Below are 71,477 nucleotides of genomic sequence, written 5' to 3'. Positions count from 1 at the left end.
GCTATATATATAATGCTGCTATAGAGACAACTAATGGTAACACTTTACAATAACAATCCATGAATAATCAAGTACTAATACCTGAATTAATAGTTACTTCAACATGAACTCATGATTAGTGAAGATATGAACTAATCATGAACCAATGAAGAGCTATCCTTAACGACGATGTACATTAATACATGTTTGATAATAAATGCATTAATTAACATTAAGGGGAAAACTAAATCAAACACTCTCTATCAGAAGAAATAAGAAATATTTGTACTTTGAAATAAATTTAAATAATTTATTGTCATAATTTAAACTACTGACATCAGCAGATTCGTTATAAACATTACTGAAAGGCACAGGATTAGTTTCATGATCCTCCTTATCAAACATATAAAATACTAAATCCACTAATAATTTATCTTAAACGTTCTTTAATGTTTTGTGATATTCTTTCCCATCAAACTAAACCTACTCCCCCGGTTTCACAGACAAGGCTTAAGTTAGTCCTAGACTAAAATGCATGTTTGAGCTGTCTTAACTGAAAGTAACTTGGACTGACATATCTTAAAATATCTCAGTGCCATTGTTTTGTCTCAAGATGCACACCAGCAATGTTTTTTTCTAGGGTACATTTATAAAAACTACTTAAATACCCTAATTGAACTAAGGCCTAATCCTGGTTTAGGCTAAGCCCTGTCTGTGAAACCGGGCCACTGTGACTTATAACAGTTCCTGAGGAATCGGTCAGGGAACATTTGCTGGGATCAGATTCAGTACAGTTCACTCTCCATCCAGTCGCAAGCCGTAATGATACGACACAAGAAGTATTCTTGTCACTTTATAATATTAAGATGGAACCACTGAACTCACATGAACTGTTTCAAAAATGTTTTTAGTACCTTTATGGAGTTTCAATGGCTTTGCTCTGAATAGAGGCCTCACTGGCTATCGGATTTCATCAACAATATCTTAATTTGTGTTCCGAAGATGAATGAAGGTCTTATGGGTGTAGAACGACATGAGGGTGAGTAATTGATGACATTATTTTCATTTTTGGGTGAACTAACCCTTCAACAGTGAATTAATTATGGTGTGCCCCCTCAAGTAAAGTCATAAAGACAGAGGACATTCACAGTAAGTTAAATCATCTCTGGTCAGAGTACATTTGGTTCTTCTCTAAACAGTGTTAAAGTAACACTGAAGCAGAGTTAAAGTTAATGAGATAATTAAGCAATTAATAAGGCTGTGACTGAAGTCAGTTGTAGTTCTTGTGTTTCTCTTTTCTTCAGTGATTCTGCTTGTTAACAGCAGGTGTTCATCACTAATGCACAATCACCACTTACTTAATTGTTTGATTATCTCATTAACTTTAACTCTGCTTCAGTGTTATTTTAACATTATTTAGAGAGGGACCATATGTACTCTGAGCAGAGTTGATTTAACTCTGGAGATTTTGCTGTGTTGTTTAGACTTGCATTGATTATCAGGTTAATTATATTTTCTGTCACCTAACCCAACCATTCCCCCTAATTTATCTTACTTATCATAGAAATGTGCAAAATGCTAGATTTAAATAAAAAAAAAAACATGTTTTTAGTAAGTTCTTATAAGTGAGCATCGAAAGAGCCACTATGTGCAGCCACCTGATGAGGGTGAGTAATTGATGAGATAATTGTAATTTTTGGGTGGACTATGCCCTTAACATAAGCAAAAAATAGAGTCCAAAATACAGTCATGCTCAAAATTATTCATATCCTTGGTAAATATGACCAAAGAAGGCTGTGAAAATAAATCTGCATCGTTAATACTTTTGATCTTTTATTTAAAAAATCTACAAAAACCCAACCTTTCATTGGAGAATAATAATTTTAAATGGGGGAAAATCTCATTATGAGAAAAATGTTTTTCTCTAATACACACTGCTCACAATTAATCATACCCGTTTTATTCAATACTTTTTGCAATCCTCCTTTTGCCAAGATAACAGCTCTGAGTCTTCACCTATAATGCCTGATGAGTTTGGAGAACACCTGAGGAGAGATCAGAGACCATTCCTTCATGCAGAATCTCTCCAGATCCTTCAGATTCCAGCTCCATGTTGGTGCTGCTTCTCTTCAATTCACTCCACTCATTTTCTTTAGGGTTCAGTTCAGGGGACTGGGATGGCCATGGCAGAAGCTTCATTTTGTGCTCAGTGACACATTTTTGTGTTGGATTTGATGTTTGTTTTGGATCATTGTCTGATGGAAGATCCAACCACGACCCATTATAAGACTTCTAACAAGGACAGTCAGGTTTTTATTTTTTATCTGTTGGTATTTGATAGAATCCATGATGCCATGTCTCTGAACAAGATGTGCAGGACCTCCAGCAGAAAAATAGGCCCACAACATTAAAGATCCAGCAGTATATTTCATTGTACACATGGAGTACTTTTTACCCCTGTGTGCACCAAACTTAAGTGTTTGTTGCTAAAAAAGCTATTTTTTTTGCTTCATCTGACTATATAACCCATCCCGTTTGAAGTTCCAGTAGTGTCAGTTACTTTTCAAATGTTCTATGGTCAGATGAAGCAAAAAATTTGCTTTTTTAGCAGCAAACACTTAAGATGGGTTTGGTGCACACAGGGGTAAAAAGTACCCCATGTGTACAATGAAATATACTGCTGGATCTTTAATGTTGTGGGCTTATTTTTCTGCTGGAGGTCCTGGACATCTTGTTAAGATACATGGCATCATGGATTCTATCAGATAAAAATCAAAACCTGACTGTCCCTGTTAGAAGTCTTGTAATGGGTCGTAGTTGGATCTTCCATCAGACAATGATCCAAAACAAACATCAAAACCAACACAAAAATGTGTCACTGAGCACTAAATGAAGCTTCTGCCCATGGACCATCCCAGTTCCCTGACCTGAACCCTAAAGAAAATGAGTGGAGTGAACTGAAGAGAAGAAGCACCAACATGGAGCTGGAATATGAAGGAACTGGAGAGATTCTGCATGAAGGAATGGTCTCTGATCTCTTGTCAGGTGTTCTCCAAACTCATCAGGCATTATAGGTGAAGACTCAGAGCTGTTATCTTGGGAAAATGAGGTTGCAAAAAGTATTGAATAAAAGGGTATGATTAATTGTGAGCAGTGTGTATTAGAGAAAAACATTTCTCTCATAATGAGATTTTCCCCCCATTTAAAATTATTATTCTCCAATGAAAGGTTGGATTTTTGTAGATTTTTTAAATAAAAGATCAAAAGTATTAAGATCTTTCTGAAGACATTTTAATTGTCTCATACATCGATTCCTCTCTTGCCATTGAAGTCATGTAGATATGGTTGTCATCTTTTAGTTTCTTAAGTTTTTCTCTCCTTCTGTCAAAACAGTAATGGTAGAATGTGTGGTATTAGTGACCTGATTCAAACATTTAACACTATTAGAAATGGCCATCTAACATCTATTTCTTGAGTTTATGAAGTTCTTACCGTAGGACGACAGTCAAACAGCAAGTGAAGATGACATTTACAACAGCTGAAAGGGTAAAGAATATCCAAGAGGTGGACAAACTCCAACTTACTAAAAGATGATAAAAATAAATTAGAGAACAATGAAGTTTTTTGGGAACACCTTAGTTACAATGTCTCATTTGTTAACATAGTTAATGCATTAACATGAATTAACAATAAGCAATATATTTTTTTACAGCATTGATTAACCCTTATTAATGTTAGTTGTAATAAAAATGTTAATGTTCATGTTAGTTCACAGTGTATTAATATTAACAGATATAACTTTTGATTTTAATAATATATTAGTAAATGTTGAAATTAACATGGATTAAGAACAATAAATGCCGTAGAAGTATTGTTCATCGTGTCAGTTCATCTTAACTGACTAATGTTAACAAATGAAACCTTATTGTAAAGTGTTATCAGATTTTCATAGAAGTGATTTGACGATTTGTATATTTTTATATAAAAATACACATAATAGTTGTGTCCTGCCCACCTTTGGGTTTTTCAGCATGACTCTGGACCTGAATTTCCATTTTTGCCATACCAATGAGATTCTTACTGACACATTCAACAGTAGCGTTGATGTTACTAAAACCAGAAATGGAGATGTTGCTGATGCTGATGGTGTTCTCTGCTGAAGCAGTACTGTAATATTTATTGATACTGTCAAACATTGGCCAGTATATCTGGGGTAACGGCACACCACTGCTGACACACATGCAGGTCAATTCATCACCCCACACCAAACAACGGGAGCTATTCAAGATTTTAGGAGCATCTAAAGAAAAATTATAAGTTTATTGCAAATATGGTCTTTATCACCTTACTTCAAATTTGAATGTATGTGTCATAAGTGAAATAATACATACATCTTACTTCAAGGATCACAGTACTTTCAGTCCGTATGATTTTTTGAAAAATGACTGTGCAGGTGAGCTTAGTATTGTGATGTTCAGGCTCAGGATGGAAAGTCATTATTGAAGAGCGCTTTTCCCAGCCAGGCACTCCAGAACTTTTATGATTAATTTCATCAGGCTCAATCCCTGTCCAAACAATATCTGCTGAGGGATTCATGCAATCCCCTGGAACTTTGCAGGATATCTCGGCCTTCTTTCCTGCTGTGAGTTTTGGGACGTTTATAGTTGGTTTCTGGGTGAGCTCTAAAACACAATTATTTATTAGAATCAGAAATGCTATAAACTAATTTGGATTTGTATGTTTCTCTTTGAAAAGCATATAAACACACCTTTCACAGTAATTCTCACTGTCTGAGGAAAGATATGCACTTTTCCTTGTTCCCACTCCAGTTTCAATCTGTATTCACCATCAGATTCACCCTGAACCAAGTTGTTTAGCATAAAGCTGCACTCTGTCTCACCAGGTTTGTATATATTCCTGGTCATACAAGGAACTTGAACAGTTGGGTTTTGTAGATCTCCTTTGAACCATGTTGTCCTAATGGGTTCTGAGACACTTTTAGGGACAGTGAAAAAACAGTATACCCTGATGCACAAACCGGCCTCTCCAGTGAAGTTATCTTGTACACTGATGGAGAAGTCAGTCGGTTTAAGCACTGAAAACCACAAAGTAAGAGATCAGGCAGACTTAAGTTTAATTGTTTGTCTTATTATCTAAATATCTACAAAGTTGTATTTTTAGTAGCTTGTGTTTATTTGATTGTAGTCATGGGTGAAATATGTTGAAAACTACAATAAAAATTGTACTGGTTCAAATTGAGTAATGGACTCTTTTCACATTTCTGGGTTTATCAGAAGGGGAAGTTGGGTAGAGATGGGTAAACTTCTATAGTGGTGAATGTGAGACGACAGCAAATATAATTTTTGTATTCCCATTTGCTTTAATAGCAATAGAAAAAATCCATGATAGCATTGTCACGAATTACCAAAATAGGAAAAAAATATTGAGAGATTGATTAGAGTCGGAAGAGAGATTGACTGTCTCTCATTAGCCCCTTGTCATCTAGTGTTTTTATACCCCCAGACACCTTCAGTTCAGTCTTGTGTCTTGTGTCAGGCCACCTTCACACAGCAGCAGAATACGGTTGTCAGTCCTGTATTTGGGTCCTTAATACGGTTACGTTATCACACATTACGGTTATTTACGGGAGTGACAACCGCATTATACAACCGAACTCACACCCGTAAATTTTCAGGACTCGCATCTGCATTCTCAGAAAATCTGTGCTGTGTGAACAGAACAGGACTGGACAAGTTGTCTGTCACATCATACAGGATGAGAGAGCCACTCTGCTAAGGCGTTTTGTGTGTGGATTCGCTTTCCATAACTTGCAGCGACAGCGATATGAGCTGTGCATCATTTTAAGGTGTTAGATCTAGTTACTGTTATCCACCAGAGCGGCTCCCGTCAGATTTGTGTAAAATTGAAATACCGTGTCATGCACAAGACGTCGCAAAGGATGTGACACGTGAGTGCAATGGTTAAAGACTTCGACTAGCAGGTGTTTAGATGCTGCTGTTGTTTGATGAAGTTTTGATGGATGAATTTGTGGTTCAGTTAGTCTCTTGTCATTTCAAAAGTTGACATGTGCCGCTATTCGGTAACGACCATAAATATGCACAATATTCAAAATTTTATATTACATTTTAAGAATACTATCAACAATCCACAACATCGCTGTATGCGGCGTCAAAAAGGCACGCGCACTATGTAAACAAACCCAATGTGCATGAGAAGCACATGGTGGAACGAGAAGGTGCACGTTCACTCTCTGACAGCAGAGGGCACTGATGTAACAGCGGAAAAGCAGCGGTTACCCCGGAAGTCCCTTAAACTAAACAGCTGCAGTACTACAGTATTTAAAGTACGCATGAAATCAAAATTTACCTTATTTATTTTGTTATCTCAAATTGCTAGTTTTGTGGTGAACAGTTAATCCGTGCAAGTCAATCCACACAAAAAAATTGTTTGGCTTCGTAATATTTAATCAAAATCTGAAAATGCTCCTCCCCTCTGCAACAGTGCCCCTTCTTTAATGACATCAGTTTGACGGCTTGGGTTGAAAATGCTTAAACCGCTCCCCTCCAACCGTTAGTCTGCTATGAGCAGGAAGATGGAGAGGAGGAGCGCTAAAATAGAACTCTGCCCTCTATTCAATATTTCGTTTCACTTGGAAATACGTCACAACACTAGAGAAAAGTTGTTTGCAACTTCCGGTTCACGGCAACTTTAAAATGCTTCAAACAGCCATTAAATTTTTTGTATTCGCAATGTTGTTCATCACAGTACCAAATACTTAATACTTAAAAACTTAAAAAGACTATTTATTTTCAAACTTGAACATTTTTATATTTTAATATGGACTACAACATGCCCTAATGATTGGAAATGTTCTGATTATTGTTCAATAACATGACCTAAGGCTCCATTACTTAACATGTTAATTCCTTATTACCAAACTGACAATGAAAAATACTTTTATTATAGCATTTATCAGCATTTATTAATCTCAGTTAATGTTCATTTCTAGTTGTTTATTCACATTACTAAAATCAAAAGTTTTAATTTTTATTTAATGGACCAAAAACTAACAATGATCAGTTGTATTTTTAACTAATATTCTGTAACAAATGTAGCTATTGCTCATTCTTAATCTTAGTTAATGGATTAACTAACGTTAAATAATGAGACCTTATATAGTGTTACCTGTTGTTCTTTATAATTACACTTTAATCTGTTTGAAATATTTTACTTTATTTTTTTGTGTGTACTGCTTTATTGTATTTAAATGTTCAGAGTTCTTTTTGTTATAAGAAAAAGAATTCTTAAACCTATGACAACACTTTTTTTGCAACTTATTTCAATAATGTGATAATACCGTATACCGTAATAAAACCAATTATCGCAACATGAAAATTTGATACCGTCACACGCCTAGTCAAAAGTGATGAGACTTCTCAGTTTTATGGACGTCGCCATCTTTAATATTATGTTGGTCACTGTCATTATGATTACTAGTAAGAGAATACGGGCTTGACACTTGGACACAATTGACAATTGCACGTTCATACAGTGTTCGAGGCGCTACTGTCAGTTGCTGTGTGAACAAGACATTTCGAGACTCACACCTGCAAGTAAATGCAGTTGTCAATCCCCAAAACAGTGTGAACATGGCCATAGTCTCCATTAGTTTTGTGCTGGAATTTGGTTCCTGATGTTTTTTAATGGGTTCATCATTCTTCTGCATCAAGCCTCTCTGTTTGAATTATCACATCAAGCTAATGCGTGACTCCCTCAGCCGTTGTGTTAGAAATGTGGCAGAGCTATTTGTATTTTACAAGGTAATATAACACAATGTATCGCATTATAAATATATATAAATTATATATATTTTTTACATGAAAATATGAAAATCTTTACTACATTTGCAATGTTGATCAAATGCATTATCACAGTCTGTGAAAAGGGTCCATCAGATTTATAACAAGAAATAATATAAATGTTATCACTCACGTATATACATGCAGCTTGTCATTTTAATGACAGTCAAGATGAACAACAGCTTTTGGAGCATCTTAGACTAAAGTGATAAACAAACACAGTCACTGGAAACCATACGGTCTACTTTTATTATTGTCATATTTGTCCTACAAGTTGAAGACCATTCTTATATGACATTCAACTGATGAATCAATTATTTGGGGAAAAAGACTATATGATCTTTATTTCTAGAACTGTTAAAATGATGTTGAAAAATGATTGCTTACCCAAAAATTGAAGAGTTCACAACCAGCAGTTTTCTTCCGATCAGACTGGTGCTGTTTTTCTTGATCTAACAAATTTTCTCCAGTTTCAGCAACTCATCACTACGATCGGAAGTGATGTCTATTGTTGCACAGTACTTGCGTTACACAACTGTGCTTAACAGTAATCACACTAAATAGAAGTTTTAAACAGACATATAACAGACATTTTACGGGAACCCTGATATCTTAGTAAAATGAGACTTATCAAGAATTCTTTGATGTTGATTGTGAATTTTATAATACCATAGGCCATCCTGGTGTATTGTCATTGTAATATACACAGCTTATTAAGTAGTAGTTTACAGCTGTTTCCTCCATTCCACAAAGAAATGGGAGCGTTTAGCGGAAGTTCTACCCGGAAGACTCTAATGCACGTCATTGCTCATTATCTAAACAATCATTACATGTCACCTGAGTATATAAGTTCTGTTCCCACCCACTATTGTGTTCGCAGATACCATTGCCGGCGTTCACCCCCATCCTCCCCACCACCACCAGGTCGGTCCCTGTCCATACATCGGGGGTAGGCTCCGTCTGTTACCCTCCGGATTGTACTATGGACGGGGCCTATGCCAAAGAACTTTATCATTTATCATTGATGTTTACATTCAAACTGTTGAATAAATCGTATTCAAACATTTCTTTGCTTCTCGAGTCTTTCTGGTAGAACTTGCTTTATTAAAACAGAATGAGGAACTATTGCAAACAGATGAGACTCCTGAAATTAAGGGAGAGTTGAAAGAGATGATTAAAATGCAGAGCTATTTGCTGATATACAACTGTGGTCACAATTTATAGAGTCAGTTGGATTCATGCAGTTCTCAGAGTGTTCAATTTATAGATAAGACCATATGGCTTTTTGGACGGCTGTCTTGACATAACCGAGAGCGACTAGACTGTGCAAAAAGTGAGGGAGAGAGATGCAAAAAGAGGCATTGGTTTACTTGCCTTCAGCTCGCCTACAAAGAGGAAGTTCTTCTGAGGGGCTGGTATGGAGAAAGACTTGAGTTAATGCAGAAATGACAAAGCAAGTAAGATTAGAAGCATGCCATGTCATCCAAGATGTTCATGTCTTTCTTTATTCTGTCAAAAAGAAATTAAGGTTTTTGAGGAAAACATTCCAGGATTTTTCTCCATATAGTGGACTTCAGTGGGGTTCACCGGGATGAAGGTCCAAATTGCAGTTTCAGCAGCTTCAAAGAGCTCTATGTGATCCCAGAAGGGTCTTATCTAGCCAAATGACTGGTCATTTTTTAACAATAAAAATGTATATACTTTTTAACCACAAATGCTTGCCTTGCACTGCTCTGTGATTTGGCACACATTACGTTGAAAAGTTACGCATGACCTAGTAGGTGGAAGTATCGCGGCAAAAAAATGTATCGAACTGTATCATACGTATCAACCTGCCAAAGTCACATGATTTCATTAAACAAGGCTTCATGTTATGTCATAAGTGTTTCAAAATATTAATGGTTCACCACTGGGGGGCGTGACTTTGGCAGTTTGACGGGGGAAAAAATCACTTATAATTTTTTTTTTTTTTACACATGCCAAGATCCTGACTGTTTTTTCAGATGGCTTTCTCCGAATACTCCCCTCGCCTTCTATTTGCCAGCAAAACTAATAGTCCCTCTTTAAATGCAAGTGTTTTGTTGATCCAAAGTTTCTGTGTCAGGCTGAAAACTAATGTTTTGCATGTGCAGTCATGGCCTTTTTGTAGTTGGCTCTGCATATTATGAGACTGAAGAAAGTATTTTAACATTAATAGGATCTAAAAATGGAATTGGTTTGTTCTTAACATTTGCATTTATTTCAGATTGAAAAACACCCTTTTGATTAAGATCATGGGCCATCTTTATATTACTGTCCAACATTGCAAAAACTGATCTGACAAACAGATTCAAGGAGGAAATTTGAAAGTAGACCTGAGAGAATCTGCCAAAATACTCTTTTACAGTTTGAGTTTTGTCTCAAGCTTTTTATCTTAAAGATCTTTTTTTTTTTTTTTTTTTTTTTTGCTGTATTGAAACAAAAGAAAATGTAAGACCTTTGACCACAGTCAGTTTTTATTTTTATTAAAATATATTAACATAAGGATTACAAACCTCTTCTAAAACTCTGATAATAATACACAGAGTGTGAAACTGTTTTTTAATAAGCATTTTTCTGACATGAAGTATATAAGACACATTAAAAACAACTGTTGTTCAGTTTGGAGTTGTAGGACATTAGCATGTGCTAATACGCATGATAACTATTTCACTTTATGCTAATGTGTAAGAAAAGCCACTTGACATAATCTCAACAAAAAGCTTCATTTCAGCTGTAATGTGTTGATCAAGCACTAAGATCTCTCTGAGGACATTTTAATAGTCTCATACACAGATTCCTCTCTCTTCAATGAAGTCATGTAGACATGGTTGTCATTATTTGGTTGCTTTTGTGTTTCTCTCCTTTCAAAATGGTAATGGTAGAATTTGTGGCATTGGTGACTAATGCAAACATTTAATTTAAATGACCAGCCAACATCTTGAGTTTATAAAGTTCTTACTGTAGGACGACAGTCAAACAGGGAACAAAGATGAAATTTACAACAGCTGAAAGGGTAAAGAATATCCAAGAGGTGGACAAACTCCAACTTACTAAAAGATGAGAAAAATGAGAGAACAATAAAGGACATTTTCATATAAGAAGCCATCTCCAGAATGATAGTGAATTCATACAGATGTTTTGCATAGGCTATTTGTGTGAGATTCTATGAGATTCTCACTGACACATTTAATGGTAGCGTTGATATTCCTGAAACTAGCAATTGAGACGGTGATGATGCTGATGGTGTTCTCTGCTGAAAAGGCACTGTAATATTCACTGTCAAACATTGGCCAGTATATCTGGGGTAACGACAAACCACTGCTGACACATGCAGGTCAATTCATCACCCCACACCAAACAACAGGATTTTAGGGGCATCTGAAGAAAAATTATAAGTTTATTGCAAAGATGGTCTTTATCACCTTACTTCAAATTTGAATGTATGTGTCATAACGTCGCTGTCCGATGAAAACCACGTATGTCCATTTTGCCGATTTTGAGATTTTTCGACGGATTGAATGTCCAGGTTCATTTCCGTATACTGTATGCTTCGCATATCTAAATGGCCAATGAAAAGTTGTGAAATCATGTCATCTGATTTTCACGTATATCCATTTGGTGTCAAAGCTGTCAATCACGCCGCGTATCTCCCGCCCTGTGGAAGCATCTCGCCGGTCTCGTGAAGTTTCATCGAAGCTCAGCACTGGATAGCCGAATAACACTGTGAGGTTACATTGCCAAATAAACATAGCCTGGTGAGACAATGACTTTCCTTTATCGAGGTAAACGTTTCCCCCCTGACGTACGTCTAGGAGTGACAAAATTACGGTAGGACTGTGCAAACAAAGCATCTGTCTAGCATTACCATGTCAGTGTATTGACTCATTGTCCCTTCATAGTTTGCAAGAGACATTTAATAAATTTATAATTAATATATGTAACACAGTTCGTAGATGTGGGAAGAAGGAGGCGGGAACCGGCGAACGTTCAACAAAACTTTAATTCAAAATAAACAAAGAACAAAACGAAAGTAATGCCGGCAGACCCTCGCGGACGTCTGCAGGCCACACAAACATAATAAAACATAACGTAAAGTCCAGGCCTGGTCCTCTCTCGTCCTCCACGGTCGTCGCTCCTCCTTTTATGCTCCCGGAGCTCCTCCGTGAGAGACTCAAGGCCGGTGCGCTTCCCAGGTGATGCTCGTTATCACTTGCGTCACCGGCCTCGCGCCGTTCCCTCACGGCTCTCGCCCGCCCTGGTCGCCACAATATTAAATAAACTAAAAAAAAAACTGAGCGTATTCATCTGTCAATATGAAACGCGACTTGGCCATTCTAATTAATGATCGGAAGAACGCGTATCGACCACCGTTACTGTAAAATATGCACGTATGTCCATTTAAACTCAATTTTGGTCAAATGTGGATTATATCATTACACTGGCAAGAATATGGTTACATGTAAAGATGCCGTACCAAGTATGACAACGCTACATTCAACTGCTTTTGAAATACGGTGTTTTTTTCACTTCCTGAAAAGTAACCGTTTTGGACATACGTGAGTTTCATCGGGCAGCGACGATAAGTGAAATAATACATACATCGTACTTCAAGGATTACAGTACTTTCAGACAGGGCCGGGTCTAGGGGGGGGCTAGGGGGGGCATTGCCCCCCCAGAATTTCCTTGTGCCCCCCCAGAAATGTGCAGCCAACAATAAATGAATAGGCATACATAAACATTAAAAACGTCTTATCTATTGAATAAGGATCGGCCACTTTATTCACAGAAAAAAAGTGAATATTATGCTTATAATGATATTTAATCTCACAAAAATGGACTTAAAATCCAAAAACATGCGAACTGGGAAGTAACGAACATTAATCAGAAAATACGTCAGTGTACACATAATCTTCAAGCAAGTAGCCTAAAAAAATATCACGATGAGGATCACATCTGCATCAGCCGAACATATTTTCTGCATGCTGAGATAGCTGTCAGCGAACATTTCCTCAGTAATTTCGTTAACAATGAATAATTCGTACATTATGTCCAGGGGCGGCGCTAGGGGTGGGCTAAAGGGGCTGGAGCCCCGAATCTTTCAGGTTTGAGGTTTCTGTGATGTGTGTTTTAAAGAGAAGTGCGCACATTTACTCACACGATCAGCTGGTGATCTGTGTGATCAAAATAAAAGCACAAGGCTTTATCTTAGAAATTAGGACAAAAGTTTTGTAATTTCCCTGTTGTGTAAAGTAACTAATAAAAATTGTAATTTATTTTAGAGTGCATTTGTTACAATACTGTCATATGAATAATTATATAGGCCTAAAACATTATATTATTATTGTAATAATTGTTTGGCATCCTAAAATACAATGTAGACTGAGACTCTATATCACAATTAAAAAGATGTTTGAGCCCTCTTTCATGACCAGGTACAATGCTGTTTCTTTGGTCAATTTGCACTCTGTACATGGGTTGAAGCTCTCAGTTTTGAGCTTCCAGAGTGCACCAGATTGATGCATTTAACCTTAAAATATACAAAAATTTCTTCCGGGGGGGTCATGCCCCCAGACCCCCTAGATGAGTTACACCAAACATAGTTTTACTAATTCCAGTGGGAAATAATGTACATTTTATGAACTTTAACCAAGAATACTACAAAAAAGCTCCTTTCATGTCAGTAAATTAAAATGTCATTGGACAAATATAGATTTTGGCTAAGCCACGAAAGTTTACACTGTCTGGCTCCACCCCTGATTATGTCCATGTCACATAGCCTACTAAGCAATAGCCAGTACAAATTAGGCTATAGCCTATAATTTGTTAGCCACAAGACGATTCTTGATGAATCAAAAAAAAAAAACAGTTACAATAAGTTAGCTATGAATATTAGCCTAGAAAATGCTGCCCTACCAAAATTTGTGATTGCCCCCCCAGTCCAGCAAGCCTAGTACCGGGCCTGCTTTCAGACCGTATGCTTTTTTGAAAAATGACTGTGCAGGTGAGCTTAGTATTGTGATGTTCAGGCTCAGGATGGAAAGTCATTATTGAAGAGCGCTCTTCCCTGCCAGGCACTAGGTCTGATTTCATCATGCTCAATCCCTGTCCAAACAATATCTTCTGAAGGATTTGGTGGGGTATCACAAACAGTTTCTGCCAATCTCATGTTAATCTTGAGTACATCTAGAGTAACAATGCATCCTTCATATTTTGGAAAAGTCTTTAGTTTTGTCATATTTATAAAAGATACATACGCTAAACCGAGTCTTTCCAGAAAAAAGCAGAGCTCCTGGAGGCGTTTTTGCTGTCAGTGCCGTGGGCGGAGCTAAGGAGTCACGAGTGTGTGCAGCTTTTGTGTAGAGATGGCATGCTAGCTGCAACATCATTATAAATAAAAAGGGAACAAAAACGTTTGTGTTGTATACATTATATGCTTGCACACCGATTGCCAACAAAACACAGACATATGATGCAGCTTTACTCACCACCCGCACCCTGCAAATCCAACGCCGAACTGGGACTTGTTTACAAAGTATTCGTCACTAAAATCCCGGGAACAAACAAACATACGTGTGCAATTCTGTTACTGCCCCGGAAAAAAAACTCCATACACTGTTGCCTTGACGCTGGGTTCTTTGGGAAGCTGAAAAAGGTAATCTTTCCCTCACAACCAAAAACACACTCCTTGGGTGACAGCAGCTGCATCTCATTTTGGAGGCTACGTCCTCCGGAGGTCGCATTTGAAGGCAGAATACTTCATCAAGGATGTCATATTTAAGAAAAGTAACTGTAATAAAATTGACTGATATTCATTGTGAGGAGTAAAATACTGTAATTTCTTTCTTATGTTGCAATCTAATGGTTATTTTTCTTGCAGCCCCTGAATCGGGACACAACCATTGTTGAAAATTCTCTTGGCTTCCGTATCCTGAATGAAACACGTTGATGGCTGTGCTCATGCTCTTGTTCCGGGTGATGTGTGTGCACGTGAAGTGCCTATACAAGGAATTCTGCTCTCTTTTGACGTCATACAGGAAACACTCGAAAAAAACCATCTTTCCGAAACCCGGTCCGAAACCAGAAGTATTGTATTTGGCACAAAAATACTCTGTCATACGTCTAACTCATGTTTTGAAACTTTGGCAATGTTTAGCATGAGAATGCAACTCTTTAACAGTGTAAATAAGTCAGAATGCATGAAATTGCATTAACCCCCCTCCCCCTCCCTTTAAGTTTAATTTTTCATCTTCTATATTGTCTAAATATCTTTTAAAATTATCATTTAATTTATATCAGCAAAGTTTTGTGGAAATGCATAGGCCCTATACATTTTTATCTTACATTGTCATCCAGAGCTCAAAACTCGTGTTTATGAGACTCACTTTTATGAGAAACGCCTAAAACAACCCAAAATATCCAGACACTAGTCTTGTTAAAGTACACTACACTAAAGGAAAACAGGCAGCTTCTGTTCACTTGAATTCTCATTTTGGCTACTTCAAAATCAACAATGTTGTATTTTTAGTAATTTGTAACTTTGATCATAGTAGAGAAATAAATAAAAAACTGCAGGTCAAAATATTAAATGTGACAGATGTATATTTACTGAATAATCCACTATTTTGTAGAGGGCGGGTAATCAAAATGAAAAGTATAAAAATAAAAGTTTATTTAAGTTTATTTAATGTATAAGAATGAGAATCTAGAAGGACATTAAGATATTTTGAATACTTCTAGAGTTGCAGGCTCACTACTAAGAATATGTATGGCACATAGACAGGTATGCTCTATGCAACTGAACTGATAGAAAAAAAATGAGATACATGTCTAGTTTCAACATTATTTGTTCTTTAGATATTCCTCTAAAGGTATGAGCTGTATGCAAAGTGACCCAAATTTGGTTTTTGACCACTGAAAATGTGTACAAATTGGAGCCACATTAACGTCCATATCTCTGGGATTGAACCATTGAGGGCCTTTAAAATGAAGAAACTCTGATAGAAATATAGTTTATGTCAACATGAATTGTACAGAAAATGCAAACTAAGGATGCTCAGGTCAAAGACCATGTAGACTTACCCAAAAAGTGCTTAACACAGGAGAACTAAGTCATATAATTAGCTTACAGTAGATCATTACAAACAAAGAACAAATCACAATGAAGAAGACATTGATTTTTACTCAACTGTAAGACTTAAATGTGCATGTATCGTTCTATTCATTCACTCAAAAAAATGATTCTAGCTGCTTGTTTAGTTTATTTAAATAAAATAAGCTGAACCAACACAAATCTTTAGTTTTTTACTTAATTGGCATTTGCACTCAATTGTATTATGTTAAATGAAATTAAATTTGCAAAATGTTAGGTTAACCTAAACCATTTGTGTTGGGACGACATGAATCATTTATGTTGCATTGATTGAAACTGGGCAGTGGATTTCTAGTTCCCAGCATGCTTTGCGTAGGGAAAGATCAGGACAGTAAATGTTGAACTTAAGTGCTGTTTAATGTGTTTTTAGTAAAGGGAAATACCTTTTAAAGTTTGATGTTCAGTTATATTTGACATTTAAAAGAGTTTGTTATGTCGATTTTTTTTGAGGTTACCATTATGCTGAAGTGTAGACCTGGTGGTTAGGCTATGGGTGGCTGCATGAAATAAATCTATGTTGTTCTCAACAAGCTTTAACTGTGTTAAAGCCAGTGATGATAAGTTTTTTACCTGATCATTACTTGCATGCTATAAATGTTACTTAGCATATGAAAAAGTGATATTTTAGTTTTTATAGAAATATATATAAATTAGTTTGAGGGCCAGCACATAATTTACACAGTCTACATATGGTCATCAGCTTTATCCCTCTCAATGGTCATGAAACATGTATGTCTGTGTACAACAGCTATTCACAACCTAAGCACAAGCGCGCATCTTCACCATGATGGTAACAAATTTTTTTTTATATATATACGCTACAAACTCTTTTAAATGTTCAAAATAACTAAACATTAAACACTTAAACACTAACAGGTCTTTCCATTTCCTTAAAAGTGCAGAAAACTTGAGCAACACTGCACAAGGGCACCAGTCTGAATTGCAATAGCACTGGTTGGATCAACAAGAATGAATTATGTTCAGGAAACATTCACAGAATATGTCAAATGAAACTGGTGTGATCTCATTCAATTAGCATGAATTTTACTCATCAGTACAATTAACCTATCTTAAGTTCAAATAAATCAGTTCAACTGTGTGGAAATAGGTGTCATAATTGAATTAAGTTAGACCAACAAGTTATTTTTTTGAGTGTTGAGACTCACTCGGTTGTTGTGACCAGAGGTCTCCCGGCCGTAAATAAAACTAAGGAATAATAGTACTAAAGATCCTGCTACGCTCAAAAGACAACAAAAGTAACAGCTGAAGTGTGATTGAGGTAGTGATAGTAGCTTCTTGATGGGACGCCACATCACCATACTTTAGGGAAGTATTGGATTGTATTAGAAGTATTCAGGAATTCAGGGAAGAAACACAAGAAGTGCTTTTTGCCATTTTTTAACTGTCACCGCATTCCGCATATAATATAACAAAGATTGCTAAAGTCAAAAGAGTTTACTAATAGACTTAGCAATCTATGTGTAAAAATAAAATAACGATCCTGCCAATCTTTCTAAAGTAATTTTTACACCCCTGTAAATCGACTTCAAATCTCAGGTGAAAATGGTCATTTTGACTCCCCTCTACAAAATAGTGGACTAATCAGTAAATATACCTCTGTGACATTTAATATTTTGGCTTTCACCCCTATTTATGTTTGCCTTTCTACATAAAAAAAAATATTTAAAAAAAATCAAACATTTGAGCGAGGGAAGTTTCTGAAATTTGACCCATCTTTGCTTCCTGTTTGACTGTCGTCCTACGGTAAGAACGTCATAAACTCAAGAAATAGATTTTGTCTGGCCATTTCTATAGTGTTAAATATGTGTATTAACCATTGTGTACTGTTGCAGGTCAGTTTGTTTTGAGTTGGTTTTAACACGCTGATGTGTTTTGACATATACACACTAAATTTTACACACAGCTGTGTGCAGCATGCTAAACCCCTCCCCTGATGATGACATCATTTAATGCCATTCTAATAACCTCAAACCGTGCTACACAATATACTTATACTTTTATAGAAATTTATTTGATTGTCCACATGATTTACCTTATCAATGGTTTTATTAATTTGAGGAGTGTTTCAAGATATTGAGAAAAGATTAAAGTATAGAAGAGGTTTTATTTCAGAATAACATTTTTGTAAAGATCAGAAAAAGTAAATGTAGTTCAATCAAAGTAACTGTGGAGCAGGATGACTTCATATGATCTCACAGGTCCTTAACACATAAAGAGCTCAATGTCCTTGAACAGGGCAAATCATTCCAGCAGTGGTTAGCTGTAGGGAGGAATAATGAAATAAGTTATACTGATCATCATAATAGTGTGAGAATAAAAAAAAAAAAATTAGAACGTTCAACTTAAGGCAAAAATCCAAATGAGTAATTTCATGTTAAGGTATGATATGAAATTATAGTATTGTAAATTATAATTGAAAGTATTCAAAAAACAGACTGCATTCTTACAGGATCGGTTGATCTCCAAACAGTTCTCGGTTTGGAAATTGTTAGGTTCTCCAGGGCACCAGTTGGTATATAAAAATGAAGTTCCATCACTCCACAACCACTGTCCTTCCTAATGAATGAAGATAGTGAAGAGTGCACTACTGTAGTCAGACTTCAGAAAGAAGCTAGTTAAAGGTGCCATCGAATTGAAAATTGAATTTACCTCAGCATAGTTGAATAAGAAGTGTTCAGTCTCAAACTCCATTGTTTCCTCCTTATATAAATCTCATTTGTTTAAAAGACCTCCGAAGAATAGGCAAATCTCAACATAACACCGACTGTTACGTAACAGTCGGGATCATTAATATGTACGCCCCCAATATTTGCATATGCCAGCCCATGTTCAAGCATTAGACAAGCCAGTATTAACATCTGGATCTGTGCACAGCTGAATCATCAGACTAGGTAAGCAAACAAGGACAATAGCGAAAAATGGCAGATGGAGCAATAATAACTGACATGATCCATGATAGCATGATATTTTTTAGTGATATTTGTAAATTGTCTTTCTAAATGTTTCGTTAGCATGTTGCTAATGTACTGTTAAAAGTGGTTAAAGTTACCATCATTTATTACTGTATTCACGGAGACAAGAGAGCCGTCGCTATTTTCATTTTTTAAACACCTGCAGTCTGTATAATTCATAAACACAACTTCATTCTTTATAAATCTCTCCAACAGTGTTGCTGCATGATGAACACTTTGTAAAGATCCATTTTGAGGGTTATATTAGCTGTGTAAACTTTGTTTATGCAATGATAGAGTCGAGAGCTCTGGGGGGGGGGGGGCGGAGAGCGCGAGCAATTAAAGGGGCAGCAGCCCTGAATCGTTGCATTTCTAATTATGCCCCAAAAGCAGTTAAAAAAATTATTTTAAAAAAATCTATGGGGTATTTTGAGCTGAAACTTCACAGACACAATCAGGGGACACCTAGGACTTATATTACATCTTTTAAAAAAAAGTTTGATGGCACCTTCAAGTCAAACCATCTTCATTAGAAACTTTGCCTTTACTTTTTTAAACAGAAATTTCAGTTTAGACAAACAAACAGGTCTCTTTAGGACACAGTTTAACTTACTTGTACACCATCATGAGCACCGACCCAAGAATATGTGGAAGGAGTAGGCAACAGACTCAGCAGGAAATTTTTTTCCATTTTATTACGCACAGATGCGAGATTCGCACCAAGACTTTGACAGTTTCTCTAAAGAGACAGATTTGTTTATTATCAATAAAATTTTAGTAAAAAGCACAAGAGCATAAGACTTAAGACTAAGCATAAAGCATAAGACTTTTTAAATAATATTTTAGACATTTGCAAACAAAGTCTACTCCGATTGATTATTTGCTCAGTATCAGTTTTATTTATTATTTGCAGAAAAGAATGTTTTAAAACTCACCATCCCCTTTATATTAAGTGTCTTTAACCAATATATACTAACATTTAAATCTATCTATCTATCAATCTATCATTAAAGAAACCTAATATAAAGTGTGACCAAATCACCTTGTTGTAACAAACACATTACCTCTGCTGTGATCCAGTTAGCCGGCTGAGAGATGTACTTGTAGCATCTGAGTCCAAAATTTGTCCATCCAACAGGGCATGTTTTGGCTAAATCAGCTGCATCCAGTACATAAATGTTAGAGTTCTTGTAATAGTCACAGCAAAGATTTTTTCAAAGATTTTTAATTTTTATTTATGTAGCTTATTTTATGTTTGTGTGATTATGTGCATGTACTGTAAACCCCTCATTAATTATGCAAATATTAGTCAATGGAAAGTTGTACATTTTAAATAGCAAGGGTTTTTACAAATAAATGTCTTGTTTACCTCCCGCATTCCCCATGGAGAAGATGACAAAAAGAAGCAGAAAACTTCTCAGCATTGCCATGATGAACCTGAAATGAATAAGCAGGAAAAGTTAGATGTCTGCATGCACACATATGCTGGACACTGGGGATTCTCCAATGCAAACCACAAAAATACTTCAGGTAGAAAATGTTTTCAGTAGGTCTCAGTTGCAAAAACTCACCTTGGTTTTCAAGCTGTTGCCTTCAGAATCTCAGAGGAAGATTTTGTGAAGTTCCAGAAACAGCCGTGCTTTTATAATATTTCAAATGTGTACAGGCTAAGTGTTAGATTAATTTTCAGGTAGACTATCTGAATCCTCAGTACTATCAGTCATCAGTTGAAAACAAGCAACCAACCTCTGTGATGTGTGGCAGCAGTAGTGCAAGATTTCTAGAGAGAATGATCAAGCCGACACAGAGCCTGTGTACCATAACATTCTTGAAGGAAGAAGGGTCATATTTATATACACAAGATCAGGGAATAAAATCCAGGATGTCCTGGGCAACCAATCATACTCAAAGATCAAACTTTATAATATATGGCATATTAAGAATTATAGTAACAATTAAGAGAGATCAAATGATGTATGTGTTTGTCTTGAGTTCCCGTTTGCATGCGAGTGTATCAGAGTTCAAGGTCTTCTTCACTGAAAAAAACAATAAGTAAAATTTTTCTTTTGCAAGTTTTTGCACTAATATTTTAAGTAAATTTCACATGTATGGAATTAACTAAGTTAAGTAAAATTAACAAAGAGAATAAGTAAATTTATAAAATAAGGTCAAATAACTTACTCATTTGAAGTTTACTTTGCTATACTCTGTTTCAAGTACATTATACTCACTCTTTGTTTGTAAATTTTACTCAAACAATGTAGCAATGAAATAAGCCATGCTTTTAAAGTGTATGGTTTACTTACAACAGTTAAGTAAACAACACAGTAGACTTTGTGTTACACTTTGTAAGATGAAAATAACTACAGAATATATAATGAGGTACCCAAACGAACACAGACACCTCAATATGTGGTACACAACACACAACAGTGACAGTGACACTCAAAAGGACTCATTTACTCAAAAATCCACTGTTTGTTACCACCTATAATAAATGGGTCTTTTTGAGTAGAACATTAATTCCATAGGTCATGAAACAGGCTGATAGAAGACTGTTAAGTATTCTATACTTCTTTTAAAGGGGTCATGAATTGAGAAATCAACTTTTCCTTGAGCTTTTGATATATAAGAGGTCATTGTACTATGATAATTTCCTGTAAGTTTCAGAATGAAAAACATCCTTGTTAGTACAATAAAAGCTTTTATTGACACCAGGCCCAGCTAATGACTGATCCTGGAATGTGCCCATCTATGTCACGTTCTTCTCAAAAATATACTTAAAATTGCACTTAAATATACTTGACTTGATACTGAAAAGGTATCTAGGTCTAAATATTTGGACTATACTATACATGTACTCAATATACTTAAATATTATTAAGTTTTCTAAGTATACCTGGCTTGTAGTTGTGTGTAATATTTTGATTGAGTAGCCACATAGTTTTAACATTGTTTGAAAATTATTGATATATACAGAAAATAGATGTTCTTTATATCTGAATTTTTGTCTTGGCTAGTCCAACAACTGTGAAGCTTAGGGGGTGTTGTGTTTTGATCATCATTCTGAATCCCACAGTCTTTGAGAAAAATGCGATTTTATCAGCTTTTTGTTTAAATTGTTGCTTTTTTAAATTAAAATTACCCACATTCAAGTGTTGGAAAAGGATGCACAAAGCTTGAATAAAATGTTTTTCAAATGCAAGAGTTCATGGAAAGTATAGTTAAAGGTATATTTCAAGTATAAAAAATGAATACATAAATTATAAGTGTTATGTTATGTTTACTTAAAGAAAACTTACAAGTATACTTGCGGTATAATACTACTAAACTAGTAGTTTACTGAGAGATACTTCAAACTGTACTTTCATAAACAAACAAAAAAATACTAAAATTAAAATAGAAACTACTTGTATACTTATAAGTACACTTGTTGTACAGATACAGTACAAATGAGAAATGTAGTTGTGAACTTTTACTAATGTTACACCAGTACACTTAAACATATACTTTTATATACAAAAATTGGGCCAAGTTAGTCCCAAGCAGTATCAAAATAGTACACTTATTAGTACACAATAGTACACAAGCTTACTAGTGCATTGATATTAGTATACTTACTAATATTACAGTAAGTACAGTAAGTAAGTAATATTACACTTACTAATTACACTTAAAAATATACTTAAACTTTACTTAAGTATACTTCTTTTTCGTATGGGTATACTACATTATAATATATAAGCCTATATACTATGACTATACAGCCTATATACTGTTGCTATAGTAATGAACGCAACTTTAAAGCGTAAGGGCCGGTTCACACAAAACGCATTTTTCCATTCCACTATGATAGTTTTCCATTGTTTTTCAATTTAAACATGCGTTAGACAGACAGGGTTGACCTTTGCGCTCACGTCCATACAATTGCAGCGTCTCGGTCATGACACGTGTTATAAAAATGCTGCACTCAATTTAAAATAAGTTCAACTTAAAAAAAAAAAACGCACCTCTAGACCTTGCGTGTTTTTCCTCTTCACTGACCAGGTCTCGCGTTTTTAACTGCAAAAACGTGCTCCTTTTCAGTCAGTCACGTCACGTCCTGACCTACGAATTGGGATCTCGCTAGAGAGGCCAATCTACTTTGAGTGTAACTAAAACAAGCTAATGCACATTGGCATGCGATATTTGCATCAGCTGCACCGCTCTGCACCACGGGCATTTAAAGAGCAGCAGGTGCGTTGCATACTTCAGCTTTTTGCTTTGGAGCCGAGCAGTTGTGTTGTTCTGCTTCAAGTCTACGAACAGAGTGTTCAAATTCGAGTTGTTCTTCAGGGAATAAGCCTCTCTTTTTCTTTTTGTTGGTGTTAGTGTCACGACACTGCAACGCGGTCAAGCCTCTCATTTGTTTTCATTTTAATTTTTCTTTGCCTTTCATTGAGCAAGAACTCAAAGGCTGTTCTCACAGCTGGTGACGGTGCGCTGATATAGAACGCTTCTCTGGCTTTCTCAAACTCTCAGGCTGATAGAAGACTGTTAATAGAGTCTTGAGGTACCAGACAAGACTTTCTGTTGACAGGTTTGCTGTGTTGCACACACAAACGGATATCTTTTGACATGATCCGGCATCCGGGGCTGGATTTGATATTTCTGACGTGGAGATTCCATCCCATCTAACACTATATTTATTTATGCCAAACATTTTATAACACACCTCTCCATGATATGAAAGTTTTTGATCTTATTTTTACTTTAAGTAAAGTGCTACCATTTTTACTTTTCTACTGGTCAGTGACTATATCCCTTATGAAAAAGAAGTTTATTCAAGTGTGCTATACTTCTTTTAAAGGGGTCATGAATTGAGAAACTTTTCCTTGAGCTTTTGATATAAGAGGTCATACTATAATAATTCCCTGTAAGTTTCAGAACTAAAAACTTCCTTGTTAGTACAATAAAAGATTTTATTGACACCAGGCCCAGCGAACGTGCCTATCCATAGATATCATATCTATGTCACGTTCTTCTCAGAAATATTCTTAAAATTGCACTTAAGTATACTTGACTTGATACTGACAGCAAGGTCTAATACTGTTCATGTACTCAATGTACTTAACATTAAAACTGCCGCAGGATAAGTCCCCCACCTCTGGAAGGAACATACCATACTTCTTTAGAGTCATATGCTGCATGTGCTCACTTATTTTAGTGAAGTTCTCAGTTTTCGTTTAGGATTTAAAGGCTTTTTTTTAAAGATTTATTTTTGGCGTTTTGCCTTTATTATGATAGGACAGTGATTAGACAGGAAGCGAAGTGGGAGAGAGAGAGGGGGACGGGATTGGGAAAGGACCACGAGCCGGGACTCGAACTTGGGTCGCCTGAAGCGCGTTGGAAAAATCCGACGGATTTAAAAGCTTTTGAATATATTTTGCCACACCCATTTTCTAAATGACCCTGTTATAGCGACCCAAAGGGTAAAGGTAAACTTTTTTGATATTGATCTAGAGAGTCCAGAGAATTGTCCTGCTCTGGTTTTGTTCTGCTCTGGTTTTGTTCCGATCAGGCGAAAAACCTAGGACTAGTTCGCAAAAGTAGGTTTGTGGCGAGGGGGGCGTGGCTCAGCGAGGTCTGCAACTGGAGAGAGCGTCGGGAGACGCGTGGTAAGCGAGTGGGTTAAATGTAAATTACGAACACCTGTTTCTCATTCCAGTAATTGGCGCGGAGACAGGATAAAACGCCAGGAGAACCAGGAGTGTGCGAGAGAGAGAGGGACTGCTGACTGAGACACTGAGCACGACAACAGCACTGGAGAGAAGCCCTATTGTGGATTGTTTATACCGTTACTGGAGTGAAGCCCTGTTGTGGATTGTTTACTTTCGTTGTTGTGCGTTGCACAGACTTTTGTTGGACATTTTTTATACACTAAATAAAGCTCAGTCAGCAGTCAAAAGCCGACCCTTGTCCTCTTCCTTCCCCACGAACTTTGAACATTACTACACTGGTGCCGAAACCCGGGAAGGAAGAAGGGAGCCGCCGCCATGCAAACGCCCTCCGCCGTGCCGTTTGCGGACATCATCTCATCCCTCGCGGTCTTACATCAAGACCAACATCAAGCCCTGCTGGACCTCCGTTCGGATCAGGAGCGCCGTTTCCAGGCCATTCTTCAGGTCCAGCAGGAAGACAGCGAGAGGTTCCGGAGCTGGATCGACCGGGAGGTTCGTACGGAGACCACCGGACAGCCGGACAAACCTCGGTGCATCAAAGCCTGATTTCGTCCGGGGCATTGGATACAAGCCACATGGTTAGGGTTCGGTGTGTGCACGGGGATGTGGTGAAATATCCTATAGTGCCAGTCGTTATCCAATTTAGGGGATGGGCTGGTCGAACGTTTTAACCGCACGCTTAAATCCATGGTTCGTAAGTTTGTTAGGGAAGACGCCAAAAATTGGGATAAGTGGTTAGAACCCCTGTTATTCGCAGTACGAGAAGTCCCGCAAGCCTCCACGGGGTTTTCCCCCTTCGAGCGTCTCTTCGGACGCCAGCCCCGCGGGGTGCTGGATGTCCTAAGAGAGACTTGGGAGGACGGACCGTCTCAGGCTAAAAACGAAATTCAATATGTGATGGACTTGAGAGCAAAACTCCACACTCTGGGGCGGCTATCCATGGAGAATTTGTTACAAGCCCAGCACAAACAGAGCCAACTGTATGACAGGGGAACTAACTTACGCAAATTTTCACCGGGAGATAAAGTGCTTGTATTGCTCCCCACTTCAAGCTCAAAATTACTGGCAAAGTGGCAAGGACCGTTTGAGGTTACACGGCAAGTTGGGGATCTCAATTATGAGGTAATACGGTCGGATAGGAGAGGAGCACGTCAAATTTACCACCTCAACCTCCTTAAAAAATGGAATGAGGCAGAATCAGTGATGCTGGCGATGGTGATTAGCGGGGAGGATGATCTCGGGCCAGAGGCGATTGTCAAAAAACAATCCCTCACTCTGGCTCCAGGGGGAGATCACCTCTTGCCCTCCCAGCTCACTGATTTAACTAAGTTACAAGCAGCGTTTGTTGACGTGTTTTCTCCCCTACCGGGTCGTACTGACCTCATTCAGCACCACATCGAGCCGGGCGTGGTGATTCGCAGCCGGCCGTATAGGTTGACTGAACACAAGAAAAAGGTAGTTCAGGCAGAATTAGGGGCAATGCTTGAAATGGGAGTAATAGAAGAGTCCAGCAGTAACTGGGCGAGCCCGATAGTTTTGGTCCCCAAAACGGACGGCTCAGTTCGGTTCTGTGTGGACTATCGCAAGGTGAACGCAGTGTCGAAATTCGACGCGTATCCAATGCCACGGGTGGACGAATTGCTTGACCGGCTCGGTATGGCTCGATTTTATTCGACACTGGACTTAACAAAGGGATATTGGCAGATCCCCTTGTCGCCATTATCCAAAGAAAAGACAGTTTTCACGACGCCGTTCGGATTACACCAATTCGTTACACTTCCGTTCGGGCTGTTCGGGGCACCGGCTACCTTTCAGCGGCTCATGGATAAAATTTTGCGGCCCCATGGTGCATATGCATTTGAGGGCCGTCCTGAGATCGCTGAGGGGGGCCGGGCTCACGGCCAACCCGAAGAAGTGTGCGATTGGGCGCGTGGAAGTAAGGTATCTGGGCTTCCACTTGGGGCATGGACAGGTGCGTCCCCAAATTGATAAGACAGCAGCAATTGCGACTTGTCCGAGCCCCAAGACCAAAAAGGAGGTTAGACAGTTCCTCGGGCTGGCGGGATATTATAGAAGGTTTGTACCTAATTATTCGGACCTCACCAGCTCGTTGACTGATCTAACTAAAAAGGATGCACCAGATACGGTCCAGTGGACGGAGCTGTGTCAGCAGGCCTTTACCCAAGTGACGGCTGCTCTATGTGGCGGGCCACTGCTTCATTCTCCTGATTTTTCTCTCCCTTTTTTGTTGCAGACTGACGTGTCGGACAGAGGGCTGGGTGCTGTCCTGTCCCAGGATATAGAGGGGGAGGAACGGCCGGTGCTGTACATTAGCCATAAGCTCTCCAAGAGAGAAGCTAAGTACAGCACCGTAGAAAAAGAATGTCTTGCCATTAGGTGGGCCGTCCTCACCCTCCGCTATTATCTCCTGGGACGGGAATTCACCCTCTGTTCGGACCACGCTCCTCTGCAGTGGCTCCACCGCATGAAGGATACCAACGCACGGATCACCCGTTGGTATCTAGCTTTACAGCCCTTTAAGTTCAAGGTGGTCCACAGGCCAGGTGTTCAGATGGCTGTGGCCGATTTCCTCTCCAGAAATGGGATGGCTCCCCGGCCTGAGTCGGGCGGTGGGGGTATGCGGCGAGGGGGGCGTGGTTCAGCGAGGTCTGCAACTGGAGAGAGCATCGGGAGACGCGTGGTAAGCGAGTGGGTTAAATGTAAATTACGAACACCTGTTTCTCATTCCAGTAATTGGCGCGGAGACAGGATAAAACGCCAGGAGAAGCAGGAGTGTGCGAGAGAGAGAGGGACTGCTGACTGAGACACTGAGCACGACAACAGCACTGGAGAGAAGCCCTATTGTGGATTGTTTATACCGTTACTGGAGTGAAGCCCTGTTGTGGATTGTTTATTTTCGTTGTTGTGCGTTGCACAGACTTTTGTTGGACATTTTTTATACACTAAATAAAGCTCAGTCAGCATTCAAAAGCCGACCCTTGTCCTCTTCCTTCCCCATGAACTTTGAACATTACTACAAGGTTTTTCACATATTCGCGAATAATTAATGAATGATTTGATTGACAGCATTGGTTGGGGATTTCTGTAAAGCGATTTCTACCGAGGGTGAACAACCCCTCCGGAACCACTCTTCCTCCCAAGGTGGCATGTTCAGTTCTCCCGGTGAGGTAGGATGAGAATCAGTTGAATACAGGATCAGAGACAACAATGGTGGAGTGTAGACAATGAGTCTACACACAGCAGAGGAGGGCTTTTGCACATTTTTTATTTGCAGCTTCTAGAGACAGAGCAATTTTCAATGCATTGTCAAATTTGCTTCTGCCACAAGACATATTTGAATTCTGTCGTCATTTATGCCACACACAATCCGATCTCTCAACATTTCCTCTAACGTGGCTCCATAAATGCAATTTTTTGTCAGTCTTCGCAGCTCTGCAACATATTCGGTTACAGACTCTTCCGTCTTAAGCTCGGGATACACTGCACAATTTTTGGCTGTCCCAGACGAAAGATTGCCATCTCTACGTGTGCCTTTGTACAATTTTGTTAGGTTGTGGGTTAAAAGTGATTCTTCAAGATCAACACAACTTGCTGATATGTTATGTCTTTTGGTTTTTCAGGACTTAAGAGATTGTGCAACAAGCTTTACATTGGAAATGCCAATGACACTAATCAGACACCCCTGACACCCCATCATCTATTCCATTTGCCTCAAAAAAATGATAGAGAATCTCACAATATTCCTCCCAGGATTGACTCTTTGCATCAAGAGCTGACAAAGTTCCTATAGTTGCCATTTGCCATATCTTTTCCACTCACCTCAAGTTTAGAAAGACATCTGCTGCAACTTCCACTTCAAATCAATTTTCTGTCATCCACAATTGAAGCACAAAAGACGTGTATCTCCAAAAACAGAACTTTTTAATTTCAAAGGAGTGGTGACAGAAATGTACAGTTTTAGCACTCACTCGGAAGAGTAACCTCATAACTCAATAAATTAGAATGTCATGGAAAAGTTCATTTATTTCAGTAATTCAACTCAAATTGTGGAACTCGTGTATTAAATAAATTCAATGCACACAGACTGAAGTACTTTAAGTCTTCTTTTAAGTTCTTTTAATTGTGATGATTTTGGCTCACATTTAACAAAAACCCACCAATTCACTATCTCAGTAAATTAGAATACTTCATAAGATCAATAAAAAAAGGATATTTTAAACAGAAAGGCTTCTGAAAAGTATGTTCATTTCTATGCACTCAATACTTGGTTGGACCTCCTTTTGCATGAATTACTGCATCAATGTGGCGTGGTATGGAGGCGATCAGCCTGTGGCACTGCTCAGGTGTAATGGAAGCCCAGGTTGTTTTGATAGCGGCCTTCAGGTTATCTGCATTGTTGGGTCTGGGGTCTCTCATCTTCCTCTTGACCAATACACCATAGATTCTCTATGGGGTTCAGGTTAGGCAAATTTGCTGGCCAATCAAGCACAGTAACATCATGGTCATTTGAACCAGCTTTTGGTACCTTTGGCAGTGTGGGCAGGTGCCAAATCCAGCTGGAAAATGAAATCAGCATCTCTATAAAGCTTGTCAGCAGAAGGAAGCATGAAGTGCTCTAAAATTTCCTGGTAGATGGCTGCGTTGACTGTGGACTTCAGAAAACATAGTGGACCAACACCAGCAGATGACATGGCAGCCCAAATCATCACTAACTGTGGAAACTTCACACTGGACTTCACGCAACATGGTTTCTGTGCCTCTCCACTCTTCCTCCAGACTCTGGGACCTTGATTTCCAAATCAAATGCAAAATTTACTTTCATCTGAAAAGAGGACTTTGGACCACTGAGCAACAGTCCAGTTCTTTTTCTCCTTAGCCCAGGTAAGACGCTTCTGACGTTGTCTTTGGTACGTGGAATGTGACAGTTGTAGCCCATTTCCTGAAGACGTCTGTGTGTGGTGGCTCTTGATGCACTGACTCCAGCTTCAGTTCACTCCCTTTTAAGCTCTCCTAAGTTCTTAAATCGGCTTTGCTTGAAAGTCTTCTCAAGCCTGCGGTCATACCTTTCACTTGTACACCTTTTTCCTACCACACCTTTTCCTTCCAGTCAACTTTCCATGAATATGCTTTGACACAGCACTCTGCGAACAGTCAGCTCTTTCAGCAATGACCCTCTGTGGCTTACCCTCATTGGAGAGGGTCTTGATGATTGTCTTCTGAATAACTGTCAAGTCAGCAGACTTCCCCATGACTGCTGTTGGGATTACTGACCTAAACCCAGTATTTATACCCTGAGAATGGTAATTTAAACCTTTCTCTCCTGAGAAAAACTTGCGCCTAGTGCCATCCCTCCACCGAAAATGGCTCTGATCAATGCTTGTTCGGTGGCAAACAAGACCTTTCTACTAAACGACCTCTTCTCCTCTCACAAGTTGGATTTTATGTTTATAACTGAATCATGGACACAGGTGGGAGATTTAAGTCCTTTTTCTGAATTGGTCCCTAACGATTGCTCATTTTTTAACTCTCCACATCAAAATGGTCGAGGGGGTGGTTTAGTGACTGTTTTAAAACGGACTTTCCTCTCTCGCTGTCAAATAGTTTCTATAAGGGCATTCTCTTACCTTTGAAGTTCAATTACTGAAGACTTGAATGGAAGGGTCCCGTTCTGATAGCCATGATCTGTCATCCTCCTGCATCCTGTTAAAGATTTTATCCTTGAAATAACGGAATTGCTTGGGTTTATCACTACTAACTTTGATCAATTTTTATTAGTTGGTGATTTTATTGATCATGTATGCTGCCCGTTAAATACACTATCAAAGGAGTTTCTAACTCTTATTGAGTCTTTTAACTTGGTCCAGTGGATAAAAGATCCTACTCCCATTCATGGTCATACTTTGGACCTTGTGCTCACTTATGGGTTCTCTGAGCTAGTAATATCTGACTCATTGTTATCGGACCATAAGCCAATTTTATTTACTCTGTCTCTCCCTGAATTAACCTTTTCATCTGCTGAAGCTCAAACTCAGTCTCGGTACTATTCATCTCACTTTAACTCTGATTTTAATGTGTTATTTAATAATCTGAGTTCACAATTATTCTTGGATTCGCCACTTCCTGATCTGGATGTCAACCAACATCTCAAGTTGCTAAATGATGCATGGCTGGACATTTTAAATTTGACTGCTCCTTTTAAACTGTTTAAATCAAAACCAAAATCTGACTGCTGGCTTACTTCTGCCAAATTCACTTGCTTAGACAAACCTGTAAGAAAGCAGAGCGAAAATGGCATAAGGACAGACTCCGATCCTCCTACGACTCGTTTAAGGACTGCCTTCGGGACCTTAAAGAATGCGGTGAAGGCTGCAAAAGCTGCTTATTTTTCTAATTTGATCTCTATCAACTGTCATAGACCTATGGTCTTGTTTTCTGTTATAAACTCTGTTTTAAACCCTCCTGTTAACCATATTCCTAATTCCTCCAATGCTCTTTGTGAATCCTTTTTGCATTTCTTCATTGATAAAATTTCAAATTTAAGATCGCAGCCGATATTTTTTCAAAATGAGCCTTGTGCTCTTACTCAGCCGCTTGCCTCTTGGGAGGTTTTCGATTCTATATCGCTACCCTATATCACTGAAATGACTGCCACCCTCAAACCCTCTTTTTGTGTCCTCACGATCTGATACATCCCCGGTATTTTAAATTGGTAATAGAGTCTTTTGGCCCTGGATTGTTATCCTTTCTAAATAAATGTTTATTAACTGGTTCAGTTCCAACTTGCCTGAAAGTGGTCACTGTTACTCCTTTACTTAAAGAAGCCCTCTTTAGATACCTCTGTTTTAAATAACTATCGCCCAATCCCTGTGGTTCCTTTTATCTCCAAGATAATGGAAAAAGTTGTGTTGTGCCAACTTCAATCATTTTTAGAAAATAATCTAATTTTTGAGGTCTTCCAGTCAGGGTTTAAGCCTTTTCATAGCACTGAATCTGCCCTGCTGAGAGTTTTGAATTATAATTTTGTGGCTACTGATGCTGGTGACTCTGTGATTTTAGTACTCTTAGACTTATCTGCTGCCTTCGATACTATTGATCACACACTGCTTCTGTCCAGATTGGAATCCCTTGTGGGGCTAAAAGGTTCTGTTCTTAACTGTTTTAAATCCTACTTATCTGAGAGATCCTTTTCTGTCAGGATTGGTGACTTTACCTCCTCTGCTACTCCCCTTGAATCTGGACTCCCTCAGGGCTCCATTTTGGCATCATCGCTCTTTTCTCTTTATTTGCTTCCTTTAGCTTCAATTCTAAGAAAGTTTGGAGTATCTTTCCACTTTTATGCAGATGATACTCAAATCTACTTGCCAATGAAAAGAAACGACCCTTCAGCTTTATAGTCTATTTTCCTGTCTCGACGAGATTAAACTCTGGCTAGCCAATAACTTTTTAACTCTCAATGACTCCAAAACAGAGATTATTGTTTTTGGTCCTTAATAATTCCACCCTGGGTAACCTGTCTGCTTTTAATTCAAACTGTGTATGGAATCTTGCTGTTCTCTTAGATAGCCGGACTTACATTAGAAAAACATGTCTCCACTGTTGTGGCTTCGAGCTTTTTTCAGCTTCGCTTACTTGCTAAAATAAAGCATTTTTTTTATCTGAAAAATCTCTTGAGATAGCTATCCGCGCTTTTATAACTACGCGGTTGGACTACTGCAACTCTCTGCTCTACGGTATCTCAAAGACTCAGGTTGCTCGTCTTCAACTGGTGCAAAATGCTGCAGCCAAATTTTTAGCGAATAGTCATAAATACGACCATGCCACTCCCATTTTACAAGCGCTCCACTGGCTTCCAGTTCAATTCAGGATCAATTTTAAAATTATTTTATTTGTCTACTAATGCCTAAATAACCTCGCTCCAAATTATCTGCCCGTTTTACTGTGTCCCTACAACCCTCCCAGAAGTTTAAGATCTGGTAATCTTAACTTACTTTCAGTCCCTTGTTCAAGGCTAAAACGCAGAGGAGATAGAGCCTTTTTCGTGGTGGGGCCGAGACTGTGGAATAGCTTCCATCTTAGAGCAGCTCCTTCCTTATCAGTTTTTAAATCTCTTCTTAAAACTCTTTTATTTTATTTAGCCTTTAATACTTGTTAATCTTTGCTTTTGTTTTGTTTCTATTATTTTTATTATTGTTTTTATTTCTTACTCATGTACAGCACTTTGGTGAGTCCTGTGGCTGTTTATTTTTAAAGGTGCTTTAAAAATAAATAAACTTAAACTTAAACTTGAAATTAAATATTCTAATAATTTGAGATACTGATTTTTTTATTTTTATTTTGATGAGCAGCAAGCTGTAATCATCAAAATGAAAACAAAAAAGTCTGGAAATATTTTACTTTATAATAAATCTAGAATATATTTAGGCTTTACTTTTTTAATTAAATTACAGGGGGGGTGAACGCTTTTTCATGATATTCTAATTTATAGAGATGCAACTATATATAATAACATAGTCCCCTCTTGTGGCCATTATGTGAATTGTACAACAAAAAGTATTGCAGTAAGGATTCCACATTTTGCCTCTTTCAAAATCTTCAATTTGTATTTTTAGTAGGCTACCTTATGTAACTGATCATAGGAGAGAAATGGAAAGAAAAATGTTGACATAAACAACTGGCTGAATTGGAGTAATCAAATTTATAACAAGAAATAATATAAAAGTTAGCACTCTCACAGTTTTTCATTCTGACGACAGTCAAGATGAACAGCAGCGTTTGCAGCAGCGTTTGCAGCATCTCAGACTAATGTGATGAAACAAACACAGTCACTGGAAACCAGGTCTGTTTATATTTTGCACAAATATGAAAATAAGGAAAATAAACAAGTATGTTGAGGGCTGTTTGTATTTGACATACAGCTGAAGAAAATAAGAAAATTTGTATTTTCGTAATAACATTTTTAAGGAAGGTGCAAAATCATTCACAGCAAAAAAACAAAACAAAACAAAAAATGTATCTCTAGAACTGTTAAAATGATGTTGAAATAAATGATCACTTACCCGATATTTGAAGAACTCATATAACCTGATGTGACAGCAGTTTGACTCTGCAGTTCTGCAATCAGATTGGTGCTGTTTTTCTTGATCTAAATCTGTCTCCAGTTTCAGCAACTCATCGCTACGTGCAGCGGGGTCTGTTGTTGCACAATACTTGTGCTACACCACCTATCCACGGGGTTATTTTTTGTTCCATTATTCATTAAATGTGTCAGCAAGAATCTCATTAGTTGGACAGAAATAACTGTCATGTCCAAAGTTTCTCTCCAGTCTTGCACTGCCATACCATCTCTGCTCTCCAACCTCCTGTCATCCTGGGTTGGACCAAAGTCCCTTTAAGACAAGTCATTTCACTTGGCGTCCATATTTGAAACGCCTCTCGGGCATCCTGGGCATCATGCAATCTCTTTGAATGGGGAAACATCAAATTCTCCAAAACTGTTCGCCAACCTTACGATTAAATTTCATATTTGAAATCAACAATGAAATCTAACAGCAACCAGCTCATAAATTTAGTTTCTAAACGCTCGAATCATGACAAAAAACTGTATTTTTCAGGCTGGATCAAGCTAATGCGCATGCGCAGACCTAAATGCGCGTCTCTTCTGAGGCGCGCGTCTGACTGTTTCTATAGAAACCGGTGATTCTAACGGCCACTGAAGTGACGCGAAGACTTTACCAGTCGGCGATTGGCTCTTATTTAGAAGGCGGGACTTATTCCGCCATATTGCGTGTTACACTTTCTCCCGTTCGCGTACTTGTGCACTATTCTATGACGTTTTTAAGTATAAATAGCGCGAGTAGTGCGTTCACACTGAAAATTCCAAAAAGAAAAAGTGCACTTTAAATACCCGGATGATGCACTAAATTAACGGAAAAAACGAAGTGTGGAATGTTGGACACTTCGTGCACTCAACTGTCGCAGCTTTAATTACGTAGTGGAGGGGAAGGGAGGATCAGACTCCGTTGTTAAATGACAAAATAACCTTATACAATTCACGCACTACATGGATGAGTGCATAGTGCACAAGTACATAGTGTGTAAGTGCATAGTGTATAGTGCGTCATTTGGGACGCAACTTATGTTCAAAACAATAGAGGGTATGCATCGACGTCACTTTCCCGCCGAAAGCGCGCTCCCTCAGCTGGACTGAGTGGCAAAAGAACCTGCTGCGTGACTGAATTTAATAGGGGAAACTGCGAAAACTCGAGTAAAACAAACGAATTACACTAAAGGTTGGAATTGAATGTGTTCCTTGTGTTCCAACTTGTTAAATAAACCTAATCCATATTGACATGCAGCCAGGAGTCGTGTTTCCTGACATTTATATTTGCCTGATTTCGACTGCGGGGAAATACATAAAGCAAATCTGCCTGTGAATATTTTATATAACTACAATATAGGTAGGTTTAAATCCACGTAATCACTTATATCAATGTTATATCGTCATATTGTCCAGCCCTAAAACATATAGTTTTATAGTATAGTTTTTGTCAGTGTTGTTTATTGAAAAACACCCAATTATGCAGAATATAAGATGGAAAATATTTCATTGATGAGTTGTCAACATAATGTATAACAATACAATATATACGGTATGATTTTACCTCAAAATCCAACTTTATTTGACACAAAATTATAACTGCAAATCCATGTTTCTCTGCCTGGAGTCGAGTTGTTTCTGTGAATTGCAGTGATCAATTTGCTTCCTTTTTTCTGTAGCTTTCAGCGGTCTTTAAAAATATACCCCAGGTTGTGTGTCAAAGCTATTTGTACAGTCAACGACAAAGCTCTTTCCCGTTTTGGATGTGTTTTTTGTGTTTTTCGCGACATTCGTGCTGAAAAACAACATGCTGCCGCTCAGTCTTTGTGCCACTCAGTGGACGGGACCGCAGTCGTAACGGTCGATGGTGACGTCACGTGCATACCCTCTATACGAGTGACACGTCTTGTGTTATTCTATAGTCTTTGGTTGGACTCAGCGATCACTCTCACAGCCTGCCTGTCATCGTGTCTCTCATTCCCTTGTTTGGACTATGTTCACCTCCTCAACTCAATATCTTTGTCTTACGTCTTGTCTTATCAATAAACCTGTAACACTCATCCTGCATTTGAGTCCTCCCTCATAGATCCTTGACACTAAGATCTTAATCTGCCAGGACGGTCTCAAAAATTCCACACACAAATTTAAAGCAGTCCACGCACATGTGACGATTTGCAAATGCAGATTCAACAATCCATAAATACATGTAACATCATTCATAAATGTGTGATGAAAATTAATTTGAGAACTGAATATATACATATTTGTGCAAACATTTTAAATATATTTAGGTAAGATGCATTCGTGTGAGCATTTGGGGAAATATTTACGCTTATACTTGTTATTTTTGAATTGTGTTTTGAATTTACAAATTGGATTTTGTAAATGTGAATTGTGCTGTGCATTTATGAATTTTGTTTTGTAAATGTATTATTTTTGAGGTTGGTCTGGCTCGATATATCCTGGCCTGGTCTCCACCTTGTTCTTGGTAGAAGACTCCATAGGGTATAAGTATAGAACGTCATATGACCAAACCGGAAAACTGGTCTCATTGCATCCGCTTGTCAGAGAAAGTGTTAACAGCAGTATGAACTGAAGGCATATCTATGGACTTTTAAGGTAATCAGTAAAACTACCTAGTTCACATTGTTATAGGTGTTTTATTCTATTAAATATCTAAACGTTAGTGTGTAGAAGAAAAATTAAACATTTCTTGTGTATGTGCACAACACTGAATTTGCTGTGTATATCTTGTTTTTTATCTAACATTTGACACATTTAAGTTGATGCCTTGAAAAGACATAAAAACATCTATATATAAAGTGAAGAGTGATTTGTTCATTTGTTTATCCAATCAGTTTTGAAAGTCTTTGTTTTATAATAAAGGAATATGCATAACAAGGAGAGAATATAAACTGTGTATCTGACCAGTAAACTTTGAAGAAGGCTATGTAAAGCATACCACTTTGTGTGTCTCATTCTTCCCCTGTATGCCTGCATGTTTGTTATAGTTTTTGCAGAAATCAACTCACAAATGGCTTTTTTATAGTTGATGAGACTGAAGAAAATATTTTAACAATATCTAAAAATGAAATTGGTTTGTTCTTAACATTTGCATTTATTTTTGATTGAAAATCACCCTTTTGATTAAGATCATGGGACATCTTTATATTACTGTCCAACATTGCGAAAAGTGATCTGATGAACAAATTTAAAGAGGAAATTTGAAAGTAGATCTGAGAGAATCAGCCAATATACTCTTTTAAAATTTGAGTTTTGTCTCAAACTTTTTATCTTAAAGATCATTTTTTTGCTGTATTGAAACAATCAAAAGAAAATGTAAGACCTTTGACCACAGTCAGTTTTTATTTTTATAAAAATATATTAACATAAGGATTACAAACCTCTTCTAAAACTCTGATAATAATACACAGAGTGAAAGTACTTTTTCCAAAAGCATTTTGCTGGCATGAAGTAAAAATGACACATATTAAAAACAATCGTTGTTCAGAGTTTTAGGACATTAGCATGTGCTAATACGCATGTTAACTGTTCCACTTTATGCTAATGTGTAAGAAAAGCCACTTGACATAAACTCAACAAAAAGCTTCATTTCAGCTGTAATGTGTCGATCAAGCACTAAGATCTCTCTGAGGACATTTTAATTGTCTCATACACAGATTCCTCTCTCTTCATGAAGTCATGTAGATATGGTTGTCATCTTTTGGTTCATGCTTTTCTCTCCTTCTGTCAAAACAGTAATGGTAGAATGTGTGGCATTAATGACTAATACAAACATTTAATGCTATAGAAATGGACATCTAACATCTATTTCTTGAGTTTATGAAGTTCTTACCGTAGGACGACAGTCAAACAGGAAACAAAGATGACATTTACAACAGCTGAAAGGGTAAAGAATATCCAAGAGGTGGACAAACTCCAACTTACTAAAAGATGAGAAAAATGAGAGAACAATAAAGGACATTTTCATATAAGAAGCCATATCCACAATTATAGTGAATTCATACAGATGTTTGACATAATGTAAAATGCTTGTAAAACATGATTGTGTCCTACCTTTGGGTTTCCCAGCATGATTTTGCACCTGAATTTCCATTTCTGCCCGACCAATGAGATTCTCACTGACACATTTAATGGTAGCGTTGATATTCCTGAAACTAGCAATGGAGACGGTGATGATGCTGATGGTGTTCTCTGCTGAAAAGGCACTGTAATATTCACTGTTAAACATTGGCCAGTATATCTGGGGTAACGGCAAACCACTGCTGACACACATGCAGGTCAATTCATCACCCCACACCAAACAACGGGAGCTATTCAGGACTTTAGGGGCATCTGAAGAACAATTATACGTTTATTAAAAAGATGGTCTTCATCAATGTACACCACTGTGCAACAAGTTTGGGATCGGTAACATTTTTAATGTTTTATAAAGAAGTTTCGTCTGCTCACCAAGGCTACATTTATTTAATTAAAAATACAGTAATAACAGTAACATTGTGAAATATTATTACAATTTAAAATAATTGTTGTCTATTTAAATATATTTGACAAAGTAATTTATTCCTGTGATGCAAAGCTGAATTTTCAGCATCGTTACTCCAGTCTTCAGTGTCACATGATCCTTCAGAAATCATTCTAATATGCTGATTTGCTGCTCAAGAAACATTTATGATTATTTTCAATGTTGAAAACAGTTGTGTACTTTTTTTTCAGGATTCCTTGATGAATAGAAAGTTCAAAAGAACAGCATTTATCTGAAATACAAAGCTTCTGTAGCATTATACACTACCGTTCAAAAGTTTGGGGTCAGTAAGAATTTTTATTTTTATTTTTTTGAAAAGAAATTAAAGAAATTAATACTTTTATTCAGCAAGGATCCATTAAATCGATCAAAAGTGATAGTAAATACATTTATAATGTTACAAGATTATATTTTAAATAAAAACTGTTCTTTTGAACTTTCTATTAATCAAATAATCCTGAAAAAAAAATATTGTACACAAATATTTTGTACAATTGTACACATGAAATGTTTCTTGAGCAGCAGATCAGCATATTAGAATGATTTCTGAAGGATCATGTGACACTGAAGACTGGAGTAATGATGCTGAAAATTCAGCTTCACCATCACAGGAATAAATTACATTGTAAAATATATTCAAATAGAAAACAATTATTTTAAATTGTAATAATATTTCACAATATTGTGGCTTTTATTTTATTTTTAATTAAATAAATGCAGCCTTGGTGAGCAGACAAAACTTCTTTTAAAACATTAAAAATCTTACCGATCCCAAACTTTTGAACGGTAGTGTATGTAAAATTTGAATTTATGATGTTATAGGTGAAATGATACATACGTCTTACTTCAAGGATCACAGTACTTTCAGTCTTAGAGCTTAGTATTGTGATGTTCAGGCTCAGGATGGAAAGTCATTATTGAAGAGTGCTCTTCCCTGCCAGGCACTCTAGAACCTATACGATTAATTTCATCAGGCTCAATCCCGTCCCATACAATATCTGTTGAGGGATTCAGGCAATCCCCTGGAACTTTGCAGGATATCTCGGCCTTCTTTCCTGCTGTGAGTTGTGGGACTTTTATAGTTGGTTTCTGGGTGAGCTCTAAAACACAATTATTTATTGGAATCAGAAATGCTATAAACTTATTTGGATTTGTATGTTTCTCTTTGAAAAGCATATAAACACACCTTTCACAGTAATAGTCACTGTCTGAGGAAAGATATACACTTTTCCTTGTCCCCACTCCAGTTTCAATCTGTATTCACCATCAGAGTCACCCTGAACCAAGTTGTTTAGCATAAAGCTGCACTCTGTCTCACCAGGTATGTATATATTTGTGGTCATACAAGGAACTTCAACAGTTGGGTTTTGTGGATCTCCTTTGAACCATGTTCTCCTAATGGGTTCTGAGACACTTTGAGGGACAGTGAAAAACAAAACGCTCTGATGCACAAACCAGCCTCTCCAGTGAAGTTATCTTGTACTCTGATGGAGAAGTTAGTCGGTTCATCAGGGTCTAAATGAAAAACTAAAATTAAAGCAAGATATCAGACAGACTGTGGAGTTAAGTATAATTATTTGTCTCCTATATTTAATTTAATCTTTTAAATTTATCAGTTAATTTATATCAGCAAAGTTTTGCAGAAATGTATATACATAATCTTTATCCTACATTGTCATCCAGAGCTCAAAACTCACTTTTATGAAAAACATCTAGTAAAAAAAATAACTAAATCCAGACACTAGTCTTGTTAAAGTAGGCCTACACTACACTAAAGTAAACAGGCAGCTTCTGTTCACTTGACTTTCCTCGTTTTGGCTACTTGTGAGTTAATCTATACAAAATCTACAATGTTGTATTTTTAGTAACTTATGTAACTTTGATCACAGTCATGGGTGAGAACTGAAAAATAAATGTTGAAAACTACAACAAAAACAGCTGAATTGGAGTAATCAAATTTATAACTAAAAATAATGTAAAAGTTAGTACTCACGTAAATTTGCACAGTTTTTCATTCTGACGACAGTCAAGATGAACAGCAGTGTTTGCAGCATCTCAGACTAATGTGATGAAACAAACATAGTCAATGGAAACCAGGTCTGGTTAAACATTTAGCACAATAATAAAAGTACACAAGTATGTTGAAGGCTATTTGTATTTGACATATACAGCTGAAGAAAATAAGAAAATGAGTATTTTGGTAATAACATTTTTGAGGAAGCTGCAAAATCATTCATAGCAAAGAAAAAAAAAACTGTATAGGGCCTGTATGATTTTAATTCCTAGAACTGTTAAAATGATGTTAAAAATAAATGATCACTTACCCGATTTTGAAGAGCTCATATAACCTGATGTGACAGCAGTTTTAATTGCGATCAGATTGGTGCTGTTTTTCTTGATTTAGATCTGTCGCCAGTTTCAGAAACTCATCGCTATGTGCAGCGGTAGTGATGTCAATATTTGTGCTACACCACCTATTCCTTATTGGGTTATTTTTGTTCCATTATTCCATTATTCATTGAATGTGCCAGTGAGAATCTTATTGTTTGGACAGAATTGAAAATCCAAGTGCACAATCATGCTGAGAAACCCAAAGGTAGGCGGGACAAAAGCATACGTTTTGCAAGCATTTTACATTTTCTGCCATAGTGCCCATATGTCAAACATCTGTATGACTTCACCATCATTCTGGAGATGGATTCTTGTGTGAAAATTTCTTTATTCTTGCTCTCATTTTTAGTAAGTTGGAGTTTATCCACCTCTTGGATACTCCCTTTCAGCTGTTGTAAATGTCATTTTGCTTCCTGTTTGATTGTTGTCCAACAGTAAGAACTTCATAAACTCAAGAAATAGACGTTGACTAGCCATTTCATTAAATGTACTAAAAAATAGACTGAAACGCACAAATAAATGTAAAGAGATTAACAAAAATGAATCAAATTCACAAATAAATATATTAAGATCCACAAATAATATTGAAAGAGTTTTAGAAAAATGAATCAAATTCACAAATAAAATGAGATTTGCAAATTAAATCTTACAAATGTGTTTTGTGTCACAAACACAACTCTGCCTGGCATTCATTTGTGGATCACAGCATGCGTTTGTGGATTTTGAAACACTTCTAGCGTCAAGACCACAGACTGTAAAAAAAAAAAAGATGGATGACGCACATTCAATCTCTTCCATTGTAGTAGTAACTGAAGCCGCCAGTGTGCCAATATGACGCTGACATCTTGAGTCTCGAGACTGCGCATAAACTGTTAGCCCGGATAAGTTGAATTTACTTAAAAAATTTGAGGAAACTGGTTGCCCTAAAAAATTAAGTAATGATTAAGTAATGTGAACTTAATAATTTGAGTTCATTTAACTTAAAATGTTTTGTAATATTAATTACTTTTAGTTATTACACATAGTATATTTAAGGGTGTTTTCACACCTATGGATCGCTTGTTTTGTTCCGAAACAGGGACTAAATTTGTTACAATGTTGCATTTTCTTCTTGGTTCGGTTCGCTTTCACATGGCAACATTTCAAAGCGTACCAAAATGCGTTTAGGCAAGTCACATGCGAGTAAAACTGCCCTCTTATTGGTCAGAGTTTTCTTTGCGTCATCCATCAAAATAACGATTGACAAGTTCGCTCCATGAGATTATTGTGGCTTTATTTGTAACTGTCGAGACACACGCAAACACTTTATAAATGTAGCCGTCTTTCCCGCTGTTAAATTATATAACGTACTACATTCATATTAATACTGCGGCAAATTCAAACGCGCGCTCTTTCTCTCTCTCGGTCTGTCTCTGGTTTCCCAGCGCTGTGTAGTAGGCGACCTGTCAGCGTGTCGAGAGAGACTACATTTATAATGAAGGAGAGCAGGAAAAAGGCTTTGTCGGGACAGCATTCTCACACGGAGAAGTGCAGTTACACAACAGAGGCGCTCGTTGGTTTACATCTGTGGTAAATAATGTGCTCACTCACAGAATCAGACACTACCGCTTTTTATATCACATTTTCCGTTATGAATTATGATGTCATTTGGTTCGTTGGTCCGTTAACTGGGTCCGATTGCTTTCACATATCAAGCGAACTGCTCCAGAGTTCGTTTGAAAGTGTACCGAGACCACCTCTTCAAGCAGGTCTCGGTACGCTTGTTTGGTCCGCTTTTAGTGCGCACCCGAGTGCGATTGCTGCTTTCACACCTGCCCAAACGAACCGCACCAAAGGAGAAAACGAACTCTGGTACGATTCAACCGAACTAAATGAGGCAGGTGTGAAAGCACCCTAAGTTCAGTGTACTAAGCAAGTTAACTTGCCATCAATCAAAATTCATCCATGCCTCCTATCATGCATTGCTGCATAATTATGAGCTGAATTGTCTTAGTAATTTTTTTTTATTCTCACTATTTAAATTTTGCTGTTTTTCTGTGACTTTTTAGTAGCTTGTAAATATTGACTAACATTGTAAATCTAACTCAGAGATTGGGCTCTAAATGAGTTCAGTGATTCAGATCAAATAATGATTATGTGAAAACGTAACCAACACCACCTGATCATCTTTTAACTTTGCTTGTCTGGTTGGTTTTAATGCAGTTAAAACTGCCCAAACAAAATCTAATATTAAAAAGTCAAGGGTCAAGAGCTCATATAGTGAACTTGGAGCCTGAGTCTGCGCAGTAGTGAGCACGAAGTGGAGCCGAGATATCAAGGTCCCACCCAAACTCAGAGCAACTTGTTATGTTGGTGTGAAATAAAGTTATGGAAATGTAGAAATTAAAGTTAAAGCTCCAATCTCCTCGTGAAGATCCTCATGTTCCATTGCATTTCATGGAGAGGGTGGGTTGATCTATACTGCTTCTGGCTTCAATTACAACAATGGAAGAGAGTGAAGGTGTGTTGTCCATCTTTTGACCCTATCACGTTTTTTTACACGTGGGGCTGAAGTGCTGTTTGTGTGGTTAAAACACTCTGTTTCCAAAAGATTATTGGAGTTTAAGGCTTCTTTATATTTCTATCAGGATCAGTTAATCACTATAAACTCAGGAAGGATTATACAAATTATGATAATTCATAGATTCCAAGCATCATGATCAGTAACACCCTCTCTACAGATGCAGCAGATATCCACAAATGCAGAGGAAGCCATCCACAAATATACAGAAAGCAATACACAAATAAATGAATGCCAGGAAATGTTGTGTTTGTGACATAAAAACATATTTGTAGATACTTTTTTATTTGCAAATTTCTTATTTATTTGTGAATCGAATTCATTTTTGTGAAACTCCTGCATATATCTGTGCATCTCATTCTATTTATTTTTGAATTACTTTCATTTGTGTGATTCTCTTTACATATATTTGTGCATCAAAGTCCATTTATCTGGAAATGTGCAACAATTCTAACCCTATAATTAAACTAAACATTTCTAGCAGTGAAATGATTTTACCGTTTACATTTCAGAAGAAACTTCCTAGCAGATCTGAATTTAACAGTTTAAATTTGTCAGCAAACTTTCTATCTTAAAAGTCGTTTTTAAAGGCATGAAATGTTGCATTGAAACTATCAAAAGAAAACACAAGACATTTGATTTATCTCAAGTTTTAATTAAAATTATAGTCTTAACATAAAAATTACAAATCTTTTCTAAAACAGTGGAATAAGAAACTGTTTTTTAAAGCATTTTTCTGTCATGAAGTAAAAATGACACATATTAAAAACAATCGTTGTTCAGAGTTTTAGGACATTAGCATGTGCTACGCATGCTAACTGTTCCACTTTTTATACTAATGTGTAAGAAAAGCCACTTGACATAAACTCAACAAAAAGCTTCATTTCAGCTGTAATGTGTCGATCAAGCACTAAGATCTCTCTGAGGACATTTTAATAGTCTCATACACAGATTCCTCTCTCTTCAATGAAGTCATGTAGACATGGTTGTCATCTTTTGGTTCATGCTTTTCTCTCCTTCTGTCAAAACAGTAATGGTAGAATGTGTGGCATTAATGACTAATACAAACATTTAATGCTATAGAAATGGCCATCTAACATCTATTTCTTGAGTTTATGAAGTTCTTACCGTAGGACGACAGTCAAACAGGAAACAAAGATGACATTTACAACAGCTGAAAGGGTAAAGAATATCCAAGAGGTGGACAAACTCCAATTTACTAAAAGATGAGAAAAATGAGAGAACAATAAAGGACATTTTCATATAAGAAGCCATATCCACAATTATAGTGAATTCATACAGATGTTTTGCATATGGGCACTATGGCAGAAAATGTAAAATGCTTGTAAAACATGATTGTGTCCTACCTTTGGGTTTCCCAGCATTATTTTGCACCTGAATTTCCATTTCTGCCCGACCAATGAGATTCTCACTGATACATTTAATGGTAGCATTGATGTTCCTGAAACTAGCAATTGAGACGGTGATGATCCTGATGGTGTTCTCTGCTGAAAAGGCACTGTAATATTCACCGTTCAGAATCGGCCAGTATATCTGGGGTAACGACAAACCACTGCTGACACACATGCAGGTCAATTCATCACCCCACACCAAACAACGGGAGCTATAAAGGATTTTAGGGGCATCTGAAATGAAATTATTAATGAATTATCATTTAATGGCAATTATGATAAATATCATTAAATGGTAATAAGTGCTATTAGGGCAATTTGTCCACAACACTTTTTGAAACACTTCATGATGTGTTATGAGTGAAATGATACATACGTCTTACTTTGAGGATCACGGTACTTTCGGTCCAAATGTTTTCTTGAAAAATTACCCTGCAGGTGAGGTTAGTGTTGTGATGTTCAGGCTCAGGATGGAAAGTGAATACGGAAAGTGTATTATCCCAGTCAGACACACCACGCATCCTCCTATGCACTTCATCAGGCTCAATCCCTTTAAATACAATATCTGTTTTGAGATTCACACAACTCCCTGGAGCTCTACAGTTTATCTCTGCCTTCTCTCCTGCGGTGAGCTGTGGGACTTCTATTGTTGGCTTCTCGGTGAGCTCTTAAAACACAATGATTTATTGAAATCAGAAATTCTATCATTTATATAACTAATCATTTTTATTATTCCATCATTTTAAATAGTTTTATGCACACTCAGTAAGTGTTATTTTCCTGCTTATACCATGGTCACTTGCCAGTATGGACAAGTTTTTTGCAGCGAAATATTGCAAATAAAAATAATGGTTAATTTTATCTGCAGGTCATTAGAAAAAAATACAGCATGGTAAGATAACCTTTATTTCAATGAATTTGAACTTGAAATACCTGTGCATTAAACACTTTTAACGCATTCTAGCCCATCAGAATTGAATATTCAACAGACAATGTAATATATATAATGGATTTGTTTGGTTTCTGTTTCTTAAAAAAAAAAGCATACAAACACACAACCAACCTTTTACAGTAATTTTTACTGTCTGAGGAAAGATATACACTTTTCCTTGTCCCCATTCCAGTTTGAAACTGTATTCACCATCAGATTCACCCTGAACCAAGTTTTCCAGCATAAAGCTGCATTCTCTCTCATTGTCTTTATCTCCAAAAATGTGAACACAGGGAACTTCAGCAGTTGGGTTTTGTGGACCTCCTTTGAACCAGGTTCTCCTAATGGGTTCTGAGACACTTTGAGGGACAGTGAAAGAACAGAATACTCTGATGCACAAACCGGCCTCTCCAGTGAAGTTTTCTGTTACCAAGATGGAGAAGTCAGTCGGTTCATCAGGGTCTGAAATGAAAAACAAAAATCTTCACAATACTGTAGTTTTGTTAAATATATTATTTTCATATTTTTCAACGTTTTACAATATGGTGATAAAACCAATGACTTAAAGGTGCCCTCGAATGAAAAATTGAATTTATCTTGGCATAGTTGAATAACAAGAGTTCAGTACATGGAAATGACATACAGTGAGTCTCAAACTCCATTGTTTCCTCCTTCTTATATAAATCTCATTTGTTTAAAAGACCTCCGAAGAACAGGCGAATCTCAACATAACACCAACTGTTACATAACAGTCGGGATCATTAATATGTATATAGTATACAATAGTATACAATACTCACATGATCCGACGCATGCATGTCGCATGCATGACGAACACTTTGTAAAGATCCATTTGATGGTTATATTAGCTGTGTAAACTTTGTTTATGCACTGTTCAAGGCAAGCGCGAGCTCCGTAGGTGTGGAGCACGAGAATTAAAGGGCCAGTAGCCCTGAATCGGCTCATTTATAATGATGGCCCAAAATAGGCAGTTAAAAAAATGAATTAAAAAAAATCTATGGGGTATTTTGAGCTGAAACTTCACAGACACATTCAGGGGACACCTTAGACTTATATTACATCTTTTTTTTAAAAGTTCTAGGGCACCTTTAAACGGACAAACATTATTTTTCAACTGTTGATATTATTGATTATTTTGTTTTCACTTATTACACCTAGTTATATTTCTTAATCTGGAAAAACAAAATAAGTAATAAATAAATAACTGTAAATGAAGTGCAACAGATTATGAGGTTTTCAGGCACTTGACAAGTTCAGAAAAAATGTGTAAAACAATACAGAGTCAAACCATTTAATCTGACTTAAAAACAGGTTATAATAGAACGATGCCTTTTATATGGTGATTCTTGAATATCTGAAATATTTTCATGACTAAAAACAAAGTCAAAGGAAAATGTTGAAATGACCATGATGAAGTTACAATACAGAAGTTAACACTCACCAAAACGATAACAGTCTGTCATTTGAACGACAGTTAAGATGAACAGCAATGTTTGCAGCATCTCAGACTAATATGAGGAGAGAGAAATACAGAAATCATGTCTGTTTAAAGCACAATTATGATGATAATAAAATACATATAGTCTTACTTGACATTATTAGTTATGAAAAAAGACAACAACTGCACCTTTATTTTCAGAATTGTTAAAATGGTTGCTTACCTAATATTTGAAGAGCTCAAAAGAGCAATTGTGACAGCAGTTTTTCTTCCGATCCGCTTCGTGCTTTTACTTGATCTGACTGATTTTGTCACGTTTCAGAAATTTCTTCTTATAGTTACCATAGAGATGTGTGTACTAGATAACCCTCCCATGGTTAATACAGAAACCAGTTTTGTTAGCACAGAAATTATTTTCTAAAAAACTGATAATATCTTTACACTTCATTATTTGTTCATTTCTGTATAATGAATTATGATGATTACATTTTATAAACCATCAATGAATGTTTGAAGTCTAGAACCAAGTAACTTAGGAACATCTTGTTATTTGTTTTTATTTTTTAATTTTGCAGACATTTTATCAAAACATCTCCTTCAAAAGGCTGTGTGCAACAAACAGATTCTAAGAGGAAACATCCCAGTAGAGATTTTTAAAGACATTAGATGTTGTGTTGAAACTATTAAAATAACTTAAAATGATTTAGAGGAAACTCTTCTTCCAAAACTCCATTAACTATACTAGGCCTTTCCACCGTACATGAGCTCTGTTCAGAAGTTGTGAATAACGACAGGCTGACGTAGCTGATGGCAGACCACCTCATCTATATACAGAGAGTTGGTCTTCACCTGGATCTCCTCCTCCAGGCTCAGCTGGTGGCTTACTAAAGCTTTCAGTTCCATCTCTGAAAGTTCAAGCGCCTCGGCCAGTCTAAGAAGCCATAGAAGGGATATGCATATGGGACATGTAATAAATGTTATATGTTTGGTATCATTTAAACCCTTTCCTTTACCTCTTGATGTGGTTAGCGAGCTCCTTGACCTCTGCCAGCAGTTGGATTTGAGCCGGGTCGTGGCAGAGCTCAACGTTGGGCCTTTGGCTGCGAGCGGACAGTCGAGTCTGAGCCACTTTCAGTGGAGCTTCTTTCTCTGCGATAGCCACTTTTAGAGCCTCCAGATTCTTTTCTTGATTTGCTATCTCTGCTAGCAGCTTTGAGAGAGCACAGGGACATACAAAACTAGTCAAGTTATAAAAAAAAAAAAAAAAAAAAAAAAAACCTAGAATAAAACCCTATACATAAGAAATGATCAAAACTTAATAATAAGTAAATTAATAAATTGTTATTCTTAAAATATAAATTTTTTATTTTGAATTATCCTGCTTATTATATAGCTAGGAATGCACAATATATTATCAGCCAATTTTTTTAATTATATATTATTTAATTATTTTAATTGATCGTCTCTGCCAATATTTGTATTCATTCTCTAACTGTTCATGCTTATTTCTCCTATTTTTACATTTAGATTGCCTTTGCCATCATTTAACACTCACTTAAAGGTGCCCTAGATTGTTTTTTTACAAGATGTAATTTAAGTCTAAGGTGTCCCCTGAATGTGTCTGTGAAGTTTCAACTCAAAATACCCCATAGATTTTTTTTAATTAATTTTTTTAGCTGCCTATTTTGGGGCATCATTAACTATGCACTGATTTTTTCAGCACGGCCCCTTTAAGAGATGCGCTCCCTCTGCCCCACGAGCTCTCGACTATATATACATCGCATAAACAAAGTTCACACAGCTAATATAACCCTCAAATGGATCTTTACAAGATGTTCGTCATGCATGTTGTATGCATGCTTCGAATTATGTGAGTAAAGTATTTATTTAGATGGTTATGTTTGATTCTGTGTGAGTTTGAGGCTATGCTCTGTGGCTAAAGCTAACATTACACACTGTTGGAGAGATTTATAAAGAATGAAGTTGTGTTTATGCATTATACAGACTGCACGTGTTTAAAAATGAAAATAGCAACGACTCTCGTCTCCGTGAATACAGTAAGAAACGATGGTAACTTTAACCACATTTAGCAGTATATTAGCAACATGCTAATGAAACTTTTAGAAAGACAATTTACAAATATCACTAAAAATATCATGATATGATGGATCATGTCAGTTATTATTGCTCCATCTGCCATTTTTCGCTGTTGTTCTTGCTTGCTTACCTTGTCTGTGCACAGATCCAGCCGTTAATACTGCCTTTCCTTGTCTAATGCGTCGAATGGGCTGGCATTATGCAAATATTGGGGTCATACATATTAATGATCCCGACTGTTACGTAACAGTCGGTGTTATGTTGAGATCCGAGTGTTTTCCGGAAGTCTTTTAAACAAATGAGATTAACATAAGGAGGAAACAATGGGGTTTGAAACTCAATGTATGTCTTTTCCATGTACTGAACTCTTGTTATTCAACTATGCCGAGGTAAATTCAAATTCTGATTCTAGGGCACCTTTAAAGTTAATCTTTGAAAAATACATATATTTAATAACACCATTAAATATAATCTTTAATGAATGTAAATAAATAAATATTAAAATGTCCATTTTTCATACGGTTCATTGTAATGTTGTGATGGAAATGTAAATGGATATAGTTAAAAAAAATTCTCTTCATTTATTCTCACCTTCATGCCATCCCCATATGACTTTCTTTCTTCAGATATACACAAACAAAGATTTTTAGGTAAATTATAAATCTCTGTGCATCCCTATAATGCAAGTGAATGGTTGCCGCTCGGATAGCGCTTGACAAACCACACAGTGATTGTAGCACAGAAGTAACACAAAAACACAGAAGACCGCCAGTTCTCACTCAACTGGGCAACACCCATTCGATGGCATTATATGGACTCACAGAGATTGATTATTTTCCTAAAAATCTTTGTTTGTGTTTATCTGAAGAAAGAAACTCATACATCAGGGGTGGCATGAGGGTAAATAATTGATAAGAGAATTTTCATTTTTGGGTGAACTATCCCTTTGATGTTATACCACAAGTGCAGCTCACCTCACTGAGCTGGTTCTCAAGCTGTGTTTTGGCAGTTTTGGTCTCCTGTATGCGCAGCGCAAATGCCGTTCCTGTAGCCTCATACTGTCTGCGCATGTCTGCAGCCGTCTGCTCTAGCAAGCTTGCCACAAGAGCTCTCAGAGAAAGAGAGTTATTCTTCTCCTTCTCAGCTTTGCTAATGTTTAAGTTGCAGAGGCTCTCCCATTCCTCAGGAGTCACTGCAATTCTGGAAACGGTAAAGGAAACAGGTTTGCAAAGGGAAGACGTTGGAAAACCTAAATCTGTTAACATTTGAATAGTCTGATTTGATATTCAAATGCCTTCATATAACAAAAGTAGATTTCAAATACTGTATCATAAACATTATCTTACCCAACGCTTGTAAAGTTTGAATTCCCTCCGTTTAAATCAGGTGACGTGTTAGTGAGAAGAGAGCAGAAATCATCGATGCGCTCGGCCTGAAATTTGTCCTGCAAGTCCTTTTCCAGATAATACTTCACTGAACGAATGAGCCTGAAAAGAGCCACAGGAATAATTTCTCAACTAAAATTTAGTTTTGAGCAAATTGATATAACTAGAGAGAATTTTACTGAACACAATATACCAATAATTCATGGATTACTCACCAATTGCTATTTAGCAATTAATTTAATTTGCAATTAAATTTAAAGCAGCCATATCATACACATTTTTTTTTTATTATTTGAAAGTAAATATTGTTTTAAAGGGGACCTATTATGCCCCTTTTCACAAGATGTGAATATACAGTCAAACCAAAAATTATTCAGACACTAGACATAATTTTTTTTTATATATATATATTTTTACTAGTGGGTGCAGGACACCCATGTTAGTGAGGATAGCAAAATAAACTGTGACATATTATACCCAAATATTCTTCATATAGTGGACTACCAGTAAAATTTATAAAAATTTGGAACCAAAAATTATTCAGACACTTTGACCTGACCATGTTTTGCTCAAGTGTTATCAGACATAATTAGGATAATTTTTTTCTGACACAGTTTAACTCTGATATCTTGCCATATTTTATAACCATTTTTTATACTATAGTGAATAAACTGTATTAACGAATGAAATGTTCAAGGTGTTTGAATAAATTTTGGTTTGATTGTAAGTCTCTGGTGTCCCCAGAATGTGTCTGTGAAGTCAGGAAATACCAAATCGTTGAACTATGTTATTAACGACGGAACTTGCGATGTTAGTTGGCTAACGATGCTTTTGGGAAACGCACCCCAGAATCGTCCCGAACAACGATGTAACTCGCTGCTGAACTACCATAGTAGACCCGATTATAGCACTTAAACACGGAAAAAGTCAGATTTTCATGATATGTCCCCTTTAATAAATTAATTACTGAATTATTATTATTGAAAAATATATTGCTTTTTAATATTATTTGTGACATTTACAGGTTTGACAGACTTTCTCATAGGAAATATCAAGGACAATTTAATTCCTTACAAGTTAGACTTCGGAGTTGTCACTGTCCCACCAACCTGATCTGCTCATTGATCTGCTCCAGTGTTCGCTGTAGCAGGACCATCACTCCCTCGATCACTTCCTTCTCCTTCAGCAGTTCTTCTTCCACCTCATCATGCACCAGGTCAATCGCCACACGCTTCTCTCTGAGGATGTCCCATACATATCACGTGATTAGGCTACAAATTAGATTTTTTGTTAAAGGTTTGAACTGTAATGAATGACGTCGGTCTAATCCAAATTGGGGTGGTTAATTTGGCTTATAACTTACACTACCATTCAAATGTTTGGGGTTGCTACGTTTTTTAAATGTTTTTGAAACTCTTATGCTCAAGGCTGCATTTATTTGATCAAAAATAAAGTTTATTATTTACAATTCAAAATAACTGATTTCGGTAACACTTTACTTGAAGGGGTGTGCATAAGACTGGCATGACACCTTCATAATCATGACATGACACATTAACTATGAATTTTCCCTCAATAAACTCCTAATTTACTGCTTATAAACATAGTTAATTGTTAAGTTTAGGTATTGGGTAGGATTAAGAATGTAGAATAAGATCATGCAGAAGAAGGCATTAATATGTGCTTAATAAGTACTAATAAATAGCCAATATTCTATTAATATGCATGCTAATAGTAATAAGCAACTAGTTAAAAGACCCTAAAATAAAGTGTTACCATTATTTTTATAACAGTGTCATCTTTTTTAAGAAATTTGAAATTGTCTATTATCTGACCTTCTGTTAGAGGAAACAAACAAAAAAAAAAAAAACATGAAATGACAAATATTCATGACGCTGTTATAAAATTATTTGACAGAGAATTAACACTTAATGACATTTTAATGACAAGTTCAATTTGTACCACTGAAAAAAGTGGTCAGAAAAATATTCAATGACACTATTATAACGGCCTCATGACAGCCAATGTCAAAACCAAAAACATGACAGTTTAATGTAATGTTAACCAATAAAGCTAAATAATGTCAAGTTGTCGTAACAAAGACATCTCAATCAATGTCATCTTTGCATTAAAAATGATTGAATAATTGAGCGAATGACATTTAATGACAGTTGAAATAAACATACATGTCATGATTATGAAGGTGTCATGTCTTATGCACACCTCTTCAAGTAAAGTGTTACCCTGATTTCTATTTTTAATATACTTTAAAATTTAATTTATTCCTGTAATGGCAAAGCTGAATTTGCATCATCATTTCTCCAGTCTTCAGTGTCACATGATCCTTCAGAAATCATTCTGAAATGCTGCTATTATCAGTGTTGAAAACAATATTTTTGTGGAATCCGTGATACTTTTTACAGGACTCTTTTATTTGAAATATAATTTTTTTTGTAACAAGTAAAAGTCTTTACTGTCACTTTTGATCAGTTTGGTCATGTAGTTCAACACTTGGTTTTAGTAATGACCTCTGCTTGTGCTTTAAAGTGAGAAGTACCTCTCAGTCAGACATTGCAGAGTCACTTGAAAAGGCTCAGAGCAGCTCTCCAAGGCTTTTTCCACACGGCTCTTGAAGATGACGAGCATCTCGATCTCCTGCACCATCTCCTCAAACTTCTTCTCCAGTTCCTGCCTCCAGAATCTGATATCCTGGATTCTCTGCTCTGAAGAAGAGGTGCAAGACTCAGGGGAGAATATAAAGACTAAGCAGACCAGTTTATTAACTACATGTCTTTATCAAGGAAATCAATAACCCTATCTAAAATAACTTCCTCTTTTCATCATTTCTACCTCTAATCTTTAAAAAGGTTAAGTGTCATGATTACACATCCAGAATTACTGGCAAGGCCATTGACCTTCTCTGCATCCTGTCACATGCATTTTGCATACCCAGCCTCTTTTGTGCATCCTGTTGCATGTGTTTGGTATATTTGTTGCTCTCCTCTATGAGTCTTTGACACTCTGCAGCCAATCTCTCTGAGTGCGCTCGTTCTGCCTCCGAACTCCTGAAATGCACCTGGTTTGCATGCTTCCACTCAGATGGTAGAAACTTATCAGGGGGTCCCATCAGCCTAGACATTTTTCTAACGAGAAAGAAAGTTATTCTTTGGTTTTGAAATAATTTAGGTCAATGATTACTAGACTATATGATAATATCAAAAATGTAGTTATTTTATTGCTTTAAACACTCAAATCAATGCCATACCATTGCCAAAAAACAACTAAAATGGCATTATAATACAAAATATTAACCATTCAGATATACAACCGTCAGGATTTCAGTTACCTGTAGTCAAACAAACATTTTTCTCCATAAACTCGTGTCTTAAACAATCTATTCAGTGTTTTAAACAAGATAAACATTAAATAATTAGAATTAAAACATTAAAAGTAAATGAAATGTCTTACCTGTCAGACCTGAAACTCACTGAAACACGACCGATGACACTCTACCGGCGAGTAAACACACGGTTACTATAGCAACATAACCGCTCCAACGCTAGGGGGTGGTAAACATAGACATTATAATATTATTTGTTTATTATATTGTCTATGGTGGTAAAATGCCATATTATTTTTCGTGAATGAAAACGAAGCTTTGAGTGGATTGTATCAGATATGGTCTTATTATTGCTGCTATGTATCTAAATGTCGATCAACAATGACAAAACAATTTAAAAAGCATATTCTCCAAACTTTCCCATCTGACAAAATACTCAAAAATTTAAAAAATTAGACATAAAACAGGACCTCTATATGTTTATCCTTCACAACCTCATTTTTTTATTAAATTTTATTTTAAATAGCATTTATTTCATGTCAACAGTATGCATTTGTAGTTGTTTAGAAAATAAAAACTTTTGTTTACAGAGAAATTTTGTTTCTTACAGTATTTTACCTTTTATACAGTATAATCTGATACAAATATATTCTATTTATACATTAGCATTAGTCAAACATTAAATAAACACATTCTTAAGCCAAAAGAGGGTATATCTGTTTACCGTTTAAGCATTCTGTACATAGTCTGTTTATACTTCAAATGAAAGTAATATCTTATTGTACTGACCACAAAAATAGAACTGGTTCAGAAGATCCTTCAGTTATTCACACTCAATTTCAGTGAGACACAAATAATATAATAATACCACTTCAGTATGAGTTACAGTCATAAATAGATCCACATAAAGTAAACAAGTGCCATGAAAGTACACAATTAAATTGTGCAAATGCAGTCTTTTCTTAACAGTGTAACAGTCTGCATTAAGACGGAATGGAATGGAAACAAGGACAACATAGGCAGCAACAGTAAACATTGAAATTTTGATGTACAGTGGACTAATAAAACGTTTTGTTTGAAAAAGTTGAACACAGACTAAATGATTTAAGAGAATCTGGTAATAGTAAGGCTGTGGTGTGAATTAATTAATCAAATAATTAAATAAATGAATTACATTACTGGTACATTTCTTTTCTTAATTTGTAACATCTGTTTTTGATTCAATTTCAGTAAATACAGAACAAATTTAAATGTGCTTACTTAGAAAACCACAATCTATCTGGGATGGGTCCCACCAGCTTGCTACAATTTAAAATATACTGGCTGTGATTTATAGTATTTCCTGGTTAAAAGAGAAAAAAAGAGAAAAAAACAATACTGTTTCACATACAAATAAAAGCCCCATTCTGGATTAAAATTGCACTTGCTTAAATCCACAGGTATGTTTGGTTTTTACATCTTTGTCTTGGTCTTAACTGGAAACTGTTTCATCAAGTCCGTTGATATTTTCAGCCAATAAACCCTCTTCAATCGCCGCTCTGGATTCCTGCACCTAAAAAGTAAATTCATTTTGATTTTTATACCCTACCACATGTAAAACACTGAAGCCAACACAAAATATGTCTTTCAAAACATACAGTCATAACAGTATTTAAAAGTAATTATTTACATAAAAACTGGACTGGTCATATTCTACCATAAATAAATTGTAATACATGTTACCATAAATAAAATTAAAGCAATTAATTATGTACAGTTTTGGGTGTAATGCATTACTAAGCAATTAATTACTGTTAATTAAAGTGTTAATTACTCTTAAAAGGCACAATATGTAATTTTTCGCCACTAGAGGTCACACAGGTGTAGCTTCATGATGCCTTGATTTCGCAGAATCTTGGGAGGTGTTGTCTTCACGTCTACAGCCGGTGGAAAAGAATCCGACGGGACTCGGGCGGAAATATTCATGGATGAGCTAATGTATTGATGAAGCAGGGTGTATCTTAAAGCTGTTGGAGTGGAACGAGGCCGCTGGAGCGATTGCTAATGAGAGACGAGCGTGACACACGGCTCGAGAGGAGTGGAGCTTTTATTATGCCGCAGACGACCGCTTCGCTTCTTCCGGTCATGTGTATGTGGGGTAACGCAGCGCTGTTTAGACACATTTGTGTGTTGAAAGTTGTTATAGTGCTACTCTGCATTCGCTCGGCAGCTGCTATGAGACACTTGTTGCACACTGCAGGTAAGCTAGATCAATATTAGTCATGGTAAAACATGGTACTCGCAAACAAAAAGACATGGGGCCCTATAATACACCGGCGCAATGCGACGCAAGGCGCAGCGCAAGTGTGTTTGCTAGTTTGCGTCCGGCGCCGTTCGCGTTTTCCCATTCAGCGCCACGTCCTTAAATTAGTAAATGCATTTGCGCCAGTTAGTGCGCCCATGGGCGTGCTGGTCTAAAAAAGAGGTGTGTTCAGGCGCATTGCCGGCGCATTGCTATTTTAAGGAGCTGAAAATAGACTGCGCCATAGACCAACTCAAACCTAGTCTAAAGTCTAAAGTCAATGGCGCAATATTTTTTTGTTAGAGCGCGTTGGTAGAAACTGCGCCTCTGGGCGCGTCCACAGTGCGCGTTGACTTTGCTTATTACACACAGGGATGCGCATCACACAAACATGCCAAATATTAAAAACAAAAGGATTACAGTGTAAAAGAATATTATTGTGTAGGCTACATAAATATAAAAATGTAATGATGAATAGTCATTGCGTGTATTAGAATTAGGCTACCTATTTTCTATTCAGCCTATTACTACTTATAATGATGAACGAAATTGGCTAATTAATTGAACAATCGTGCCAATACACTCACATATATATTAACTGACTCATCGCGCGGAGCTATTTGAAAGCCTGCATCCAACACAGACGACTGAATGGGAGATGACACTCTGATTGGTTTATTGAACGTTACGCCCATTACTCATTAAGAGAATAGGGACAACCCATTTCAAAAATGCACCCCGGTGCACGGACCGTTTTTCCGTCGTTAAAATAGCAAAAGTGGATTTGGACACGCCCTGAGTGCACCTGCGCCGTGCGCTTTACACTTTGGGTTTAGATCGTTAAAATAGGGCCCTTAGTGTGTTGAGCTATATAACAATAATTAGTTTTCTGTCGATTACTGTATCAAAACAGTTGCTCACCTGTCTAATAAAACACATAATATATTAAAGCGTCTTTGGTGTTTCCATGGTTTCTACAAAGTAAACCGGAAATCGAGGGTAACACAGGTATGAGGTCATTGAGAGGCGATGCACGGACACGTCCCGAGTCCTGTTTAAAATTGCTTATTTCTCCGGATTTAAACATTCTTGGAAACATTTGGGATAATGTAAGTACACAAGTCAACAAAATATATAACACTGTTCTAGTGGTTTTTGGATATTTTAATCCAAAAAATCTTACATATTGTGCCTTCAATCTTGTAATTAATTACAGTTACTTGTGATGTAATTTCATTAAATACTGTACAGACGTAGAACAATTCTATATAAAACATTAGTGGGTTTAACATCAAAATTTTACATCTAACAGGGAGGGAGCGTGAGATTTAAAGGGGCCGCAGCCTGAATCAGTGCATAGTTAATGATGCCTCAAAATAGGCAGTTAAAAAAATTAATTTAAAAAAATCTATGGGGTATTTTGAGCTGAAACTTCACAGACACATTCAGGGGACACCTTAGACTTATATTACATCTTGTGAAAGAATGTTCTAGGGCACCTTTAATGTCTATCCTTGTATTGTTCAACTTTTCGAGGTTGATATGAGTTTTAGAAAGTAATTAGTAATAAGTAATCCTATACTTTTTAGTACAGTAATCTAATTACACTGCTGAAGATGTAATTAGGAGCTAATAATAATTACTTTTTTAGAGTAACTTACCCAACACTAATGTACATACGAAATACAGAAGCAAAAGTTTACTCACCTTGAAAGGTTGACTAATACCCACAATGCACTGCAGGTTGCTGCTGTAATAGCACAGCACACATTCTCCCCCAAGAACTGGAATTTCATCTTTGTTCACATAAACCTGTGAAAATAGACAATATAATTAGCTAAATCTACTTAGTTGATTATGTGAAAGAAAAAAAACTTTATCTAACAAGAAATGCAGAGAGCAAATGTTGCAAACCTGAAAGAGCTCATCATTTAAAGACACCTGGTCATCCTTCACCCAAGTGTATGTGATATAGTCCGAAACACTTTTAAAACCAACCTATGAAGTGACAAACACAAGTTCGATATTAAAGAAACCCCGGATAAATCTAGTTCACAATATTTTATTATTACTATTCTAACCATACACTATAATATACTATATATTACAATTTATTATTTGCATTTACCATTACCATTATTTATTTCACCTGCAGTCTGTGACCCCATCGGGACAGAGCACATTTTGGGAACCTCTCTCACCTTATATAAACCAATCCAGTCCCAGGCACTGGAGGGAAAGGACTGAAGAAGTCTGTATGTTATGAGGGCGTCGAAGTCGGCACTCCACTCTCCTTCAGCACAGACCTGCACCAGTGGCGTCTCGAACATCTTCCTCAACTGATAAAGATTAATGGTCATTCTTGTAGTATTTTATGACACAAAGGGTTAACGACAATTGTTTTAGCCAAACTCGGTGATGCCCCACCTCCAAGCGGAAGATGCCAATGACAGGCTTATGGTCGCTAACGCCATACTCCATTTTACTTGTGTAATAGTCCTGGGTCATTTTCAGAGGGAACTCATCCTCAAGTTCCCCCTTCAGTTGTTTCTTTGGATCCTCTTCATTGTGACCGTCTTCATCAATATCCTCCGGCGGCAAGGACTTGGGCTTCACTTGCCAGAGAATCCTGTCACACCACGCAGGCTTGCGTTTCTTACCACTAGCCAAACACAGATAGAGGAAAGCAAGATTCAATCAAATATATAATAAAGTTGTGGGTTTGAATCCCTTTTCCCTTTTAATTTTTTATAAAATATACAAATCTTTTTTCTTTTTTTTTTGCACCATAAATACATCCAGTAAGTCAAAAAGCGAGCCAAGTCATCCACATGCTTTGTGACCATGTATGTTGCAAAGATTTGAACAGCTACTAGAAACGACAGCTGACTAATACTTTAACACTTACACTCTTTGCAACACACAACACCAACTAAGTCCAAACACAGACTGGATGTATATGGATGTTAATGGTTTATTTCTGGTGGTTCATTTCAGCAGTAGATGAATGGGTGTTACAGGACGGGATGGGCGGCACACAATGCATTGGTCTGCATTAAAGTGTGGATGAGGTCTGTCAGCTCTAGGGCAAAAAGAAAGTCTTTCCGCTCTCTGACGGAAATGCTACAATTAGGGAAAAATTCATGGAATGCTGGCAGAAGGCTAGACAAGCAGGGGAGGAAGGTTCAAGTTAAGAAGCACATGGGAAATTTAAAGCTTACTTAAAACCAAACCATGTCTTCTGTACCCTGCAGGGGTGAAAAGATAGCACGGGTCAACATCTGACAAGCAAAAACAGTCCACGTGATTTCAGTAAATGAGGCTTTGTTACGTCATAAGTGTTTTGAAATTTCAATAGTTCATGTGACAGTAGACAACAGTTCACGTCACGTGGCAGTTTGATACACGCTCCGAACCACTGATTCGAAACAAAAGATTCGTAAAGATTTGTAGCTTCATTAAGCAGTGTTTTGAAATCGCCCATCACTAAATATTGTTGAATAAAGTCATTATTTTGTTTTTTTTTGGTGCACAAAAAGTATTCTCTTCGCTTCATAACATTAAGGTTGAACCACTGTAGTCACATTAACTGTTTTAAATATGTTTTTAGTGGTTTTCTGGACATTGAAAGTGTTAATTGTCTTGCTGTCAATGCAGGCCTCACTGAGCCATCGGATATTATCAAAAATATCTTAACTTGTGTTCTGAAGATGAACAAAGGTCTTAAAGGTGTGGAACGACATGAGGGTGAGTAATGAATGACATTATTTTCATTTTTGGGTCAAACAAAATATTTGACTGCATTATGAAAAGTGCTCTCTAATTGACATGTGGTTGGAATGGAGAGAATGAAAATAATAATAAAAAAGTAATTTAAAGGGCATAGCAAGTTATTACATTTTAATTAAAATATTTCATTCAAATAACATACAATAATATAAATAATTTACATTTTGACAAGAAATGTGTTTTAAATTTTAATTTCACGTTGACCTTAAAAACCAATGACTCTCAAAAATAATGACAATGAAAGTACAATACACTGCAATTATGAATTTTGTGCTGACTATTGATTGTCATACAAATAATAGCGATTAAAGATTTAATTCTGTTTTGTTTATGTCACTTTTATGTCATTGTGAAAGCCTAATATTTTTTTTTACTTGGAATTGTAAATAATAATACAAAATCTAATAATATATGCCCACATGATTTATTTTAATGTTTACTTTAATACTTTAATGTTATATTTTATTATATTATATTATATTATATTATATTATATTATATTACAGTCTGATTAAACACACAAGCCTTCATTTCATATGAAGGAAAACCTTCAACAATCTTTGTGTACTTTATAACAGTGTTTTGTTTTTGTTTTTCTTTCTATTGTGGTTAGCTCAAATAATTTTGATTAGAATAATCACGATCGTACAATTAATCAATAATCGTGCCAGCCCTATATACTGCAGGATATATTGTAAGAAGTTGTGTCATTTACCTTGAGTCGTAGGTATCCGAGTGCAAATCAAATTTATAGGTGGGCTGAAAGTCGAGAGGTCCCTCTTCAAACTTCTGCAAAGTAGCTTCCTTCTGTTTCATCATGGTGAGCTGGTGAGATATTGACATGCACAGATGCAAACATACATTATGGCACAAATTAAGCGAGTTACTAATTCTGGAACTGCAAATAAATGATTTATACATTAATGCATTTTTCATTTACATGTATAGACATTGTTACTACATCTAATATACAGTAGAGTGACAATTTATTTCACTAATAAAGATTTGAGAGTGTTCAGTACCTGATCTTTAGGCCAAAGTAGACTGAAACGCTGGCTGGTGATGCAGTTCCTTACAAAGAGCATACCATGGTCCTCGATACGAAAATTCAAATCCCCAAACCAGAACACAACCCTAGAGAATGAGGTGAGAGAATTCATATGCAATAAAGAGCAATATAGATAAATGATAAGGAATAATGATAAGAATTGATAACTGATAAGAACATAATCAATAAAAGAATATGCAAAATAAGAATGAAAGTAAAGCTAAAGAAATGTACAGTATGCTTTTTACGTGGTAATTATTCATAAAATATCATCATGGACTGACTTGTGGTCCAAAATGTGTGGCGAGTTTTTGGTGTCAAAGGTCTGAGCATCCAGAATATACTCAAACTCATCCACCCTCTGAGAGGCGTAGTTCATGTGGGCACTGAGGTGACAGTTCAGGAAGCAGAGCATGTGACCGTAGAGGGACAGACGGATAGACACGCCTCCTTTATTACCCTTTAATTTTAAGAAAATTAAGATAAATTTTTCAGTAAGTATATCAAGAGATGCTCGCTTAAGTATTTGTATTTCAATAGTCTTACCCAGTAGCCGTAGAGGCCTGTGCGGGTGTAAGTGACCTGAATGTCTCTGATAAAGGGGACGTGTTCCAGCTTGGAAAAGAAAAGCAAGAGTAGACCCTGCATCCGTATTGAGGACACCTGAATGGGCCACAGTAAAACAGGAAATACGACAACATATTTATAAAGTGTGCACTATTTTCTATGCTAAAATTATTCCTACATATTATAAATATAATTTCTATTCATCACACACTAATCGTCAATATTATATATATATTTCTTCTCAATATTCAATATTTTTTTCTGTTTTCTGTTTTTTTTTTTCAAGTTTTCTGTTCATGTGTATGGTTTCAGTTGTTAATGGAAATCCAAACTGTTTTTCAGTTCCATATTTTGGCCAACAGTTAAAATGATCTAAATTATATATAATTATATGAATTATAATATATTTTTTATTAAATATATAAATAAAGATATAAACAGTTAATTGTAGCTATTAATTAATTAATTTATTACAAATTTATGATAATTGTAATTATATAATTAAGCATATTATTATAATTAAGTAAGGTGTGTGTGTGTATATGAATTATAATATAATTTATATTAAATAAAAAATAAGAAAGTATATATATAAATATAAACAGTTAATTGTAGTTATAAACTATATTTATTAATTTATTATAAATTCATAATTGTATTTATGAATTCACAATTTAAATATTGTAATTATTGTAATGCATATACAAATATATATTAAAATGTAATTTACACTGCCCTCCAAAAGTATGGAAACCCCTGGCAAAGTGTGGTTTTGGACAATATCAGCATAAATCCTTATCATTTTTTGGTGCAAATACATTAAAGTAACTTGACATTATCATTGAAGATCAGCAATAATAATTTTCATTTTGATTACATAATAATGGCAATATATACATGTCAAAGTCAGACATGCCCCTTTGCCAGCTGTGATGTCTGGTTACTGGTTTAAACTTGGCCCAGGTTTGTAAAAGATTTTTGGGTCCGCACACCTTAATAGCTTCAACAATTGATTGCCAATTAAGTTTAGAATACAATTAACCAATTAAAACCCAGTTTAGGTCAGATAGCTGCTAATGGTGGATATTTTTATGAATCAAAATATACTGTATAAACTGTTTATGTAATAAAATATGTTTTCGTAGTTTGTGTTGTCCCTTATCAGTGCAAAATTATCAAAAATTAAAAAGGATTCATGCCAATATTGTCCAAAACCCCACTTTTCTAGGGCGTTTCCAAACTTTTGGAGGGCAGTGTATATTATATACACATATATATTGTATATATATTGTGTATATATATATATATATATATATATATTGTGTATATATATATATATATATATATATATATATATATATATATATATATATATATATATATATATATAAAACAGTTAATTGCAGTTATAAATTATATTTATTCATTATGAATTCATAATTGTAATTATATAATTCAATATATAATTAAAGTGTGTTTATATATAATTTTTATTATATTTATATTAAATATATTGTACATTTAAATATTGTAATTATTGTAATGTGTGTATGTATATATATGTATATATACATACATACATACATACATATATATATATATATATATATATATATATATATGTGTGTGTGTGTGTGTGTGTGTGTGTGTATATATATATCAATTAATAAATATGTATGTTTGTATTAAATCCCCTAAAATTTCCCATGCATGTCTACCTGTCTGAGCAGCTCTATATATAAACCAATAAATAAAGAAACCAATCGTCCACTAGTATTTCATAGTGAATCACATGATGAGCATATGAACAAAAGCATGTTAGTATAAGGCAGACAGAATCAGCACCTTGATATAACCCAAAGGGGCCAGAGTGTTCATGAAGAGATGACTCCAGGAGTCCTCGAAGGCCAGATCTGTGACAAACTTGAGAGGTGCAGCCTTCACCTCCTGCAGACTGAACCAGAGCAGCATCACAGACATTAAGACATTCAGACCACATATTTCATTCATCATTATTTACTTTATGGTGTGTCCGAGAGACCTTAAGATATCAAAACTCACCCTATCACATAGAGGTCGGGTTTCTTCGGGGAGCTGAGCTGAAGCAGAGAGTTCACATCTTCAGGAGGCTCAGCTGTGCCCACATTCCACGTGACGACATACAGCCTGTGGATATAAGAAAGAAAGATGTATTCAGTTCAATAATAGAATTGTTCATTCCCCCTCCTTGTGTAATTCATTTGGAAAAACTCCAGGTTGTTCTCACATAACTGCTCAGATTAACAATAACACCATTTCAACTAATTGGTCCAAGAAATTGTAAGCATATCAAACTGCAGATTAGCATCTTAAACAGCTCAATCCGTTAAACCATTTTTAAAAACTACAGACTAATATCTAAGGTTTAAAATATCTCATCCCCTCAAAATCATTGACTCAAACAGGATCTCTCTGGAAAAACAGAAAAGGTGTTCAGTCACCACAAAACCAGAGTAGAAACCAGCAGTCAGGTTTAGATCTGCCAGACACGACAACAAGAGAAGTGAAAGACAAAACCTGAACTGGTCTTTCTTAGGTCGGCCCGCAATCTGCCTGCAGACGTGAAAAGCCCCATCTAAGGTTTTAACCACCTGCGCGTCCAGTTTATCGTCGGGGTCCAGATCGTCCACACAGGTCATGAGCATCGCCAGACGCTGTCGCACATGCAGACGGCTGCTGGTGGACTGCGTGCCGGTGCTGGCCATGCTGGCCATGCTGTCGGACCGCGCTCGCATCTTTTCGTTAAAATATTCAGCTATTTCTTCCATATTGCTTGACAATGGCTGGACACGTGAAAATAGCACTCAATTGTCGAGACAGATATTACGTCCCGGGCATCAGGGAAGCAAAGGCAGTTATTCCAGAAATTATTAATGCAGTAAAATGTGTGACATAGGCTGTAGGGGGAGTAGAAGGAGGTGGAAGCGTAGGCGGACCTTTAGATTTAAAGATTAAACCCCTAATCTGGTTTATGAAGAGCTTACATGGCCCACCCAAACACTTTCAATTTAAACTGTACAAGAGGAAACCTCAATACTGCATTTACCCAATGCATGCAATGGACATTTTGTTTCTAATACATTTCTCTGACATCAACTTCTGATCTTTTAATGTTATTTATACTTACATTTATATAATTTACATATACAATGCTACTTGAAAGTTTGTGAACCCCTTGCAGAATCTGCAAAACATTAACTATTTATATATAAAAATAAGAGTGATCATACAAAATGTATGTTATTTTTTATTTAGTACTGTCCTGAATATGATATTTGACATAAAATATGTTTATATATAGTCCACAAGACAAAAAATTAGCTGAATGATCCACTGTTTTTTTGTTTGTTTGTTCTCTGGACTATATGTAAACATATTTTATGTCAAATATCTTATTCAGGACAGTACTAAATAAAAAATAACATGCATTTTGTATGATCCCTCTTATTTTGTTACAATTATTAAAATTTTGCAGATTCTGCAAGGCGTATGTAAACTTTTGAGCAAGACTGTATAATACATATAAATATATATGTGGCAAAAAAAACATATATATAACATATGGACTCGTCTGGACTCGATGATGGTGGGATCAGATCTCCGTGTGGAGCATATTGGTTGTTGTCAGACTCCTTATGCATAAACTGATATTTCCTACTGACAAACTACAGCAAAAGATATAAATAATTGGCTTAAAATATATATATATATATATATATATATATATATATATATATATAGACAATTTTAAAATGTCCCTTCAAGAACAATATATTAAGGAAACACTGGTAGCCAAAATTAGGAATCGTATAACATTTTGGTTTTCCATAAACAACTGAAACCTCCCACATGAATAGAAAACTTGACTGACTCTATATATTATAGAAATTACATTTATAATACATATACTATATATTGTATGGAAACTAGTGGCCAACTTATGGATCCGTAAAACACTTTGGTTTTCCATAAACAGCTGAAACCCCCACATGTAACACCAAAGTGTGTTGAGAAAGCTAATCCTAATGTGCTTATCCCTGCTTTATTCTTTCACCATTCCAGCAAACAAGAGACTTAACTGTTCACCTTGTGTGAGAATTCTGGATGTTGAAACATAAAAAGAGCTTGAGGTCTTTAATCGATAACCTTGTGACAAAATTACAACATCTAAAATGATTACAATACATGTTTGTGCTGAAACTCTGAATGGATCATTGTTTACCGACATCTGTGCATTGACATCATGAGAATATATGTTAAAAGTATAATTTTGTGGCTTGGTGCTAAAAGATTTATGCTGGAAATCCAAAGGTTGTATAACTACTGTGATAGGTAGATCACTAGTGTGTCCTTGAACAAGCCACTTGCAATAGAAAAGTACACAATACAATAATTTATGATAAGAAAGCATATATGCTAAATGAAGAATGAGATGGAATATTTACCCAAAAGTGTCCATTTTAGGCTCCAGGCTGACAGAATTCAAAGCACTTGACAAATCTTCCTCCATCCTCACCAACCTGTCAATCGTAAGAGCAAGTTTTCTCTTGAACCTGTTCTGCATCTCATTATGTGCATCAAAATGCATCGTAATATAATATTTACGTTAAAATATTTTTAAGCGAAGAGTAAGACGTCAGGATTATAGTCAATGTCAAATGTTGCATAAAAGAATACAGACTGACTACATGCAGCACTTCTTATATGCTGAAATATCTAAAATGCAACATATTAGTGGCGAAATAAAGAGTCAATATGTTTAAAACAGTTTTCAAACTACCTTCTGCAATCTTCGTTTGTCTTCGCTTCCGCAGTCTCACAGTCTCTGTGGTGTTAAACAATTAGTGGAGACAAAAATATCCTGTAACATCACGAACTGTGCACTGTATTTACATGAGAGAGGCTGTGTGAAACCACACACAAACATTACCCGGCCATCGATGGCTGCTGGGAAGTTAAAATAAAAGTCCTAAAGGGGCGCCACAAAAGTGAGGTACTACAGTGTGCATTAAACTGTTTAACTTTTAAATTATGTAAATTTAACATGGTCTTATTAAAATGCACTTTTGCAACAAATTTTTGTACTTCACAGAAAATTACACAACTTGTGTTTCGTGAACAGCTCAATAGTTTGTTATATATTTAATAAAATAATAACAAAATATTTCAATTTATAAATAGAATATATTGAATAATAAACATGCTTTATGCATGCATTTTTTTAAATAAATAAATAAATGCTAAAGGAAAATGCAAGGAGCCAAATGTAAAATTAAGGGTCTGTTAATTTTTTTTTTTTCTTTTATGAAAGACAATTGGTTAGCAAAATGTCCCTTCAAGAACAATGTAAGATCCAAGAGAATAATTTTAATTTTGTTTAACGTTTTGTGCTTAATAATAGGCCTATCTGTTGGTTATTATTTTGAGTTATTCTTTATATATATATATATATATTTTTTTATATATATATTATTTATTTATTTATTTATTTATTTATTTTTTAATTTTATATATATATATATATATATATATATATATATATATATATTTTTTTTTTTTTTTTTTTTTTTTTTTTTTTTTTTTGTTCTGGGAACCCCTAGGGCTGCAAGTGCTAGGGGTCCATGGAAATATTTAAAGAAAAACAGTGTAATAAAGAGATAAATAAAAATATTTTATTTAAATTTAAATACAAAATAGATTACAACAAATAAATAATTTTTTTATTAAAATAAGAATTTTAATTAAAATTATTAAAATAAGAAATTAAGTAAATAAATGAGTAAATAATACATCTAACTACGGAAGAGGATTAGGGCCAAGCAATAATAAAAAAATTAAACCATCTCGAGATTAAAGTTGTTAAATTTCGAGAAAAAAGTCGAAATAAAATGTTGAGAATAAACTCGTTAAATTACGAGAAAAAAACTCGTTAAATTTCGAGAAAAAGGTTGAGATAAAATGTTGAGAATAAAGTAATTAAATTACGAGAAAAAAGTCGAGATAAAATGTTGAGAATATAGTCATTAAATTACGAGAAAAAAATCGTTAAATTATGAGAACAAATTCGTTAAATTATGAGAAAAATGTTGTTAAATTTCGAGAAAAAATTCGAGATGAAATGTCGTAATTTAATGTCGTAACTTTTTTCTCGAAATTTAACGACATTTTTCACAATTTAATGAGGGTTTTTTTTATCTCTAGATGGTTTTATTTTTTTATTATTGCTTGGCCCTAATCCTCTTCCGTATCTAACATTACAGTGCTAATAGAAAAAAATATGTAATATTTTCCCAATGATATTTAGATGTAATTATATTTTTAATTTTTCACAATATAAATTGGGCCTTTATACAAAAAAAAAAAATAGATGCCTTTAAAATTTTAGGATGGGGTCCCTCGCACAAGGATGATCATATTTTTGGGGTCCGTAGCATCTAAAAGATTGAAAACCCCTGATCTAGACAATTGTTGTCATTAGGCCAGTTCAAATGACACTCTAATCACAAGTAGGTGGTTACTTTACCATTCAGTAGTGGCAGCTGCTCTCCCGACATCACCTTCTTCATATATCTTCCTGGCAGATGTGGGACATGATCCATTCCACATTATAAATCTGGGAAGTTCCCTGTGGCCTCATTCTGACATGATTCACACTCATTCAGCATGTTTGCATTTGTTCACAGTGTTGCTATATAACCCCTGCTTCCTTTTCAACAGTTCCAAGGTTGCCATCATTTTCATGGCTAATTTTGAAACGTGTATTTATTGCTCATCATGCCCAATTCTTATTCCTTTTAGAGGGAAAAGCTGCCCATAACTGTTGGTCTAGGATCTGTTTTCTTCGTAATAATAGCATATTATTACTATTAGCGAAAAAGAGTTGGCAAGCGATCCAGAGCGTGTCTGTAGTGTTTGACCCTATGGTTTGCTCTCTGGAGAGTGTAAAATGATTAAATTTCCAACATGTTTTTGACACATTTGTTGATTTTTTGAGTTCTGCATGCTCACAAATCCTCTCTAACAAAGTGTAGACATTATGTAAATAAGAGATTAATTGACAACTGACACAATGATAATCATAGGCTTTAGGACAAGAAATACCCTCTCTAATTTCAGGCCGAGTCCAAACGTAGGATTTTGCTGCATAGGTCAGGCAATTGTATTTATATGTGTGCCATGCCAAATCAAGCAGTATGCTTGCTTTTCAGTTAAAATTAACAGCGGTTTGTGAACGTAGATGCTTTAATAATTCAGGGGCTCAAGTGATGAAGCGTTACACTTTAGTCTTTAGTTCAAATCCCACTAAGGGGAGTTGTGGCCTAATGGTTAGAGAGTCGGCCTTGTAACCTGAAGGTTGCGGGTTTCAGTCTCATTGTATGGCAGGAAATGTAGATGAATTAACAGTGCTCTCTTCCATTACCCACAACTGAGGTGCCCTTGAGCAAGGCACCTAACCCCTAATCGGGTGTGTCTGTGTGTGCACTTGGATGGGTGTAAAGCAGAACACAAATTCTAAATATGGGACACCGTACTTGGCCACGCCTTGTTTGTCCTGGTGCTGGGCCTGCATCATGTCATTTACACCCACAGTTTTTGAAATAGAGAGTATCATAATGCATTCTTAGTCATTTATAATAAGAATTGAGTGGACAGATTAATATAAACCTCTTTCTCCTCGCTACAAGACATGAGGATATTTCAACAAATTTAAGGATCTGATCTCAGTTCCTGGATTTGACTGGTGCCCATCATCTACAGTTTCTAAGAAAGTGTAGGAGTTCATTACATCTCCTTTGATGAAATAGAGCCTGGAGAGTTTTGGCCCCAGGTTATGAATTACATCCATCACCTTCTTAGTCAGTGTTTTTACATGTCTCTGCTTGAAAATTTTGAATTATTATAGCACTGAAAAAAACACCTTGCACAGTATTTGAGACAGCATGGTCTTCTAAAAGAACTTCGTTCATCTTCAGAACACAAATTCAGATTATTTTTGATGAAATCCGAGGCCTCCATTGCCAGCAATGTCACTGAACCTCTTAAGATCCAGAAAGCTACTAAAAAATACTTTTTGTGCGCCAAAAAACAAACAAAATAATGACTTTTCAACAATATCTATTGATGGCCGATTTCAAAACACTGCTTCATGAAGCTTTGAAGCTTTATGAATCTTTTGTTTCGAATCAGTGGTTCGAAGTGCCAAAGTCAAGTGATTTCAGTAAAGGAGGCTTTGTTATGTCGTAAGTGTTTGAAATATCAATAGTTCACGTGATTTTGGCAGTTTGATTCGCGATCCGAACCACTGATTTCAAACAAAAGATTCATAAAAATTCGAAGCTTCATTAAGCAGTGTTTTGAAATCGGCCATCAATAGATATTTCTAGCTTTCTGGATCTTGAGAGGTTCAGTGACATTGCTCTCAATAGAGACCTCACTGAGTCATTGGATTTCATCAACAATATCTTAATTTGTGTTCCAAAGATGAACGAAGGTCTTACAGGTGTGAAACAACATAAGGGTGAGTAATAAATGACATAATTTTCATTTTTGGGTGAACTAACCCTTTAAAGGGGACCTAAAATGCCCATTTTACAAGATGCAGTATAAGTCTCTGGTGTCCCCAGAATGTGAAGTTTGAGCTCAAAATACCCAACAGATAATTTATTATAGCTTGTCAAATTTGCCCCTATTTGGGTGTAAGCAAAAAACACACCATTTTTGTGTGTGTCCCTTTAAATGCAAATGAGCTGCTGCTCCGGCTTGCTTTCCAGAAGAGGGCGGGGCTTTAACAGCTCACGCTTCGGTTGCTCAACAATAACAAAGCTGGAGAATCTCATGCAGCCAAAATGACGACTGTCACGGTGTTCAGCCTTACATTGTTCAAACTGGAGTCGGACACTGATGGAGAGACTCAAGAAGTTACAACTTATAGAATGCAACTGGATGTTTCTGAACATGTTTCGTGATCCAACTCGTCGACTAGCATGTGCCGTCATGTTAATCTTGTGAGCAAATCCAATGTTGAATGGTCAGGCGTAAAATGACGGCATGGTAATGACACTCTACTACAACAACTCTTCCTCTTCTCTAAAGCAGCCCAACATGGTGCCCTTTGTTGCATGTTCTCAGATGCAGGGTTTTTGTAATATTAGGGTTAGTGACATCAGAAACCCAGGAAGAAGCTCATTGTAGTCCCTACCAGCCATTTGTTGTAGTCCTTAAACAGAATTCTTCAAAAGATAATATCTCCCTTTGCATTGAACTTTGAGCATCGTAACTTTGCAGACGTTGTTCATGCTCTAACAGCAACATTATACACTAATATTAAGTTAAAAAAAAGTCAATAATCAACCACCCCTTTAATATATATTTATATTTCCACCGTTGCCCAAGATATTATTCTCTTGCGTAACTGGCAGACAAAACATCAGATGATATAATGCACACGAGGCTCATTTTTACATACCATCCTAATCACCTATAATTGTGAAAACTACTTGAAGTATATTGTGTTGTTTAACTGTTTTCTGGGCATCATTACGTCAAGTGTACCAAGTGCTTTTGAGCAGCGATTTTCTTAACAAACCTCATGTAAAATCAGTGTTATTGAGACACTTGTCTGCTTAATAATGTGTTTACTTCACAGAGGTGTGGAGTAGCTGTCACGGAACACAAGAATGCAACACAGGTAATATTCCAAACAAGAGGTTTATTGGCACAATGTCAGTAAACAAGCAATGAGAACAGGTGAGTAACTGAGATATTGGTAATTGCACTAATGCTGGCAGTGAAT

At 36.2% G+C, this 71,477-nt stretch overlaps 5 protein-coding genes and 1 long non-coding RNA gene across 9 annotated transcripts; all 6 read right to left on the bottom strand.

Annotated features, from left to right (window-relative positions):
* Positions 1 to 3,235: 3,235 nt before the first annotated feature.
* LOC125248806 lies at positions 3,236 to 8,403 on the bottom strand. Of its 2 annotated transcripts, XM_048160929.1 has the most exons (6): positions 8,247 to 8,403; positions 7,993 to 8,059; positions 4,371 to 5,074; positions 3,995 to 4,279; positions 3,472 to 3,562; positions 3,236 to 3,360 (listed from the first exon to the last, which is right to left on the bottom strand). In XM_048160929.1, exons 3-6 carry the CDS (start codon positions 4,573 to 4,575, stop codon positions 3,249 to 3,251), a joined length of 693 nt encoding a protein of 230 aa, XP_048016886.1. In that variant the 5' UTR covers positions 4,576 to 5,074; positions 7,993 to 8,059; positions 8,247 to 8,403; the 3' UTR covers positions 3,236 to 3,248. The 2 variants fall into 2 exon arrangements, with proteins under 2 accessions (XP_048016886.1, XP_048016887.1); XM_048160930.1 differs by lacking the exons at positions 7,993 to 8,059; positions 8,247 to 8,403 and having other exon boundaries at positions 4,371 to 5,422.
* A 9,984-nt stretch (positions 8,404 to 18,387) lies between these two features.
* LOC125248228 (ladderlectin-like) lies at positions 18,388 to 20,766 on the bottom strand. Its single transcript, XM_048159957.1, has 5 exons — positions 20,573 to 20,766; positions 20,371 to 20,438; positions 20,066 to 20,160; positions 19,615 to 19,740; positions 18,388 to 18,606 (listed from the first exon to the last, which is right to left on the bottom strand). The coding sequence occupies exons 2-5, from the start codon at positions 20,429 to 20,431 to the stop codon at positions 18,388 to 18,390; spliced, it is 501 nt and encodes a 166-aa protein (XP_048015914.1). The 5' UTR covers positions 20,432 to 20,438; positions 20,573 to 20,766.
* Positions 20,767 to 39,264: 18,498 nt separating this feature from the next.
* Positions 39,265 to 41,725, bottom strand: LOC125248808. The gene is made up of 4 exons (XR_007180386.1): positions 40,710 to 41,725; positions 40,379 to 40,445; positions 39,572 to 39,912; positions 39,265 to 39,485 (listed from the first exon to the last, which is right to left on the bottom strand). It is a non-coding gene; the product is annotated as an uncharacterized LOC125248808 (long non-coding RNA).
* Positions 41,726 to 44,002: 2,277 nt separating this feature from the next.
* Positions 44,003 to 47,542, bottom strand: LOC125248807 (sialic acid-binding Ig-like lectin 12). Its single transcript, XM_048160931.1, has 7 exons — positions 47,362 to 47,542; positions 47,142 to 47,208; positions 45,812 to 46,141; positions 45,125 to 45,415; positions 44,704 to 44,982; positions 44,465 to 44,555; positions 44,003 to 44,355 (listed from the first exon to the last, which is right to left on the bottom strand). Exons 2-7 carry the CDS (start codon positions 47,200 to 47,202, stop codon positions 44,247 to 44,249), a joined length of 1,161 nt encoding a protein of 386 aa, XP_048016888.1. The 5' UTR covers positions 47,203 to 47,208; positions 47,362 to 47,542; the 3' UTR covers positions 44,003 to 44,246.
* A 142-nt stretch (positions 47,543 to 47,684) lies between these two features.
* On the bottom strand, positions 47,685 to 54,194 carry tekt1 (tektin 1). Its single transcript, XM_048160928.1, has 8 exons — positions 54,089 to 54,194; positions 53,570 to 53,763; positions 53,178 to 53,343; positions 51,730 to 51,858; positions 50,582 to 50,722; positions 50,210 to 50,435; positions 48,152 to 48,348; positions 47,685 to 48,069 (listed from the first exon to the last, which is right to left on the bottom strand). The coding sequence occupies exons 2-8, from the start codon at positions 53,757 to 53,759 to the stop codon at positions 47,910 to 47,912; spliced, it is 1,209 nt and encodes a 402-aa protein (XP_048016885.1). The 5' UTR covers positions 53,760 to 53,763; positions 54,089 to 54,194; the 3' UTR covers positions 47,685 to 47,909.
* A 245-nt stretch (positions 54,195 to 54,439) lies between these two features.
* inpp5ka (inositol polyphosphate-5-phosphatase Ka) lies at positions 54,440 to 66,622 on the bottom strand. 3 transcript variants are annotated; one of them, XM_048160925.1, is made up of 14 exons: positions 66,465 to 66,622; positions 66,130 to 66,204; positions 63,707 to 63,811; positions 63,491 to 63,599; positions 61,625 to 61,741; positions 61,363 to 61,538; positions 61,053 to 61,164; positions 60,746 to 60,855; positions 59,463 to 59,489; positions 58,669 to 58,903; positions 58,443 to 58,580; positions 58,156 to 58,239; positions 57,949 to 58,053; positions 54,440 to 55,512 (listed from the first exon to the last, which is right to left on the bottom strand). In XM_048160925.1, the coding sequence occupies exons 2-14, from the start codon at positions 66,192 to 66,194 to the stop codon at positions 55,432 to 55,434; spliced, it is 1,464 nt and encodes a 487-aa protein (XP_048016882.1). In that variant the 5' UTR covers positions 66,195 to 66,204; positions 66,465 to 66,622; the 3' UTR covers positions 54,440 to 55,431. The 3 variants fall into 3 exon arrangements, with proteins under 3 accessions (XP_048016882.1, XP_048016883.1, XP_048016884.1); XM_048160926.1 differs by lacking the exon at positions 59,463 to 59,489; XM_048160927.1 differs by lacking the exons at positions 59,463 to 59,489; positions 66,130 to 66,204; positions 66,465 to 66,622 and adding an exon at positions 64,202 to 64,887.
* Positions 66,623 to 71,477: the final 4,855 nt, after the last annotated feature.

This window comes from Megalobrama amblycephala, linkage group LG16 (genome assembly GCF_018812025.1).
Source record: "Megalobrama amblycephala isolate DHTTF-2021 linkage group LG16, ASM1881202v1, whole genome shotgun sequence".
NCBI lineage: Eukaryota > Metazoa > Chordata > Actinopteri > Cypriniformes > Xenocyprididae > Megalobrama > Megalobrama amblycephala.
This window is presented reverse-complemented; position numbering and strand designations above follow the sequence as displayed.

Bases quoted from the DNA above. Each gene is read 5' to 3' on its own strand.
- LOC125248806 (XM_048160929.1), bottom strand. From the start codon at position 4,575: ATGAATCCCTCAGCAGATATTGTTTGGACAGGGATTGAGCCTGATGAA. The intron at 3,563-3,994 runs GTGGGCAGGACA...ATCATCTTTTAG, and splicing joins TCATGCTGAAAAACCCAAAG to TAAGTTGGAGTTTGTCCACC. The intron at 3,361-3,471 runs GTAAGAACTTCA...CTGTTTTGACAG, and splicing joins TGTTTGACTGTCGTCCTACG to AAGGAGAGAAAAACTTAAGA.
- LOC125248228 (XM_048159957.1), bottom strand. From the start codon at position 20,431: ATGGCAATGCTGAGAAGTTTTCTGCTTCTTTTTGTCATCTTCTCCATG. The intron at 20,161-20,370 runs GTAAACAAGACA...TACTGGATGCAG, and splicing joins CTCCATGGGGAATGCGGGAG to CTGATTTAGCCAAAACATGC. The intron at 19,741-20,065 runs GTAATGTGTTTG...CTGTCTCTTTAG, and splicing joins CTAACTGGATCACAGCAGAG to AGAAACTGTCAAAGTCTTGG.
- LOC125248807 (XM_048160931.1), bottom strand. From the start codon at position 47,202: ATGCTGCAAACATTGCTGTTCATCTTAACTGTCGTTCAAATGACAGAC. The intron at 45,416-45,811 runs GTTGGTTGTGTG...TTGTGTTTTAAG, and splicing joins AGTAAAAATTACTGTAAAAG to AGCTCACCGAGAAGCCAACA. The intron at 44,356-44,464 runs GTAAGAACTTCA...CTGTTTTGACAG, and splicing joins TGTTTGACTGTCGTCCTACG to AAGGAGAGAAAAGCATGAAC.
- tekt1 (XM_048160928.1), bottom strand. From the start codon at position 53,759: ATGTCTAGGCTGATGGGACCCCCTGATAAGTTTCTACCATCTGAGTGG. The intron at 50,723-51,729 runs GTTGGTGGGACA...GGCTCTTTTCAG, and splicing joins CAGATCAATGAGCAGATCAG to GCTCATTCGTTCAGTGAAGT. The intron at 48,070-48,151 runs GTAAAGGAAAGG...ATGGCTTCTTAG, and splicing joins CTCGCTAACCACATCAAGAG to ACTGGCCGAGGCGCTTGAAC.
- inpp5ka (XM_048160927.1), bottom strand. From the start codon at position 64,452: ATGGAAGAAATAGCTGAATATTTTAACGAAAAGATGCGAGCGCGGTCC. The intron at 61,539-61,624 runs GTAAGACTATTG...TTAAAATTAAAG, and splicing joins CAGGCCTCTACGGCTACTGG to GGTAATAAAGGAGGCGTGTC. The intron at 58,581-58,668 runs GTGGGGCATCAC...AATCTTTATCAG, and splicing joins TTGGCATCTTCCGCTTGGAG to TTGAGGAAGATGTTCGAGAC.